General features: G+C 37.5%; 1 protein-coding gene and 3 long non-coding RNA genes across 4 annotated transcripts; all 4 read left to right on the top strand.

The window, feature by feature from the left end:
* Positions 1–19426: 19426 nt before the first annotated feature.
* On the top strand, positions 19427–22899 carry LOC131536480 (polymeric immunoglobulin receptor-like). The gene is made up of 8 exons (XM_058769434.1): positions 19427–19622; positions 19710–20006; positions 20091–20408; positions 20516–20600; positions 20709–20839; positions 20932–21246; positions 21327–21644; positions 22058–22899. The coding sequence occupies exons 1-8, from the start codon at positions 19580–19582 to the stop codon at positions 22348–22350; spliced, it is 1800 nt and encodes a 599-aa protein (XP_058625417.1). The 5' UTR covers positions 19427–19579; the 3' UTR covers positions 22351–22899.
* A 7039-nt stretch (positions 22900–29938) lies between these two features.
* LOC131549686 (uncharacterized) lies at positions 29939–30595 on the top strand. Its single transcript, XR_009273463.1, has 3 exons — positions 29939–30073; positions 30137–30202; positions 30351–30595. It is a non-coding gene; the product is annotated as an uncharacterized LOC131549686 (long non-coding RNA).
* Positions 30596–44938: 14343 nt separating this feature from the next.
* LOC131550521 (uncharacterized) lies at positions 44939–45532 on the top strand. The gene is made up of 3 exons (XR_009273553.1): positions 44939–45060; positions 45139–45207; positions 45349–45532. It is a non-coding gene; the product is annotated as an uncharacterized LOC131550521 (long non-coding RNA).
* Positions 45533–45817: 285 nt separating this feature from the next.
* On the top strand, positions 45818–46640 carry LOC131550527 (uncharacterized). Its single transcript, XR_009273554.1, has 3 exons — positions 45818–45898; positions 45986–46056; positions 46161–46640. It is a non-coding gene; the product is annotated as an uncharacterized LOC131550527 (long non-coding RNA).
* The last annotated feature ends 11933 nt before the right edge of the window (positions 46641–58573 follow it).

The following is a 58573-nucleotide window of genomic DNA, read 5'->3' as shown; positions in this document are numbered from 1 at the left end:
ATGTTGTAAATGTGTGTAATATATGAACATAAAAATAATCATACATACATGCATACATAGAGTCCAAACAACTGTAGTAATAAGTAAGTGTGCATTATAAAATATCGAACACCTCAGTGCCTTTTGCTCTCAGTCACACTGGAACTCTCATGTTGCTGTCCATTAATCTTTTACTTAGAAGACCTGAAATAATACATCAGTACTTGAAACGGGAACTCAAACAATTATTTTTGTACCGTTTTTGTGTCCAACTGTGATCCACTGTGGCACATAGAACCTTCAGTTCTCATTTAGATTGTAAATATTCAAATATGGACCGACACACACTCAAGAGCCAATGAGGTTTAAGCACAGTTTTGACTTTATATGGCGCTGAGCGCAGCGCGTCTGTTTGAATGAAAACAAAGTGAATCAAATGGAACAGATTGTTATCTGTGGTTTTAGAGTTTATATATTACTGTGGTTTAGACGTGTGGTTTTAATGGTTCGTAACATTATGGAAACGGTGTGTACAGTGCATTTTGTATGTGTTGGACCCTTTGCCAATTAGACGCGAGTCGGGAGATAAAGAAACATAGTTTGGGTCAATGGAATGGGTATTGATTGTTTGTTTGTGTATTAAATTGTATCTCTTGTGTTTGTAGGTTTCCCAGGCGGTGGCACTTGAAGGAATAGACTTGTGTAAAGTTGGTTTTATATTCGCACATTCACAACATTCACACATTTCTGCGTTCAATAACTTTCTAATTATATGTTCAATAAATTTGTTTTTTTGCAAATTCTAATCAGCGACATCATTGTCAACCTACTACATTTTTTTCACAATTGATCAAAATGGGCAAGTATTGTTTTAATGTCATACTTACTTGCGAATGTCCGCTGAATGTCCAATGTAGTGCGGTTAACAAAGTAATTGAATGCAATAGTCCGAATGTCCGAATATAAAACCAACTTTACCCATGTAAGGGATAGTGGGTGCATGTGTGGTGTTGTATTGAATTTGACTGCTGTGGTGTGAGGGTGTTCACTGAGTCGGTAACTGAGTTATTATTATTATTATTATTATTATTATTATTTTCTTACCTATCCTTCAGTGTACTGCCTGGGATAAAGGGACAGTTCACCCAAAAATGAAAATTTTGTCATCATTTACTCACCCTCAAGTAGTTCACTTGGGTAAAGTTGGTTTTATATTCACACATTCAAAACATTCACACATTTCCGCATTCAATAACTTTCTAATTAGATAAAGTTATTTTTTGCTAATTCTAATCAGCGACATTGGTTAACAAAGTAATTGAATGCTGAAGTCCGAATGTGCCAATATAAAACCAACTTTACCCAAGTGTTACAAACCTGTTGTTTTGCCGAACACAAAGGAAGATATTTTGAAGAAAGTTTGTAACCAGGCTGTTTTGGGGCACCACTGACTTCCATAGTAGGAAAAAAAATAAATAAATAAAAAATAGTATGGAAGTCAATGGTGCCCCAGAACTGCTCTGTTTCCCACATTCTTCAGAATATCTTCCTTTGTGTTCAGCAGAACAAAGACATTTATACAGGTTTGGAACTACTTGTGGGTGAGTAAATGACGACAGAATTTTCATTTTTGGGTGAACTATCACTTTAAGTGTTAATTGTGTCATTTGTTATGACCTATTTCCATTTTTTTTTAATACTTGTGGAACAAAGTTTGTTATTATTTTAATAAAACTGCTGTGTGAAAGCCTCTGCAACCAAATACCATTTTGACTGCTGGTGTGTTTATAGACTGTTTACTTTTGAACTCATTAAGTGGGTCAAGATTACATTAATTATGCAGTATACATTATTATATTAAAAACAATGCTCTAACGTGCTGAGATATCAAAACGACTCATTTTAAACAATATATCAGACTAGATCTGTACATATTCAGAATATATTAAACTGGATCAACACGATTATTTTGAGAATTATTTTAGGGATAGTGTAATTTAAGAATATAGAATAAAAACATTGCATTTCCTATTATAGTCTGTTAGGGGATAACGTAAGAGAGCACTAATTGGTCGAGACTGTAAACACAAAAGTACAGTGTCATTTATTCATATTTTTGTTCTTGTGAGCTGTGCAGACGACCTCTATTGAATCTCTAGTGTTAGTGTTTGTGTCCTATTCCCCATTGCATTTGTGAGCCTGGACCACAAAACCAGTCTTAAGTCGCTGGGGTATATTTGTAGCAATAGCCAAAAATACATTGTATGGGTCAAAATTATCATTTTTTCTTTTATGCCAAAAATCATTAGAATATTAAGTAAAGATCATGTTCCAAGAAGATATTTTGTAAATTTATTACCGTAAATATATCAAAACCTTTTTGATTAGTAATATGCATTGCTAAGAACTTCATTTGGACAACAATTTGGACAAAGGCAATTTTCTCAATATTTTTTTTTTTTTTTTTTTTTTGCACCCTCAGATTCCAGATTTTCAAATAGTTGTATCTCAGCCAAATATTGTCTGATCTCAAGAAACCATACATCAATGGAAAGCTTTCAGATGATGTATATATATATATCTCAATTTCTAAAATTGACACTGGCTTTGTGGTCCAGGGTCACATTTGTAAGGCTTAGTTCACACTGCAGGCTAAAGTGCACAAATCCGACTTTTTTGCCAAATGTGACCTATATCTGATTTTCTTATGACAGTCTGAGCTGCACAAATCCGATTTTTTTAAATTATTCCAGCCATGAACTCAGCAGCTGATTTCACCAGAGGAGGAACCAAGTCATTCCTTTCAAGTCACAAGCAAGTCTCGAGTCAAATCCCAAGTCCTCAAAGAGTTAAAGTTAATGAGATAATTAAGTGTCTAATTAAATGATGATTATGCATTAGTAATGAACACCTGCTGTTATTGAGAATTACAGATGATCAGATGTTGATGTTTTATTGGTTAAAATGATGCCACCATCATGGAGATTTAATTACTTAACTGCAATGTATATCTTATTTTAGTGAACTCAACTGAAATAAGTTCAGAGTACTCATCACTATTAGTTTTAAAAAACTTAAATGTTTTAAGGCAATCAGTTTCCTCAAACTTTTGAGTTACCCTAACTTGTTGGGTTTTACAGTGCAGAAACCCAATTCAGAATTGAGAACCATCATTTCATGCTTGTGTCATTTGTGGTGTCTGTATTTCACAAAGTAAGGCTGCACCACATAGCAAAATTAACTACCCTGGAGTTACAGAGTGCCAGCATACGCAAGAAGCTGTGCAAAACAGTTCTTTTTCAAGGGTTTTAGCTCCCCAGCCCCAGATGCAAGCCTGACAGGGTAGTGTAAGATGCTGGAATGACCTGGAATTATAACGCTTACTTTTCCAGGCCTTTAAAAAAAATGTACTGAGCTGGTACAGTATATATGAGAGCTTGTATGTATATGTGTTACAGAAGGGTCGTGAGTGTGAGTGTGTGTGTGTGTGTGTGAGTGAAAGAGAGAGAAATAAATTCAAATGAACAATCAAACTTGTTTCTTTATTAAAATATAAAATTAATTAATTTATACATTTATCAATATGCCATAGCCTACCATATGCCTTTGTTAAAGGGCATAATACAAAGTCTTTTAGCATGAAAGCATGTATTTTGCAATGTGTGACAGTGTCCTGTATCATAACTAAATCTCTGCCCTTTGTAACAAACCAAACCATGTGAAAATCCGGTAAAAAATCGGGGAGTTATGATTATTGTAGTTGGGGATACACCTTCCTCAGTAGAAATAAATGCAGGGGGGGCGCATTGGGGACCCATCCAAGATGGCGGCCGCGCTGATACGTCAGCTCCAATATGAGGAGTCTACGTATATTATGTCTATGTTGTCACCACGTTACTGCGCATGCGCGCTAAACACATACGTGATGCAGATACGTGACATACATGCGTGACGTCATCGCGCTACAGTCTGCAGCGAGGGGTGTCTCCCTCTGTCTGTAATATATCTGCTTGTTTTACACTCTTTGGCCACCAGGTGGTATTGTGAGCAAATGAAGCCTCCAGAAATTAACCCTTTTGTGAACCAAGCTTAATGCTTCATGAAGCTTCATTTCACCATCACTACTTTATGCTCCAATGCATGAAAAACTCCCATCATGCAATGCAGTATGAATAATTATTGTCACCATCGTTGAGGATCATATGATAAATGTTCATGTCTAAAAGCCTAATCTTAAACAGATTTTTTTTTTTTCTATATTGAAACATTATGGTGGCATTTGCTTAATAAGAAAATTAAAATTGATAGTTAGATGTAGTTAATAAACCAAAGCGAAAAATACTAAAATCAGAGCAATTTAAACCAAGACCATTAATTCATCAAAAGCATAAACTAATCTCCTACTTCCAGGCTGGAGTCAACATTGCACAAATGTTTGCTGTGAAACAATATTGCAATTGCTTAAGAATGCAATTTGTTTGAATGAATAAAAGGCTCAAGAGCCCAACTAAAGCAAACACTGACCACAATTATGGTGGCAATGTTTTTTTTGTTTTGTTTTGTTTTGTTTTTCTTACAGTTGATTTCATCCAAGGCTGTGGCTAAAGTCAGTTGTAGTTTTTGTGTTTCTCTTTTCTTCAGTGATGTTGATTGTTAACATCAGGTGTGCATTACTAATGCTCAATCATCATTTAACCTTTTCAGTGGTGAGTTTAAAATATTCCAGCGGTCCCCCCAGAGTGAGTTTTTTTTAGGCGACCATTATTTTAGAACGTTTCCCCTTAATGTTTCCATAGCGACGCGTCATGATTGTCACGTGACACGCCGCGGCCACAATAACACTGTATGACATATGGATCGCTTTTATTTTGTTTTTCCTTTTTTATTCAAAATATTCATAAACTTGCTTACCATATAATCAACTATCTGATATTCCGATTCACAAATATGTGCAAATGAGTGTGTTTTATCGTTTAAAAACAGTTCTAAATGATCTTGATCGTGATCTGTAATGTGATATGGGCGCCGCCATATTTATTCGCGCTGCAGTTCAGAGAGTCCTGTCAGTCGGATTTACATCACGTAAATTCATCAATTTCTCGCGAAATACATGCAAGTAAGTGGCGGGTGAGATGGGAAAAGGATAGAGTGAACTTTATAGTTACTTACACTATGTGTATTTGATATTGATAAAACACGTCTGAAAATTATATTTGAATGGTTTGTTATTGCTGCTTCCATAAACATCTGAGTGTATTTTACGAACTCTAAATGTATTGTTTTACTAGTACTTATGTGTATTTAAATATCTAAAGCATAAAATAATCATTATGTGGTTAAAAACACTGCATAGATGCGATTATATGACAAGTGCAGCTGCATCTCAGCGTCAGTCAACACGCGAAAACGCAGTTTGAATTTGGCAGTTATGCGACGTCACCGAACGTTCTAAATCCCATATGTGGGACCGTACCGCTCAAAAGGTTAATTAGTCACTTAACTATCTCATTAACTTTAACTCTTTGAGGACTTGGGATTTGACTTGAGACTTGTTTGTGACTTGAAAGGAATGACTTGGTTCCTCCTCTGGTGAAATCAGCTGCTGAGTTCATGGGTGGAATAAACACATAGCAGGACTTTTACTCTTTGGCCCCTGGACTTTCCACCTCTGCTTGTAGCTTCTACGGTAAACACACAACCATCTTATTGAAACCTCTGGCTCCATCTAGTGGCAAATATGAGGTAATGTTACATTTCTATGACAAAACATTACATTTCTTGGTTTCATTAAAATTATGGTAGTTGATACAGAACAGAGGCGGACAATCCAGGGGTCAGAAAGTAAAAGTCCTGCCATATTTTTGTTCCACCCATGAACTCAGCAGCTGATTTCACCAGAGGAGGAACCAAGTCATTCCTTTCAAGTCACAAGCAAGTCTCAAGTCAAATCCCAAGTCCTCAAAGAGTTAAAAGTTAATGAGATAATTAAGTGACTAAGTAAATGTTGATTGTGCATTAGTGATGAACACCTCCTGTTATTGAGAATCACAGAGGATCAGATGTTGATGTTTTATTGGTTAAAATGATGCCACCATCATGGAGATCAGTGTTTGTTTTAGTTGGGCTCTTGACCCTTGACTTCTTGTGTTAGATCTCTCTCTGTAGCAATGCATGTGGTGTTGTAAAGCAGAGAGATCAGTTTGTTTGTTTTTTTCATTTGTATGTTTAGGTTTTGAAAAATCAACTCTACGGCAAGTAAGGAAAGTGTTGTTCTAATAGCTATAATGAATTAATTTTAAGTCTACTGTACGTAAAGCATATAAACACTTGAACTCTTCTCGTTTTTAAAACGCACACAGACATCATGAACCAGCATACGAATCTCAACAATGGTGACAACCAACAAAATTCTTCATGCTGCAATGCATGCTGGGTAAGACCATAGTAAAAACTCCCATCATGCACTGCAGTATGAATAATTATTGTCACCACCGTTGAGGATCATATGATAAGTGTTCATGTCTAAAAGCCTGAACTAATGCACTTCTTCTCCCCTAATATGTTATCGCTACAGTGGCATTTGTTTAATAGGAATATTCTCCTCCACGCAATTCAATAATAGCTGAATATCACTTGTTGAATACCAATAAACCAAAGCAAGACACCTTCATGATGCTCATTCAAATGATTTAAAAACAGAAAACTTAAACTAATCTGCTACATCAAGCTTTCGATTAAGCAATGCACAAATGTTTGCTGTGAAATAATATTGCATTTGCTTAGAAGCAAATTACTTCAATTTACTAAAAGGGTCAAGAGCCCAACTAAAGCAAACACTGATCTCCATGATGGTGGCATAATTTTAAGTTTTAACATGACTGAAAGATAACGTCATGTTAAAACATTACTTTGTTTAATTCTTTTAAATCTTTGCGTCGGTCTCTCTTTAAGGTGTTAGGGGCGGTGATGTAGGTTTGGTCTGACCTCAGCGCTCGTAAGCACATTCTGAGTTTTGACAGCAGCGCGCGAGGATCAGCGCGAGATGCTCGGTTCTTTTTCTTTTGTTTAACTTTTCTAACTTGCGACAAAACGCTAGCTTTTAAATTGTAATGATAGACTACAACGTAGATTTTGATTACCGCTTTATGCTGTTGTTTTAACGGTCTGATATTTATTTTACACCACGGTAAGTCAGTCGGCTCTGTTTTATTTAAATGTTAGACTATACAAGGTTTCAGGGTTGTTTATAGCCATTTTCACGCCCGAGGCGAAATCCCTATCAGTGCCCTATATATATATATATATATATATATTTTTTTTTTTTTTTTTCAGACATCAGTTTCTTGTCACATTTAAATATGTGAGTTCCACAAATCTGAACGCATTAGGCCTATTTGTAAATTGGCTGTTAAGATAAAACATTTTGCACAGTTTATTATCTGTGATACCATTATAGCCAATGGATGCCTGTATAGCTCTATGTAACAATCCCTAGTTGCTAAGAAATTGTGATCACACACAAATTAATTGTATTACATTTGGATTTGGATACATGTTTAGATATTATCAATGGCTACTTTTTGACTTTATCTGTTTTTTTTGTTCAATTGTTTTGTTGTTGTTGTGTCAGTTATTGCAATATTATTTCAGTCAAACCTATAAAACCCTTTGTTACCCCAAACTACATAGGCCTATAAAAGCCAGATCAGAGACATACAAGTAATCAAAATGCAGCTAGTATTCTTTTATTACTCATTGACTCTTGAACATCCCCTTTAAATAACGTGATGCTCTGCCCACTATATGTATGACGCTACTCCCTTTAAAAGATGGTAAGATAAGTCAACTCTATTTTATTTAACTTGGAATGTTATGCTATTGTTTTAAATAACGTGTCAGATGCCTTATTTGTTTTAGATGAACGAACACATTCACCTCTGTTTCTTTTTATTTAACTTGTAACAAACTCTAGCTAGTTTTTAAATTGTTTTAACAATGCTAGCTCGTCTTGACTTGTTTTACAGGGAAAAACAGTCATTGCTCATTTTACATATATGTTTGATGTTTTTTCTTGATATGTGTGTGAAAAACTCTAATAAAAACTTCACTTTGTCCCGTTTAACACAGCTTCACAATTTAAAGTTTAAAGCACATAACAGTCTTCAATGGCCCACACACAAAATCACGGTTCCCAAAACATTCATAAATACCTTCCAATCACTGGAGTGATAAGCCAGATGACCCCATTTAGATGGGTGGGGGTGTACAAACAGCTGCACAAACAAGTGTCCAGTTATGGGTGGGTGGGAGGGATGGGTGGGGGTGGAATTTTATGAGACAATACAAATTTTTGACATAACGTATACTATGATCTCTCTTGCAAGTTAATCGATAACGAATTGTGATTGGATAGTAATTTTATTTTATGAGCTTGGTTACCTTTGATTAGGCTGTTCTGGTATGCCAACACTACTTGCTCTGATCACCCAGTCTTAAAGAAAATTTTAAATAAGGGACAAAACATGATCAAAATAAGTCGGGACACTAAAAATAGCGCTGAAATACGTACGGGACTCTCCCGGGAAAAACGGGACGTCTGGTCACCCTACCATAACAAGATCATCAACTTATCATCATTCAGGTATGGGCGAGCCAGGCACATATAACTGACTTTGAGAGACCTGTGAATATAGTGGCTTCTCCCTTTCGCGATGTGACCGTAGTTGAATAGGTGAATACAATAGTGACGGGTCGCTAGGACTGCTCATTTAACGTTAACGGATCACCAGGCAGGCGTACAGCAGTGACAGACAGACACATATAAAGGTGTCCTGTATGGAAAGATGTTACCCAGCTGACAGTAATCTATTTTCACCTGTACAAGTGAACGCTGAGCATCGGCAGCTAATATGGCTCCCCTCTTCGACTGATTGGCTAGAGAAGGAGCTGTCAGTCAAGAACTAGTGGACCAATGATGACGCTTAAACCCGCCCTGATTTACATGAAACTCTAACTGCAACATTTGGAAAAGCAAGCGCAGAATGTGAAAACAAGAGCCAAGGGGAAAACAGCATAAGCATACAAAAAAAAAAAAAAAATCTGAGCAGAAAATGTTTGAGAGCACAAAAAACTGAGAAATATAACCAAGGAAAACATGATTTTGTGTGCAAGTCTAATAATTTTGAAATATTATTTCAGTTTTGTGCAATATAATTTGAAATGTGTTTAAAGTTTTGATTTATGCTTATGATTTGTTTTAAATGCGTTATTACATTTTTGATTTACACATATTATTTATTTTATCCGTGGCCGTTGTTTGCTATTCTGAAAACTTTTCTTTCAATTTTACATTTTTTGCAATATAATTTTATTTGTGTTTTTAAATTCTGTTTTCACACTTGTTATGTTTTTATCCGTGACTGCAATACATTTGGCGGGATTCTGATCCCATATTGCACCACTTAAAATAGAAATCGTTATGTTACGTTTCTTCCTGTTTTTTCAAAGATTAAAGGCAAAATCACTTTCCCAAATAGTCTTCAGTAATGTGGTAAACGCTAAAATGTGGGGTTTTAATGATGTTAGCCTTCTGACACTTGGAATTTTAAGATGTAGAATAGTAAACACCTGTTTGTATTGAATAAACAAACGTTTTTGTGTGGTAGTCTTGTATTTTTTAATTTTCGTTTGCAATGTTCAAGAACAGCTTCACATTTAAATGATTTTATCTTTAATCAGATGAGAATATGGCTATTAAAGATACTATTTGTGTAATATTGATGATTAAGTTATTTATTTTTTTTATTTTTTTTAGACAGAATTTTGTGTAAAAAATGAAAAGGGGACAAGAGCAGCAATACATTCAAGGTTTCTTCAAGAAGAAACCATGTCAAAGACAGGTAGATACAGTGCAGGTCAGAGCCAGCCACCCTGCTGAAAAAAACAATAGAACCCTGCCCAAAACACAAGAGAACATGTAATGCTTTTAATGGTTATAATGGGAATTGTACTTGTTTTAATGGAAACTATAATGGTGTCTACTGGTATGTGATGGATTCTATTGGTGCATGTTAAATCCTTTTGGAAAAATGCCCAAAACACACTACAAAAAGAATTTTGTAATGGTTTTACTAGAAAAAGCTAATGGTTCATAATGGTATTTTAATGGAAACCACTAGAATTTCTGTGATGGTTTCTATTGGGCTTTTATTGTTTTTTTGCAGAGAGGGCCAGTGAGCACTACACCAGCAGCCATCTATCTGCAGCAACGGGTGAAAGTTAGAACATGAATTTTTTTCACAAAAAGTTCACTAGACACAAACACACACACACACCGTCTATTTGGACAATAAAAATTGAGATAAAGTATTGTCTGATCAGTGGTTTTTATTTATAAAAAGAGAGATGAGTTGTCCAGGCACTTCTATAGTGCCATTTTTATGTCATCCCATTTGCGTTGGGGCTAGAGGCTGACATTTTTTCGGGAATCCCGCAGGATGGGAAACAAAATAGCTACGAATCACGTGTTTGGGACGGGACAGGAAAAAATGTCATCGGGAGTGGGCGGGACCAGGAATAGTAATGATACCCAACTTTATACACAAATATACCTTTCATATAAATAAACTATAAACTGTATATTTTAATTCTGAACTCAATTCTAGTTGCCCTGTCTCGCTCTCCTGTTTGCTTTGGTGTGGCTGGTTAAGTGAATGACGCAGTCCGTGACGGACAGATCGTTAGCGGCTGGTCTATGTGGTAATACACACTATCATTCATTGACCTCAAATATGGCTTTTCATCTGAAAGATGTATGTAGTAGCAACTTTACATGGCCACTCAATATGATGTTAACCTAGAGAAATGTGCACTATTGAAGTGTTTGTGTGGAGAGTGGAGCTGAATAGCGCGCTCGCTGCAGGACAGGCACCGTTGCGCTCACTTGCTCTTAAAATCTCCGTAATTTTTGGTCATACAGATAAAAGTAGCCTAATACATCTTTCGAATCTGTAAAGACTGTTTTATTTGTGTACACTCAGAATAACAACGAAACGTTGCGCTTTAAAGCAAACAGGGTGCGCTTTACCCAGTCAACACGTGAGGTCACGCGATGATCACAGTGACATCACACCATTCTCATACGGTGATCCTCACAGTGTGAGTAATATATGAGCTCATTGTGAATTCAAAATGTTGAGCAGGTTGAGAGGAGGCAGTTCAAATATCACCGGGGGGACATTCTACTTCCTGTTTCTCAACACTATCACAGAGATATCACAGTGCTCTCACATGATGAGCTCATGAGTGCACGCCCAGCTAACAGATTTCTGTTATAAGATACACGTGAAACATACGTTATCATCGTGGCGAGTAGTGTTTGCTTTAATTGGGCTCTTGACCCTTGACTTTATACATTATATATTTTTCAACTCCAAGATGGCGGCGCGATCAGACGCGGCGGCTGCTCCAGGTCCCAAAGACGGTGCTTTTTTGTCTTTTAATGTCGTCTGTTCGTCTCCAAATAGTGTAAATTTACCGCTAGTTCATAAGGAAATCACTCCTAAACTCAAATATGTTCGCCAAAGACTTTTGGATATCGGCAACGCATACAAAGACCAACTCTCGCCGGCGGCTACTGAGAAGCTACGAGGCCTCTGTTTACTGCTGAAGCCGGACCTCGAGACCGCGGCCTCGCCTACTGTCGCTACCCGCACAAGGCGGCGTCAAGCGGTGTGAGAGAGGATGGAAGCGCCGTGGCGGAGGTATCTGAGCTAGGCTGAGGAAAACCCCACAAGACCGGCTCTTCCAACACTCATGCTCTCAAACGTTCGCTCTCTGGAAAACAAACTGGACTTAATTCAACTCAGTCGATCTACACAGCATGAGACAAGGGATTGTTGTGTGTTTGTTTTCACTGAAACATGGTTGAACGACAACATCCCGGACTCCGCCATTCAGCTGCACGGACTAACTTGCTACCGCGGACAGAGATTCATCACTGTCTGGTAAGACTCGCAGCGGTGGCTTGTGTGTGTACGTCAACAAAGAATGGTGTAACAATGCTAGGGTAGTGACAAAACACTGTTCATCGCTGGTGGAGTTTATGTTTGTGAAGTGTCGACCGTTCTATCTGCCGCGGGAGTTCACGGCCATTGTTATTGTCGCGGTATACATCCCCCGTGCGCAAAGCGCAAAGGGCGCGCCGCATAAGCTGTACAGCGCCATCAGCGAACAACAAACAAATAACCCCGACGGCTTTTTCATCATAGCCGGTGACTTCAACCACGCAAACCTAAAGACAGTTTTGCCAAAGTTCTACCAACATGTGAACTTTGCAACAAGGGGAAATAACACACTGGACTTTGTTTACACAACAGTTAAGAGCGCATACAAAGCTGAACCCCGCCCCCACCTCGGGTACTCAGACCACATCTCTGTTATGCTAATCCCAGCATACAGACCACTTCTGAAACTGGCCAAACCGGTTCACAAACAGATCAAGGTATGGCCAGACAATGCCACCTCAGCACTGCAGGACTGCTTCCAGGACACAGACTGGAACATGTTTAAAGAGGCGGCCACCTACAACAACCACACAGACCTGCAGGAGTACACTGAAACTGTGACTGCTTACATCCAAAAGTGCACTGATGATGTGACAGTCACCAAGACCATCACCACACGCGCCAACCAGAAGCCATGGATGACAGCAGAGGTTCGTGGGCTGCTAAAGACCAGAGATGAAGCATTCAGATCAGGAGATAAAGCAGCCCTCAAAACAGCAAGAGCCAATCTGTCCCGCAGCATCAAAAATGCAAAACGGTCATACGCTCAAAAAATCAACAATCACTTCACAGACAGCAGTGACACACGGAGCCTGTGGCAAGCTATTCAGACCATCACAGACTACAAGCCCCGCCACAGGCCTGTGATGACGACACATCCTCCCAGATACACTCAACCACTTTTACTCACGGTTTGAAATGCTGAATGACACACCTGCACAAAACTGCCCACACCTCCCAACGACCAGGCGCTCTGTCTGTCTCCAGCCGGCGTAAGGAAGTCCCTATCTAGGATCAACCCACGCAAGGCTGCGGGTCCCGACAACATACCTGGCCGTGTACTGAAAGACTGCGCTGCACAGCTGACAGATGTCCTAACAGATATCTTCAACACCTCGCTGAGCCAGGCAGTCGTCCCCACATGTCTCAAATCCACAACAATCATACCGGTACCAAAGAAATCACCTGTGTCCTGTCTAAATGACTACCGTCCCATAGCACTGACTCCAATCATAATGAAGTGCTTTGAGAGGTTAGTCATGCACAACATCAAAACCAGCCTCCCAACACACTCGATCCGCTCCAGTTTGCATACCGTCCGAACCGCTCTACAGGCGATGCAATTTCCTCCACTCTCCACCTGGCTCTTACCCACCTAGAAAATAAAGACTCCTACGTTAGAATGCTGTTCATTGACTTCAGCTCAGCATTCAACACAATAATCCCACAACAGCTCATAAATAAACTCAACCTGCTGGGCCTTAACAATTCCCTCTGCAATTGGATCATGGACTTTCTAACCGGAAGACCTCAGTCAGTCCGTGTCGGCCACAACACCTCGAGCACTACCACACTGAGCACAGGTGCCCCACAAGGCTGTGTGCTCAGCCCGCTGCTCTTCACGCTGCTGACCCACGACTGCACTGCCAAGTCCAGCTCAACCACATCATCAAGTTCGCTGATGACACAACAGTGGTAGGCCTCATCAGCAACAACGATGAAACGCACTACAGAGAGGAAGTGGCACAACTGGCTGAATGGTGTGGCACTAACAACCTGTCCCTCAATGTGAGTAAGACAAAGGAGGTTGTGATGGACTTCAGGAGAAACTCCGGTGATCACCCCCCACTGACCATCGACAGCTCGACTGTGGAGAGAGTCAGCAGCACTAAATTCCTGGGGGTGCACATCACAGAGGATCTCACCTGGTCCACCAACACCATGTCACTCTCAAGAAGGCACAACAGCGCCTACACTTCCTCCGCCCGGCTGAAAAGAGCAAGTCTCCCTCCACCCATCCTCACCACTTTCTACAGGGGCACCATTGAGAGTGTGCTGACCAGCTGCATCACTGTCTGGTACGGGAACTGTACTGCAGCAGACCGCAAGACCCTACAACGGACAGTGAACACCGCTGCAAGGATCACCGGTGCCCTCTCCCTCCATCCTGGATATTTTCCTCACACGATGCTCCAGCAAAGCCAATAGTATCGTGAAGGACCCCACACACCCCTCCCACAGTCTCTTCCAGCTCCTACCATCAGGAAGACGGTACCGGAGCATCAGAGCCCGCTCTGCCAGACTGCTCAACAGCTTTTTCCCCCAGGCTGTGAGAGCCCTGAACTCAAATCACCCCGCCCCTCTCTGAACCCCCATACAAACCCCCTACCTCCTGTAACATGTAACGTGCAATTCAAAGTGTGCTACACACAGGTGAGTGGGCCTGTACAAACCACCTGTAGTAGCACACTCTCCTCCTCTATGCGCACTAGTCACTTTTCACACACACTGCTGTGTGTACACAAATCCCACAAAAAGAACTCAGTAATATATGTATGTTTACATGCTCATGCACTACAAATCATCCTGCACTGTTCCCCAGCCAGCTGCTTGAACTCAATGTTTCTCCTTGCACATGTACAGTACTTATCTGAAGCATTCGTATAGTTTGTATAGTTTGTATTTTTTAGTTTGTATAGGTACTTTTTTAAAGATAGTATATTTATATGTATAGTCAAAATCTATCAGTAGGATAGTTGTGTATAGGTTTATATTGTCTTACTCCATTGTTGTATGCCTGTATTTATGTAGCACCGTGGTCCTGTGAGGCACGACATTTCATTCCACTGTATGCCCCGCATGTAGCGGAATGACAATAAAGCTCAACTTGACTTGACTTGACTTTTGGAGCTGCTTTAACTGTGTTTATAAAGCACATTTGTTATGGCAAGAAAAACCAAAAAGAGACTGAAGCCAGGTGAAATTGGTGTGTTATTGATGATTGCAATCATCACCTACAGTCAATATGCAGTCTTGGTGAGGTTTTATTAATCAACAGTTTCTAAACATAATAGCGCTGTGATTATACAGTATAGGATCCAGCAGTCTCATAATCAGTTATGAAGGATTGTAAAAGCATAAGACACAAACATTATTAATTACCCTCTCATTCAAACACAAAGAGAGACATCAAGAATCAGTGTATGAATCTCAACAATGGTGACAATCAAAAGCTTCATGCTGCAGTGCATGCTGGGTACCTAGTCTCTGTGCAGTGAGTGCACTTTGACCTCACATTAGTATGAGCACACAGTGAGGGTGCTGTGAGGTTACACTTTTAGCTCACTGTTACCTCACATTGTGACCTCATCACGAGTATCCTGTGAGATCATGGTGACATCACTGTGAGATCAAATTGTTGACTGGGTAGGTCTCTGAGCGAGAAACTTCGAAACTCCGTCTTTGAAAAATATATCTATAGAGAGTGAAATGTCTATTTTGAAATGAAAAAAACAAAATTCAAATAGAAAATGTGTGTTAGCATGGATGATTTACATACAATTTAATGTGTGCAATGTAGCCTACGCATAAACTGGCTTTCAGTTCAATATAATAACAAAAAACTACATTTTTGGTTTTTATTCAACTAAGGTGGGCACGCTGTGATCTGTACTATATTTTTACTGTAACTGACAGATTTTGGCAAAAAAAAAAAAAAAAAGGAATGGGAGTAATTCTTCCGGGAGTGGAACGGGACGGGATTTTTCCCCAGTTTTTTCGTGGGATTGGGACGGGACGAGATTTTTTTTTTTTTTTTTTTGTGAGAATGGGACGGGAGAGGTTTGAAAATGCACTCCCGTGTCACCCTCTAGTTGGGGCACATGACTTTTCCTATGGGCCCCCCTTGGCTGGCTCTTGGTCCCCGCTGTGCCACCCCATTAAAAAAATCCTAGAATTGCCCCTGGGTGACGTGGCTCCATTCAGTTCAGGTGTGCCTCATCACACGCCGCCAGACCTGGCTGTTTCTGCGCCCCTCCTCTCTCACATAATCACTCCTGTCGGGAGCCTGGTGAAAGGCGGCTATGAAAAGACGGGGTGATGATGATAATTAGGGGGAGGCAGCCGACTCGTCACAACAGCTACAGTTGTGTTGCTGGGTTTTAAAGCAGGTTTGATTTTTTTTTTCCTTATTAGTCTGTATTTACAGCAATTTCACTGTCCACTCGGTTCAAATGTGGACGAATGGTTACCTCAAGGTCATAAACGCATGAATTAGCATTTCTGCATTTGAGGTTGAAAGCATAAGTTGCAATTTAGATGTTTTTGAGATGGAAAAACGCAGTTTTACAGATGCTAGAAACATGGCTTTCAAATGAAAGATTGCTATCAAACAGCACACCTAGGTTCCTGACTGATGAAGAAGAATTGACAGAGCAGCTGTCAAGTGTTAGATAGTGTTCTAGGTTATTACAGGTGGGGTTTTTAGGTCCGATAATTAACACCTCTGTTTTTTTTTTTTCAGAACTTAGCAGTAAGAAATTACTCTTCATCCAGTTTTTTTATATCGACAATGCATTCCGTTAGTTTCTCAATTTGGTGTGTTTCACCGGGCCGCAATGAAATATGTAGCTGAGTATCATCAGCATAACAGTGAAAGATAACACCATGTCTCCAGTGTCTCACCAGTGGAGCTGGTGATGCTGTTTGTGGAGTTGTTTAATCATCCTCTGCTGAGATCATGAGAGATTTAATGTCTTCTTTTATTTCAGTTGATTTCATCGAAGGCTGTGTCTGGAAGTCAGTTGTATGTTTGGAGAAGGTTCTTATAACAGAAATCTGTTAGCTGGGCGTGCACTCATGAGCTCATCATGTGAGAGCACTGTGATATCTCTGTGATAGTGTTGAGAAACAGGAAGTAGAATGGCCCCCCCGTGACTGATGTTTGAACTGCCTCCTCTCAACCTGCTCAACATTTTGAATTCATAATGAGCTCATATATTACTCACACTGTGAGGATCACCGTATGAGATGTTGACTGGGTAAGGATATTGCAAGTATTACGTACAACAATAATAAAACATAAAAAAGGAAATTTACTTTTGGTACTTAATTATTAATATTCCACTTTGAGCTCATTTACTACAGTAATTTCAGAAAAAAATGCTATTTGACCCAGTTTGTTTATTATTTACTACGTAAAATGACTTGCTTGTAAAAGTCTCGTTGCTTTGTGTTTGCAGAGTTGTGTATTACTGTGGTCAGTGTGCTGAAGCTTGTGGTTTTCTTATTGTGTTTAAATTATTTGGGTCAAACCAAGGCCCTTCGGCCCCCTGCATGTGTGATAAAAACAGGAAATGGTCCACTCCACAATAAAGAAGCTGTAGTAACACTTTACAATAAGGTGTCATTTGTTAACATTAGTTAATTTATTTATGAACAAGAACAAACAATGAACAATACACTTATTACACTGTTTATTAATCTTTGTTAATGTTAGTTAATGAAAATATAGTTGTTCATTGTTTTCACATTTTACGAGATGGCTAATTCGTACAAAATCACTTGTACAATTTTGTAAGTTTTCTGTGAGGGGTAGGTTTAGGGGTGGAGTTAGGGGTGGTCATTCGTACGAATTCCTATGAATTTGCCACCTCGTAAAACAATTAAGTTATTTTTTTCAAAAATGTACAAATTCATGCAAGCCAGGTTATACGAATTTGTACTAGTTAGCTACCTCGTAAAATATGTATGAGTTGCCATGAGATCGGGTCAGTCGCACTGGTACATCTCATCTATTCATGTTGTTGTTCAATAAAGGGTTAGTTCACCCCAAAATGTTTATTCTGTCACTAATTACTCACCCTCATCCAAACCCGTAAGACCTTTGTTCATCTTCGGAACACAAATTAAGATATTTTTACTGTCATCCAAGAGCTTTCTGACCCTGCATGGACAGAAACACAACTGACACGTTCAAGGCACATAAAGGTAGTAAGGACATCGTTAAAATAGTCCATGTGACATGAGTGGTTCAACTGTAATTTTATAAAATTACAAGAATAATTTTCGTGCACAAAGAAAACAAAAATAACAACTCGATTCAATCATTTATTTTCTTCTTTTTTAGTCTTCGATGCGCGTACCACAACGCATACCTTTCAAGGCCTTGATGAATTGCTTGTCAATTGCATTGCTGTCTATGTAGAACCAGAAAGCTCTCGGATTTCATCAAAATATCTTTATTTGTTTTCCGAAGATGAACGGAGGTCTTACGGGTTTGGAACGACATGAGGGTGAGTAATTAATGACAGAATAATGACAGTCCTGTCTTTCCTCAGTTTCTTTGTCCTGTCTCTGTTATATGTTGAGGTTGTTTTCTCCTGTTCGCCATTTGTGGGTTTATTAAATACTCTGTTTGGACATTTTTTTTAATAGTCTGTGAAATAATAATGTGTGAGAATTTGGTCAGACTGTAAACACAAAATTACAGTATCATTTATTCACATTTTTATGTTTGTTCTTGTGAGCTGTGCAGAAGACCTCTGTTGAATCTCTCTAGTGTTTGTGATGTCCTGTTCTCCATTGCCTTTATTATTGTTTTGTAGCATCTACAGTAAACGCAAAACCAGCTATCTTATTGAAACCTGTGGCTCCATCTAGTGGCAAATATGAGGTAATTTTATATTTCTATGATTAAGCATATTTATTGTTCTCCTTAAAATTAGTTTTATGTAGTTGTATTGTATGGTAATTGATGCAGAACATACATTTATTTTCTCGTGTTCTGGTTTGATTCATTGTAAATGGGTCTAATCTACTAACCTACTATATGTTCAAGAATCTGAAGGAATGAAACATTGGCCTTATATTTGATAATTACTAAGCCATTGTTCATGCAGATATTAATATGATCAAAGTCAAAGGGAAGGAAGCAGATAAACTCTTGTTCAACTGTCATCAATGATGCTTAGGTTTGTCTCTGAAAGCTGCTGTCCGTGGTTCTGAATCTACATCAATCTGCCATATCATCTACATCAAAAGGCCAGTCAGAGATGTTCTGTTTCCTTCTAAAATTCTGTTAATTTTCTTTACAACCAATACAAATGTCAAAAACCCAAACCCAGGTGCTCTTTTTTAATTATTATTATTATTATTTTTTTTTTTAACATGAGTGCCTTGTTCATACTCCAGGGGATCTCAGTGAACATAACTGTACATTTTACAGTCGCCCTCTAGTGGAAGATTAAAATAATGTTGATGCTGATATGATTTGCTTCAGTGTCATTTGTCCTTATTTAGAGAACATAAAACCTGTATGAGCTTCAGTATCAGACACTGTATCCTCCAGTAGGTGGCGCTCTTTCAGTGTGATTAATGTGATATTCAGTCAGTGGTGATGGTGGGAGGAGCCAGTAAAGCTGCTCATTACTGATAAAGAACTGAATAAAGAGGAAGTAACTAAAGCAGACAGATGTAGAGACAGAGAGATTCACACAGAGATCATTCAGCATAAAGAAGACTGAACTCAAGTCACAATGAAGATCCTCCTCATCTTCTTCACTTTCTACCTGATCTCAGGTCAGAGCTTTTCTCTTTCATCACTGCAGTAATGATGCTGTTTTCTGTTCATCAGCTTTCTGATCACATTATCAATCTGATTGACAGATGCAGTGAGATGCTTTAGCGTCACTGGATATTCTGGAGGAAGCGTGCTTGTTGATTCTGGGAAACTTTGGTTCAGTGACTCTGTTAAACATATGGCCAAATTATCTGAGTGGAAAACAATAATAAATTATAAGAAACATTATAAATGGATAAATGAAGGAAGATTCACACTGTTTCTCAACAATGAGGGAAACCTCATGATATTCATCAAAGATTTGAACCAGCAAGATGTTGGAACTTACAGGATTGGTGTTCTTCATGGCTGGCGTATATCTTTAACTCTGAATGTGGAAGAAGGTCAGTCATTTGTGTAGTAAAATTACAGATAATTTCAAAACCTTTGTATGCATTTATTATATTTATTTATTTTGTTCATCGCAGATTCATGTTGTAAAGTGTCAAAGAGAGTGATGGTGAATGTTGGAGAAACTGCCACCTTCAGCTGTGAATATTCACAGAATCATATTAATGATCCCAAGATCATATTCAAAGAAGGAAAAGACTCAATTGAGACGACTTACAGCACAAGTAATAAGAAAGAAAGATTTAGTGCTTCTGATGACAAACATAAAAACATCTTCAGTTTGAACATTTCTGCTGTGACACCAGATGATGGAGGAGTTTATTTGTGTGGAGTTTGGATCAACAGAGACATATACAGTTACTCTGTTATTAATACAGTTTATCTGCACATAATGAGTGAGTGAATTCAACAATCAAAATCCATTTGTTATTATTTTCTTTGTTTCATATTTTATGTACAGTAGTTTTCCCATTTTTCAAATGAAGACTTTGAATGTTGACAGATTCATGTTGCGGAGTGGCAAAAACATTAAAGATAAATAGTACAGGAACTGCTGCTTTCAGTTGTGAATATTCATGGGACCAAAGGTATGATGGGAAGATCCTATTCAAAACTGAAAATGACATCATTGATGAGGTGATCTCCACTACTAACACTCGAGACCAGAAAGATAGATTGAGCATTTATGATAACAGAAGGGACATCTTCAGTGTGAGGATTACTGCTGTGACACCAGATGATGGAGGAGTTTATTTGTGTGGAGTTTGGATCAACAGACACCCGTACAGTTACTCCATTATTAATAATGTTCATCTGCATATTATTAGTAAGTAGAAAAGTCAGCCAATCTAGCATGAAAGTTTCTAAAGTCTTTGTTTATTGCACAACTGATTAGTTGTTGACGCTCTATTGTGACAGATAATATAGATGTGTATAAAGTGAGCGGCTACTCAGGAGGTGGTCTGATGATCAAGTGTGAACATCCTCAATACAAAACCAAGCCAAAATACATCTGTAAAGAATCAGATGGATGTTCAGAGAGGAAGAATCCAGGAGTTCAGGATGAATGGATGGAGAATGGAGATGTTTCTTTATATGACGACACCAGAGCAGGAGTCTTGATGGTGTTTTTTAGAGAGCTGAAAGCTGCAGATGCAGGAACATACAGGTGTGGAGTGAAAGTATCTGACTATACTGAGAGCTTCACTCAACTTCAGCTGAGCGTTAAACACGGTGAGGAACAGATAATACTGAATCTTTAATGTTTGAAATATCAGTTCTGATTTTTATATAATTTTTGTCCTGGTGTATAGATTCAAAATATCCAAAGATGGTAATTGAATCTGCTTATGTTGGTGAAGAAGTCAACATCAGCTGTCAGATCCCAGAGGAACATAAAGTTAATTTCTGTAAAGAGGATGATAATCACATCTGTCAGAACATCAGCTCATCTAAAGTGACACAAATGAGTGGTTCATCTGAGAGAAATGAAGAGAGAGTTTTTACAGTGAGCATCAGTAATGTGAGCGTGAGAGATGCTGGAGTTTACTGGTGTGGAGCAGAAACCAGAGACACATATTTGACTTTCATCTCCCTGACCACGAAAATTCAGCTCAACCTCATGAGCAACGGTACTGGATTGCAATTTTTACAGTATGTTAGTGTCTCAAAATTAACCACAGATCAGAAACTAATGAATTCTGTTGCTATAGGCTACTTCATATAATAATCAATACTCAAACAAAATTTAAATGAACATAAGGCATAGTTTACTCACTGATTGGGTGGTTAGATATGGTGTGTTTCAGTAAGCTGTTATGTTTCTTTCAACAGAAAGAAATTTGTTAGTACAGAAATCTGTCATTACACATTAAAAAGCATCAAAACAAAAGCAAAGCATAGAAACAATCTATATCGAAATCGTTAAAATTTAAGATTTTTATGTTTTTGGGATATCCCAAGTAGACCCACAGTGCTTATTTTAATTCCTTTTCAGCAAGAGACGGAGATTAGTATGATAATAAAATATTTGTTTTATTCTCAGATTTCTCCATGATCATCATTATTAGTGTGTGTGTGATTCTGCTGCTGATCGGTGGATTCACTCTGACTGTGTGGAAATTAAGACACAAGAGACGAGGTGATGTTCACACACACAGTCCAGTTCAGTCTACTGCACAGTTACCCACAATCCTCTCTGATGGGCTCCTGTACGCTGCTGTCAGTTTCCAGAAGCATGAAGAGTCTCTCAGTGACGCTAGAGTCAGATTCAGTAAGAATGAGATTCACTCTGATTACGCCGCAGTCAGTCATCGCATGAGAACTAACTCAAACTAACTTGCTTATAACAGAGATCACACATTACAGTATTTTAAAAATAGGCTTAGTTTTTGTTTGTTTGTTTGTTTAAGGTGATTGAAAAAAAAAAAAAAGCTACTTATAATCCATAATGTAATGTCGAACAGGTTTGATGAGGGTCGTTCAGTTCAGTGTGTGAATCATGAGACACTTTAAATTTTCCACTGCTGCTGTTGCTTCTTTCACATGTTTAAAACAGTTTGTCATCTCAGTTTATGTGAGGGAGTGCTGAAAACAGGAAATACAAACACCTGTTTGACACTTGTTGAATATACTGTAAAGTTTCCACTTCAAATGCATAGACACATATGTGACCCTGGACCACAAAACCAGTCTTAAGTCGCTGGGGTATATTTGTAGCAATAGCCAAAAATACATTGTATGGGTCAAAATTATTGATTTTTATTTTATGCCAAAAATCATTAGGATATTAAGTAAAGATCATGTTCCATGAAGATATTTTGTAAATTTCTTACCGTAAATATATCAAAACATTTTTTGATCAGTATTCAACTGGAAACTTTTTGATCAGTGATATGCATTGCTAAGAACTTCATTTTGACAACTTTAAAGGCGATTTTTGTACCCTCGGATTATGTTGTTATGACCTATTTCCATTTTTTTTTAATACTTGTGGAACAAAGTTTGTTATTATTTTAATAAAACTGCTGTGTAAAAGCCTCTTCAACCAAATACCATTTTGACTGCTGGTGTGTTTATAGACTGTTTACTTTTGAACTCATTAAGTGGGTCAAGATTACATTAATTATGCAGTATACATTGTTATATTAAAAACAATGCTCTAGCGTGCTGAGATATCAAAACGACTCATTTTAAACAATATATCAGACTAGATCTGTACATATTCAGAATATATTAAATTGGATCAACACGATTATTTTGAGAATTATTTTAGGGATAGTGTAATTTAAGAATATAGAATAAAAACATTGCATTTCCTATTATAGTCTGTTAAGGGATAACGTAAGAGAGCACTAATTGGTCGAGACTGTAAACACAAAAGTACAGTGTCATTTATTCATATTTTTGTTCTTGTGAGCTGTGCAGACGACCTCTATTGAATCTCTAGTGTTAGTGTTTGTGTCCTATTCCCCATTGCATTTGTGAGCCTGGACCACAAAACCAGTCTTAAGTTGCTGGGATATATTTGTAGCAATAGCCAAAAATACATTGTATGGGTCAAAATTATCAATTTTTCTTTTATGCCAAAAATCATTAGAATATTAAGTAAAGATCATGTTCCAAGAAGATATTTTGTAAATTTATTACCATAAATATATCAAAACTTTTTTTGATTAGTAATATGCATTGCTAAGAATTTAATTTGGACAACTTTAAAGGCAATTTTCTCAATATTTTTTTTTTTTTTGCACCCTCAGATTCCAGATATTCAAATAGTTGTATCTCAGCCAAATATTGTCAGATCTTAACAAACCACACATCAATGGAAAGCTTATTTATTCAACTTTCAGAATCCTAAAAATTTACACTTAAGACTTTGTGGTCCAGGGTCACTAGTTAATAAAGACTCTGTATAGCAGATCTTAAACAGTCACAAGCAACCTTTCTGTTGAGAAATCATTTATATGAATCTTCATTTGTACTCTTTCCAGAACTGTTAAAATTACTGTTTTATTTTTCTCATCTCTCTGAATACCCTGATACTCTTTGACCTGATTTAGATTTGTACATTCAAGATATATTAGTTCCAGAGGTATTATGAGAAAGATCATTTTAATAACCTGATTATTTTAGCAAATTGAAAGCTTCTCAGAAGAAAGCTTCTTATGCGTTAAATTGCTTATTAGTACTTTTGCAGATGTTGTTTTTCAGTTCGTTCTTATGGTTCTTAGTTATTTTTTTTTCTTATGTAACTGCTTATACTGTACTTGTAATGTAGAATCACATTTTTAATTCACTGATTTTTATTTTTATTTTTAATTTTTCTATAATTTCTATTTTATTGTCCAATGATGTTGTTAAAATATTATAATCAGTCAGATCATGCTTGAAATTAAAACATTATCATGGCATTAAACTGACTAAAAATTCATTAACACAGAGGATGACTAAAGTTTTCATAATGATGAAATCAATGCTACCAGATCCCAGAGAGACATCTAGAAATACAGTATAAGAACATATTGATCTAATTATTATCATGAAAAACAGGTTTGCATTTTCTGCAAAGGCGAAAGTCTAAATATTTGTTGTTATTGTGATATCCAATGGCTTAAAAATGACACTTTTTAATCTGAGTTTGTTCTTGTCTCAAAGTTTCTCAAGAATGCTGGAGGTGTTTTTGTGTTTGTGTGATGAACAGGTTGTTTTTTCCGTCCAGCTCAAAGCCACAGAAAACAAAAGAAGGTTCAGGGTCTCAGTTTGGTTTCACTGTGACGATTAAACAGACTTATTCAGGAAACCCACAGTGAGACACATGAGAATGAACAGTAAAACAGAAGATAAACATCAGTTGTGAGCAGAAGGCAAAGACTAAGAGATGCTCATTCAGTAATTTATCTTCATCAGTTGCTGAAAGTGATAAACTGAGGAAAAGAGGAACAGATGTGTGATTTGACAGTTGCTTTTTTAAAACAATAAGCCTATAAATCAGTGACAGAATGTCTGTAAAAATCCTCATCAATTTGTATTGTTTAGTGCATTTAGTACATTAACAAAATGCTAATCAATTTAAAACACAACTACTAAATTTGTCAATAGTACTGTACTTTCTAAATATCATAGAGGCTATTTATATGGCAGTAAGCGTAATATGCTAGTTTTCATTTCTGAATTCAGCCAAAGAAAAATGTAAACATTACATTTGTAAACATTTATAAATCAAGTAATATCAGAAGAATGCTTCTATAGTATTACGTGTTAAAGTGACTTGCTTGTAAAAGTCTCAGTTAAGAATATTAAATATTAAATATATTTGCAGGGTTGATTAATACGGTGGCCAGTGTGCTAAAGATCTACAGCATGAGATGCTCTCCTACTTGTGGTTTTCTTTTGTTCTATCTTAATTATTTGGGTCAAACGAAGAAGTTTTTTAGCCACATGCAGGTGTGATAACAGGAAATGTTTTTTTTAGTACCCATGGTAACAATTTTCCACTCCATAAAAAAACACTGTAGGTTTGTTTAACATATGAATGAATGAACAAACAAAAAAATAAATATGTTCATCGTATATATCAGCTATTTCTCAAACTTCAGTTCTTATTTTTGACTCTGGATATTCAAAAATGGCAAGACGACGATACACTCAAGAGGCAATGAGGAGGCGGAGTTTCTACTCCTCACTATTGTCCTTATATGGCGCCAAGCGCTGCGTGGCAGTTTGAAGTACGCGGGTAGGGCACAGTGTTTCTGTATTTTTTTAAAGTCATACAATAAGATATATATTTTAACATCGCGCTACAGAGCTCGTGATCTCTCACACTATCTAACAACATTGTCATTTAACAATTGCTAAATGACTATGGTAAATTATCAGCATGCATAATTCAATGGTATATTAATATATTAATTGCCACTCTCTAAATGTCAAAATGAAGAATTTCAAAACGTATATCTATAAGTAGATTTATATATGTTCTAAAATGAAAGCAATTAGTGCTTGAAACTCGCCCCGATACTGCAGTGCCAGGTCTGAATGGTAAAATGTTGAATGCTAATTATTTTCGTTTTGTAGCACCTACAGACTAAACACACAAACAAGTATTTTTGACTCATCTAGCTCCATCTAGTGGCTAATATGAGTTAATGTTATATTACTGTGATTAAACATTACATTTCTTGGATTCATTAAAATTAGATTTATGTAGTTGTATAGTAGTTGATATGGAACATAAATGTATTTGCTTGTGTTCTGGCCAATAACTGTCAGGAATTTACACAACTCCTGTATGTTTGAACTAAAAAGTCAATCTGGAGTAATGAATCTTTGGCTTAACGCTTGATAATTACATGGAACCATTCATTGTTCATGCTACTGTTAAGAAAACTAATAAACTCAAGTTACTTAGTATTTTTGTTTGTGTTGTTAAACTATCATCGGTGATGCTGAAGTTTGCTCGACGGCTGCTGTCCATGGTGCTGAATCCATATTAATGTGACTTTTTATGCATGCAGTATCCAAACAAATACAGTTAGATGCTAATAACATCTGTCTGTTTGATCCTAAAAAGTGTTTAATGTTTCTTATAACAGAAAAAAAAAAAAGTTTGTTTTATGGGCTCTGGATGATGTCAATGAACTTACATATTCAGTTTCACTGTTACCCTCAGTGAAGTATTTAATTAATGCTGATCAATTTGCTTCAGTGTAATTTGTCCTTATATAGAGAACATCCCAGCCAGCAAACTTATGTGGGGCCCAGATGGGTGGCACCTGGGCTATCTAACTGGGCCCCAGCCAGTTTTGTCCTCGGTTTCCATGAGGGCCCCACATGGCTCAGCCCAGATGAAACAATGAAATGAACTCTGCTCAGTATGCATACTACAGAGTGCTAAAAATAGGACTGAAGCAGCACTGCAGTTCATTAGATAATTAAGTGATTAATCTAGTACTGATTGAGCATTAGTGACGAACACCTGCTTAAGAAAAAAGAGACGAGCAGAAACACAACAGCTACTATTGACTTCCAGCCACAGCCTGCAAAACAACTGCAAATAAAATACATTAAATCTCTGAAGATCTCAGCAGAGGAGGATTAAACAACTCCACAAACAGCATTACTAGCATCATTATTACTAACCAGACTGACGTTATTTCTGTCAGACTTCTACAAAAGTGTTTGAGAATTACAGAGGTACAGATGTTGGTTTAATTGAAAAGTATATTTGTCACCATTATGGAGAATAGCGTTTGTTTGAGTTGGGTGGTTGGCCCTTAAAATTTTGATGTTAGCTTTTTTCTGGCTGCTTTAACTGCTGTTAATTCATACATTGATTCTTGATGTCTGTGTTTGAAAGAGTTCACAGTTAAAAATCTAAATTCAGATTATATGATCTATTTTTTCTCAGGGTTAGTAATGAAAAAATTTAATTTGCTGATAGTAACACGCCACTTCCAAACAGTAATGAACTCTATGAGAGAGAACACTTTATAATGTTAAAATATGTACTCCCATCAATAAACAACTAACATCAGCTGATCACCTTTGATTCTAGTCTTTGCAAACAATGTCTTTTCTAAATACATTGTGACAAAGAAAACAAACATTAAGAGTCAAGAGCTCTGTTAAAGCAAACATTATTTACCACAATGATGACTTCAAACCAATCTCTTACTTTCAATAAGACATCAACATCTGAACCTCTGTAATTCTCAAAAAACATTTGTAGAAGTCTGACAGAAATAACGTCAGTCTGGTTAGTAATAATGATGCTAGTAATGCTGTTTGTGGAGTTGTTTAATCCTCCTCTGCTGAGATCTTCAGAGATTTAATGTCATTTATTTGCAGTTGTTTTGCAGGCTGTGGCTGGAAGTCAATAGTAGTTGTTGTGTTTCTGCTTGTCTCTTTTTTCTTAAGCAGGTGTTCTTCACTAATGCTCAATCAGTACTAGATTAATCACTTAATTATCTAATGAACTGCAGTGCTGCTTCAGTCTTATTTTTAGCACCAGCATAATATTAACACCAAAATGTCAAGGGTCAAGAGCCCAACAAAAGGAAACACTGGTCTCTTTGATGGTGATTTCAAACAAAACAATAAAGCATCTAAACCTCTGTTAATTCTCAATAAGAGCTTCTCTAGAAGTCTGACAGAAATAAAGTCAATCTGGTCAGTCTGATGCTGTTTAATAAGATCTTGAGAGATTTAATGTCTTCTTTTTTCAGTTGATTTCATCTTCAGCTGTGGCTGAAGTCAGTTGTAGTTCTTGTGTTTCTCTTTCCTTAGGTGATTCTTCTTGATAACAGCAGGTGTTCATCATTAATGATCAATCATCACATAATTATCTCCTTAACTCCAGCACTGCTTCAATTCTACTTGAACACTCTGTAGTGTGGAAACACATGAACACTGGCGCAAATTAGACCAAATCATTTTTTTGAGTGTATAATCAATACAACACAATGAGTCTATCTTCACTCTCAATTAGATCAGCTCACTTACAGATGATCGTCATTATAAATATATAACAACCAACTACCAATAATTTTCTCTGGACTTTTGAGTTGCAACAAATATGTTTGAGAAACACATGATTACAACAACCAGAGGAGAGAGAGAAAAAAAAAAAAAAAACTACTAACACAGAGGTCAAGGGTCAAGCACCCAACAAAAGCAGACACTGGTCTCTAACATGGTTACTTCAAATGAAACAATAAATCAACATCTAAACCTTAGTTAATTCTCAATAAGATCTTCTGTAGATGTCTGACAGAAATAAAGTCAGTCTGGTTATTAATAAGTGGAGCTGGTGATGCTGTTTGTGGGGTTGTTTAATCAGGTTTTGAGAGATTTAATGTATTTTATTTCAGTTGATTTCATCTAAGCATGTGTCTAAAGTCAGTTGTTGTTCTTGTGTTTCTCTTTTCTTCAGTGATTCTGTTTGTTAACAGCAGGTGTTCATCACTAATGCTCAATCAGCACTTAATTAATCACTTAACTGAACTCAACTGAAATAAGTTCATTGCACTCATAATTGTTAGATTTAAAAACTTAAAAGTTTTAAGACAATAAGTTTCATCAAATGGTTTGAGTTATCCTAACTTGGGTTTTAAGGCAATCGGTTTACTCAAACGGTTTGAGTTACCGTGACTTGTTGGGCATATATCTTATTTAGTGAACTCAACTGAAATAAGTTCAGAGTACTCATAACTATTAGTTTTAAAAAACTTAAATATTTTAAGACAATAAGTTTCATCAAACGGCTTGAGTTACTCTAACTTTTCAGGTTTTTAATGCAATCGGTTTACTCAAATGGTTTGAGTTACCCTAACTGTTGGGTTTTACAGTGTATATATTATATATTGGTTTTTTTTTTGTTTTGTTTTTGCTATTTTGTACATTGCCTATTTGTAAATTTGTATATTATTCTTTTTTATCTGTGTCCTGTCCTGTTGCTGCCTTTCTGTTGCACTGTAGAGCTTCTGTCACTATAACAAATTCCTTGTATATGTAAACATACCTGGCCAATAAAGCTCATTCTCATTCTCATCTGGGCCCCACATAAGTTTGCTGGTTGGGTTTCTCAACTCGAGCTGTCTGTCTGTGTGCCTTCACATGGACGAAGGCTGCTCCCACGATAGTTTGATTAACAGTAGTGTTTTAGCACTTGGGTAAAGTTGGTTTTATATTCGCACATTCGGACTTCTGCATTCAATTATTTTGTTAACCGCACTACATTGAACATTCAGCGGACATTGATAAGTAAGTATGACATTAAAAGTCTGAATGTGCGAATATAAAACCAACTTTACCCAAGTAGCCCAAAGCTAGTGGCCAGTGGTGTTTGGACCGGAGTTTGAACTAGGGTTGGACGGATCGATCTTAATGTAGCAGGGTAGCGTTATCTGTTTTTGGCCCGGTTTGGATCTGATTGGTGGACCAATGAGATGTAAGCAGCCCTACTACTTAAGGACTCTTATTTTGAGGGGTAGCGTGGTGTCTGGTTGATTCTGAGTTCTCCTCTTCCTGGCATTCCCCTTTCCGTTCCTCACTGCGGCAGGTAGGGTAAGACCGAATTGATTATTGCTGTGAATGGAGCGAAGTTAATCCGCGCTATTTATAGTTTGAATTTAGAGTGGGGCTGGTGGCATCGATATTGCTGCAAGTGTGTGGCGGAGTTCGCTTACAGGTATGTTTCGTGTTTCTTGTTTCTTGTTTTGAGTACAGACCTGTTGTAAGTCATTGCTTACGGCTTCGCTGTTTGGCGGGTCGTTTGGGCCGATCTCTCAAAATTCTTTTGGTAATTTTTGGTTAATGTTTTTCACTTCTGTCTCCAGGAGCCAGTGAGGACTCTGTGTGGGGCAGGGGAGGCTAGCCGCTTTCCTTCCATGGTGTGTCTCACGGGGTGTTGTGTGTGTGTGTTGGTACAATTTGCTTTACTGTGTGTGTGTGAGGTGCTTGCTGTGGTGTGAATTTAGGTGGGTTTGGATGACCTCCCGAGTTGCAGCCGGCCTGCCCTGTTCCCACTAAGCCTGGCCCTGGAGTTATTCTAATAATCTGGTGGTGTGTTTCTGGAGAGAGAGAGAATTTTATTGATATGAGTGTCAATACAAAAATACACTTTATTATAATAATGTCTCACTAGATTTTATTTCCTTGCCTTCAACTGGTAAAACGTACCTATGTCCTTACTGGGAGTAAGGACATAGGGTGGCGTAGTCGGATTAAACTAATTGTGATTTTGGGGTCTATTAGACCTATATGCACTGCCACATTAATATCGATACCAACATTGGTATCGGTATCGGATCGATACTAGCCTGATTAGATCGATACTTTAGGTTAATTTCCTCTCCTCTACACTTAAGATATTGCTTAATACATTCAACAAAGAATAGACATGTCTGTGTGTTTATATACCGCTCTTTTCACGTCTCGTATGCAAACATTACTGACTTGGGTAAAGTTGGTTTCATATTCGCACATTCGGACTTCCGCGTTCAATAACTTTGTTAATCTGCATCAAAAAAGGCTAATTTCGGTCAGTTATCATTACCGACTACTATGAGCACAAAGCAGAACACATTTTTCTGTAGAACTCGACGTTTTAAAGACGCTGATAAACACTCTTACCTCTATGGAGTGTCGTGACGTCATCGCTCATCTGAGGGACCGTCTACAAATAACATGTTTGGATCACTACAGCCTGCAACGATTTACTGTCCATGGTACTAAAGTCATATAGAGGAGGTTTATTTGGACAAACTCTTACATTTTAAACAGCTGAAACAAATACTTTAAAAACATTTTAAACAATTATAAATATTAAAGTATTTTGTAATTTTCTAGTTATCATGTTCAGTTATTCATTCTAACTGTAGTGATGTGTCAGGAATGTTTATAATTTTGATCTTGTATGTTACAAAGGGATATTTATTAATTTGCTTTGTCAGACACATAACTGTTATAACAGCACAGTACTCAAGTCAAAATACCCCACAAGGTGGCAGGTGTTGTCCAGCAGAGGAAACTACTATTGCATTCATACAGCATTTTTTTTCTAGTAAAGTGTTTATTAAAAGTACATATTTATATCAAAACTATAGTTTTGTTCTCTATTGATTATAAAACCTATTCAGCTCGGGATGCACAAATACACTAATGAAAATAAATGTATTGCAAAGTTGTTCAACAGGGAGTTTTGTTTTATATATATTGTATAACAAAACGGAGTGTCTATTCACACTAAGTGCAAATATCCCGTCTTATTGGCAGAAGCTATTTACACTAAATCTGCCCACCAAAATGTGATTGGAATAGTCGATACTATAAAAGACGTACATAAGAGTGTGTCTCCAGTGGCGTATGTCATAAAATGCATGCTTTTTGACGTGATCGACCCGAGTTCGAGACCGTGTTTTGCCAAACTTTTTTTCTCCCTTTTCAAATCTCATATCGCATCGGAAAGGCATTTAGCTCATAGGAAAGCTAAGGAAATAATCAAAAAGTTGAAAATAAAGTATTGGTTAGGGTAGGTGTAGGGAGGGCTTTATTATCCCAACGAGGTTGCATCCATTTAATAATTTAAATTAGAATTATAATTTACACTCAATACGTTATTGCATAATGTTTTATAATGTACTAATACTGAAGTGCAGATAATTGTCACTATTTGCAATAAGTAGTATAAATAGCAGAAAATCCTGCTACTTTAACATAGTGTAAATAGCATATCATTAACATATACTGCTATTTTCACTTAGTGTAAATAGAATCCATTGCACTTGTACAGCCACATATATATATATATATATATATATATATGTATGTGTGTGTGTGTGTGTGTGTGTGTACAGTGCCTTGTGAAAGAATTCAATCCCCTTCATTTTTTTCACTTTTTGTTATGTTATAGCCTTATGTTAAACTGCTTTAAATTACTTTTTTCCGCACATCAATCTACACTATATACACCATTACGACAAAGTAAATAACCGGTTTTTAACATCTTTGCAAATTTACTAAAGATAAAAAACTGAAATGATTCCATTGCATGTGTATTCATACCCTTATCTGGGACAGTTGAAATTTAGCTTAGGAGTATTCATTTTGCTTGTAAATGTTACCACACTTTGAGTGAAGTTAACCTGTGGCAAATTCAATTGAATGGGAATTATTTGGAAAGGCATACATGTCTTAATAAAAGGTCTAACAGCTGAGAATGCATATTAGAGCAAAGACCTGAAGTAAAAAAAACTAAAACTAAAAATGCCTGTATAGCTCAGAGACAGGATTGCATCAAACCACACATCTGGGGAAGAGTTCAGAAAAAAAAAAATTCTGCTGCATTGAAGTTTCACAGAAGTGTGTAGCCTCCATTATCCATAATGGAAGACTTTTGGAACAACCAGGACTCTTCCTAGAACTGGCCTCCTGGCCAAACTGAGCAACTGATGGAGAAGGGCTTTGGTTAGAGTGGTGATCAACAACCTGATAGTAACTCTAGTCGAGCTCCATGATCATATATGTAGATGGGAGAAACCTACAGAAGGACAAACATCACTGCAACACCCCACCGATCTGGGCTTTATGGCAGTGTGGCCAGACTCAATCCTCTCCTCAGTGAAGACACATGAAAACACACACAGTAAAATCCCCAGTGTTAAATTAACACTGCTCAGAGTGTATTTGGTCCCACTCCAAATAGTGTTAAAGTAACACTGAAGCAGAGTTAAAGCTAATGAGATAATTATGTGATTAATTAAGTGCTGATTGAGCATTAGTGATGAACAGCTGTTGTTAACAAGCAGAATCACTGAAAGAAAATAGAAACACAAGAACTACAACTCACTTCAGCCACAGCCTTTGATAAAATCAACTGAAATAAAAGACATTCAATCTCTGAAGGTCTCAGCAGAGGAGGATTAAACAACTCCACAAACAGCATCACCAGCTCCACTTATTATTGACTTTATTTCTGTCAGATGACTACAGAAGCTCTTATTGAAAATTATCAGAGGTTTAAACATTGATGCTTCATTGGTCAAAAACAATGCCACCATCATGGAGATGAGTGTTTACTTTGGTTAGGCTCTTGCCACTTGACTTGCTGTGTTAGTTTTTTCTTTGCAACAATGCATATGTTGTTGTAAAGGAGAAAGATCAGTGCTTTACACTGCGCATAGATGCTTCTGTGTGATGAGACAATCATTGTTAACTGGCCAGACTTTATGCTTTGTTTTTTTGGGGGGATTTTTGCAACTAACTCGCTGATGTTACAGTATGAGAAAACGTTGCAGCCAACAGTTATCATGAACGCTTTTAAAACCATCTGCATAAAATTTTTGAACAACTGTATCGTATAGACAAACACAGACATCAAGAACCAGCATATGAATCTCAACAATGGTGACAATCAACAAAATTCTTCAAGCTGCAATGCATGCTGGGTAACACCATAGTAAAAACTCCCACCATGCACTGCAGTATAAATATTTATTGTCACCACTGTTGAGGATCATATGATAAGTGTTCATGTCTAAAAGCTTGAGCTGAAACTCCTCAATTTTTTGAAATGTTACTGTCGTATATGTTTAATATAGAGATCAAAATTACTGTAGAAATATGATAATTACATATCCAGCAACACATGATATTATTTATATATAAGCTTACATATTTTCTTGGTTGCTTTTTAGTTGATGAATTTAAGTCAACAAGCAAAGAGCAAGCAAGAGAAACCACTTTGTGTTGGTTAGCCATGTCTTTTGTAAGCAGAAAGTGTAATCTGCTACATCAAGCTTCTGTTTCAGCAATGTTCAAGTGTTTGCAATAAAACACTATTGCAATTAATTAGCAGGCCTGGATTAACACAGTGTAGTGCCCTAGGGTGACCACATTTGAAGGGCCCCCCCCCCCCCGTTTTTTTAATAATAAAAAAAACAATTCCATAAGAACAGGTAGAATAAGAAGAATAAGTTACTAATCAAAAGAAATCATTCAACAAAATTAGTTTCCACTACAAAGGTGGCACAGAAGAACACAAAAGTGGCATGTAGGTAAATTTACAGACATTTAGAGAGGCTCAGAGGTGGCATGGATGTTTTAAATTCATAGCAATGTTGTGAGATTAATGTTTTAAATATAACATTTTGAATATAGAACTATTGTTTGATTGAAATGATTTAAATAACTGAAAGGACACTTTAAACATAAAATAAAACTGCCAACAGGTGGCGGTAAGTCACTGATTCGTTTGAACAGCTGATTCATTCAGGAACGAAGCAAGTGACTCACTTTATGAGTGGGTAATTGAATCACTGACTCACTAGACTCATTTAAAACGCAGGTTCATTCATAAATGAAACACCGCTATATTTAAATGGAGATGCAGCTGCTCGGCTGTGACTGTTTGAAACTATATTCCTTGACTAAATAGAGCAAAATCAGGCAATATTGTTAAAAGTCATACAATGTACATCACTTTATATAACTTATTGTTTATTGAGCTGTTGTATTAATTTAATATCACATTTACAAACACCTTTAATAATCTTTAAAAGCTGTTACTCACTTCAGCAATCTCACAAAACTCCATTATAATCAATGAAGCTCTCTCGCTGCACAACGAATCTCTTATTTACACTATCTACACTTTGTTTGTTATAACGAGAGCATTTGTGAGCGTGCATAACTCAGCAATGAACAAAAGTATTTTGAGCAGTGAGTGGATTCTGATTAACATTGCATTCAAGGAATCAACATATGTCTGCGATACAGTAGGCCCACTCACCGCTGCACAAACACGCAAGTAGAAATCTTTGAAGCTCCTCTCAGCGCAAACACAAATAGCCTATGCTGATCGGGTTAGTCGCACAGGTGCTCCTAAATATGTTTTGATAGTCGCACACAGTAGCTACTTTTCAGTCGCCCTGTATAGCCCTGGCTATGTGTCATGATATTTTCTCTTCTTTTTTTTTTAAATTTACGTTTCGCACAACCGCCAAGTCGATGCTGCCTATCCATTTGTGAATAAATATGCTCGACTCTGACTGGGGGGAGGGGGCAAATACACTGGGACCTGACCCAATCGCAATTCTTTATATGCGTGCATATATTTGATATTCTCTCTGTATATTGTATCATTAACTGTTCATTTTCTATGCATCTGTATCTCTTCCAGCAAAATAATATATACAAAACATGAAAAAATATTTTAAAGGTCTTGTCATTATCGTAATCACTTGGTGCCACCCTATTGGCTGGTGCCCCAGGGCACTCGCCCAATCCCGTCTATGGATAATCCGGCCCTGTTAATTAGAAGCAAAATTATTTAAAAGTTCTACAAGGGTCAAGAGCCCAACTACAGCAAACACCAATCTCCATGATGGTGGCATCATTTTTTGACCAATAAAACATCATCTAAACCTTAGTTAATTCTCAATAAGATCTTCTGTAGATGTCTGACAGAAATAAAGTGAGTCTGGTTATTAATGAGTGAAGCTGGTGATGCTGTTTGTGGAGTTGTTTAATCATCCTCTGCTGAGATCTTCAGAGATTTAATGTCTTTTATTTCAGTTGATTTTATCAAAGGCTGTGGCTGAAGTCAGTTGTTGTTCTTGTGTTTCTATTTTCTTCAGTGATTCTGCTTGTTAACAACAGCCGTTCATCACTAATGCTCAATCATCATTTAATTAATCACTTAATTATCTCATTAGCTTTAACTCTGCTTCAGTGTTACTTTAACACTATTTGGAGTGGGACCAAATACACTCTGAGCAGTGTTGATTTAACACTGGGGATTTTACTGTGCACTTGGAATTTGCAAAAAAGCACCTAAAGGACCCTCAGACTGTGAGAAACAAGATTCTCTGGTCTGATTAACCTGAATTCTAAGCATCATGTTTGAAGGAAACCAGCTCTGACCATCACCTGCAGAGTACCATGCCAAAAGTAAAGTGTGCTGGTAGCAGTCTCATGCTGTGGGGCTGTTTTTCAGCGGCATGGACTGAGGGACTCGTCAGAGAAGAAGAAAAGCTCAATGCAGCAAAATATTGAGATAACCTTAATGAAAACCCAGTCCAGAGCATTCACAACCTCAGACTGGGCAGAAGGTTCACCTTCCAACAGGACAATGACCCTAAGCACAGCAAGAGTGGCTTATAGACAGCTCTGTGAATGTCCATTGAGTGGCCCAACCACAGCCTGGGCTTGAACCCAATCAAATATTTCTGGAGAAACCTGAAAATGTGCATCTGCCCCAATCCAGCCTGACAGAGCTTAAGAGGTGAACAGGTGAGAGAATGGCAGATAATTGCCAGATGATGATGATCAAAGCTTGTCGCATCAAACAAAAAAGACTTGAGGCTCTAAAGGTGCTTCAGCTAAGTACTGAGTTAAGGGTATGAATACTTATGCAATGTACTTATTTCAGTGTTTTATTTTTTATACATTTACAAAGTTGTGACAGTTCTGTTTTTGCTTTGCCATTATGGTGTATGGAGTGTAGACTGATGTGGAATTTTTTTTTTTTTTTTTTTTTTAAAGCTGTTTAACATAAGGTTGCAACATAAAATGTGACAAAACAAAAAAAATGAAGGGGTTTGAATACTTTCACAAGGCACTGTATGACATAACAGAAGGGTGAATCTAAATGTGTTTGAAATTTTAGTAATTGATTAAACTGATCTACAACAGCTGCAGAAGTGACAGATGTGGAAACCCAGTATGGCACTAAAGGTTCTGAGGATCCTCAAATGCAAACTGTTCATTTATTCATTTATAATCATTTATTCATATAATCATTAGTCATTACACATTTATACAATTTATCATTTGATTATTTTTATCATTTATCATTTAAATCATTAAGTCTTTTAACATTTATTCATTTATTTACTTATTAATTTTATTATGCTTCTATATTTCATATTTATTTTTGTTTTCTTGCTTATGCAATTCCATTATTGTTCAATTTTAGGATTGTGGGGTTTAATGAACTGTTTTGTCTGTATGAATAAGAGATAGCAGGGAATGTTTATGGAAACTCAAGGTTAATGGGATGTTGTTGTGAATCAGTTTGGTATAATACTACTTGTTGAATTTGTGCTCATCAGACAAAGTCTGAGCATTGAGACAAACGCAACTAAGATTGTTCAATAAACTCTGCTACTTTTACCATCATCACTTAGTCTCCTGCTTCCGCTCTTCTCTGGCATTCCTCGGTCAAATTCTTGACTGACAGAAGACTGTTAACAGTCGTTTTGGGTATTTTGGGTACCAGACAAGACTTGCTGTAAACAGGGTTTGGGTATCGACAGCTCTGCTGACTAGTTGTTCTGTTACCGGACAAACTGTTATTTTCTGATGGGATCTGGCATCTAGGGCTAGATCTTAATTGTCAAGGTGTGGGTACTCAATCTAGCAACACAGATATTTTGGAAAGAGACAGACTCTGACTCAAAACCTATATACCAGGAGCGGACATTGACTCAGAGTGTCTCAAGCATACACCTGAGGCCATGAAAGTACAGGAGGGAGAGCCTGGACTAAATGTTTGGAGATGATGTTTAGAGGTGAAATAAATAAATAACCCTATGTCGAAAAAATGTGAGATAAGATTAGGCCACAAGAAGGGTCCTCAAAATCAAGACAACCTTGGACAGACCATGTGTCTGACCACTTTAAAAAAAAAGAAAATCTATGTTGTACTCTCTCACTTAAATATCAACATGTCAAAAATCTTCCATATTTACAAATGAAAGCAGTGTGCACATTCCCTTTGCCCAGCCAAATACTATTGGGTCATTCCGTGTCAAATCAACCAAATTTCAAAATGGCAATTTTCAGCTGAGATTCAGAGCCAAATTACAGGGGTAAAATGGCTTCAGAAAAATGGCAGCATCATAATGTAATTTTACACAGAGATTGGTAGGTCTGTTAGTAAAATATGTTGACTTTAGCAATTTTGTTGAATTATGTGAATTAAGTTTTTTCTCCAAAGTCTGCAAGCCTGTAACTCAAAGTAGAAAGATGTCTTAATGCCCTTTTAGATATTGGGTCTTAACAAATGTTCCTTTTGGCATCTTCATTTTAAGGCCTTATATGGTTCGGTTCCAGAGATATTGGAATTTAAATATGGCTCCAAGAGTAAATTGTTAAAATGTACATATTTCCAGTGGTAAAAAAACAACAAATGTGGGTCAATTTGCAAAAATACGATGATACTTTTCTTTTAAAGAGGAATGTCTGAAGAACAAATAATGTTGAAACTAGAGTTGTATCTTGTTTACTTCTGTCAAAGCAACTGCATTGAACATACCTGTCCGAGTGCCATGAATATTCTTTTTCTAAAGTTTGCATGCCTATAACTCAAGAAGTATTGAAGATATCACAATATGATTTTAGATTCTAGTTCTTAATAAACTTTTCTTTTGGAATCTTCATATTCAAGGCCCTACATTGTTCAGTCCCAGAGATATGGGGACCTCAATGAGGCTCCATTTTCAGATTGTTAAATATTCCCTATTTTAGTGGATGAAAAGCAGATGTTGGTCACTTTGTATACAGCTGATACTTATTGTATTTAAAGCAGAATGTCTGAAGAATAAGTAATGTTACTAGGCATACTAGGAATGCATCTTGTTTTCCTCTATCAAAACAATATGCACAGAACATACCTGTTGGAGTGTTAAAAATGCACTGAAATTGGAGTTGAGGGACATTATCTTTCTCTCAGTAGTCTATTCATAAGATTTGAATCAGTTTCAGGGATATTTGGAAGAAGGGATTGTGTTCATTTTAACAGCTTCTGAAGCTAACAAAGAGTTCAACATGTTTGAATCAAATCCCACACCTCATAGGGAAAAGTGGTTGCTTTTACCACACATTGCATTCACATCAATAAACCAAGATTTGCCTAACCTGGATTAATTATTAGAATTTATTTTTCTTTTTTATTGTTATATAATTTGAGCATAGTTATAGTGCTAAAGGGGATCCTGTGTAATCTTATTGTACATTTCACACTGTTCATACTTTATCTAGAGTCAACAATTAATCCTGATCATGTCACACTGCACATTCCTAAACACTAGCTTACTGTTATTATTTGCATTGTCAGCAGTGATGACTAGATAAACACAAAACCACATTTGGTGTGGAAATGGGTAGGACACAACAATTTGGACATGGGGCTGCACCAATATTTATGACACTCAAACAGGTATGTCCTATACAATTATTTTGATAGAGGGAAACAAGACGCATTCCTAGTTTCAACATTACTTATTCTTCAGACATTCTGCTTTAAAATACATTAAGTATCAGCTGTATACAAAGTGACCATGACCAACATTTGGTTTTCAAGTGCTGAAATGTAATATTCAACAATCTGAAAATGGAGCCTGATTGAGGTCCCCATATCTCTGGGATTGAATAATGTAGTGCCTTGAAAATGAAGATTCCAAAAGAAAATCATATTTTTTCAAATTGACTCACATTTGGTTTTTGACCACTGAAAATATGTACATTTTAACAATTTACATCTGAAGCCATATTAAAATTCCAATATCTCTGGAACCGAACTATATAGGGCCTTAAAAATGGAGATGTCAAACGGAATGTTTGTTAAGACCCAATATGTAAAAGGGCATCAAGATATCTTTATACTTCTTGAGTTACAGGCATGCAAACTTTGGAGAAAAAAAACTTGAAAAGTGCTGTTTCCCCAGTTTTGAATGGTCACCATTGGCACATAATGCAAAAAAGATTGCTAAAGTGAACAGATTTTACTAACATGCCTACCAATCTCTGTGTAAAAATTACATTATCATGCTGCCATTTTTCTGAAGCCATTTTTACCCCCTGTAATTTGGCTCTGAATCTCAGGTGAAAATGGCCATTTTGATCCCCTCTACAAAATAGTGGATTACTTAGTAAATATTCATCCATGACATTTAATATTTTGGCTTTCATCACTATACATGTCTGTCTTTCTTCAGAAAAAAATATTAGCAAAATCAAAAATTTGAACTGGGGACCTCTGGTTGATTTGACACATAATGACTCTGTTTCACAATCCAAAATAATCCTGCTGCACTGGGCCAAGATGTAAACATGTTAGTCCAACAAAATGGAGATATACAACACAAACTTTCAGAGAAAAAGGCTAGGCCAGTAACCAACCTAAAAAGAGGAAAAATAACAAAGACCCTAACGCATGAACCCAGTCAACATTTTTACAGCACACTCAACACCAAACGAGCAACTCTTGGCTGGGAACATGACACAATGTCTCAATAAAAAAGAGTTAAAAGCAATAGGCTCAGAAATGAGGAAACGGGATTCCATTCACTCTGACATCATGATATAAATATAGTTAATGCAGACAGTAATCAAGGAATGTGCCACAAAATACTTCAAAATACCAGGCTACATACAACTTTTCAGTATGAATCTGTTCATTGATCATTTGTACACAGAGTATGTCATCAGCATTCTCTTGCATCATTTGCAAAGTAGGTCTCCTGTGTCTTTCTATCTTGATGCCACGGGAGGAGTTGTGTCAAAAATACCAGAACAGCTGAAGCATTAATGAAATTATGACACTTATTTCCATACAGTTGAACTGATTTATTTGAACTTAAATTTAGTTAATTGTACTGATGAGTAAAAATCATGCTAATTTAATGAGATTACATCAGTTTCATTTCACATATTCTGTGAATGTTCTCAACACAATTCACTCATATAGATCCACCCAGTGCTGTTGATGTTCAGACTGGTGCCCTTGCAGAGTTGTGAGTTTTCTGCATTTTTATGAAAATGGAGAAACCTGTTGGAATTTAATGTTTATTTATTTTAACCATTGTGGTGAAGAGTGGAGTTTGTGCTTAGATTACTACTAGCTTATTAGCTACTATAAGCACATAAGTGTTATATAATCGGGAAGAATAGAAATGCTGACCATATAAGTCATGTGATTGGTTTTAAATTGATGTATTTTTGTTTTACTCATAAGAACAAACAGCCAACATAACACTTGCTCTCACATCAATCTTTTTCAGCCTGCAAATGAGCTAAAACAAACCAAAAAAGATTGTCAAGTCATTGAGAACAACAGTTTTAGCTCATGTAGCCATAGCCTAACCACAAGGCCTACACTTCACAATAATGGTAACCTCAAAAATCGGCATAAACAAAAACTCTTTTAAATGTCAAAAATAGCTGAACAACAAACTTTAAAAAGTCTTTCCCTTTACTAAAAAACACATTAAGCAGTACTTAATTTACATATTTACACTCCTGATCTAGCCCTATGCAAAGCATGCTGGGAACTAGAAATCCACTTCCCAGTTTCAGGATTTACAGAAGTTTCTGTTATGTTGGTTTTGTAGTGTTACCATTGTCGTGAAGAGTAGAACCTGTGGTTAGGTTCAGGATGGACAGCACAACTTTAAGATTGTGTGTTTCATGTTGTTTGATTGTTTACATGTAAATGTATAGTGACAACATTTTTGATTATCACATTAGTATATGCTGTTGATAATTAACAACAAAAGATCATTGTGAACACAATGTTTATATAAACGAACCACATTTTTATGTTCAATCATTTAGCAAACACTTTTATCCAAAGCAACTTACAAGTGATGACAATAGAAGTAATCAAAACCAACAAAAGAACAATAAAATGCAAGTGCTATGACAAGTCGTGGTTAGCCTAACGCAGTACACGTGAAGTCAAATCACCTTTATTTATATAGTGCTTTTAACAATACAAATTGTGTCAAAGCACTTAACAGTATCAAATTGGAGGACAGAGTGTCAGTAATGTATAATGATAAGATTAAATACTCAATTTTCAGTTAAAGGCATTTCATTACTGAATTCAGAGATGTCATTGTCTAGCTCAGTTTAGTTTAAATAGTGTCTATGCAATCAAATGGACGATAATCGCTGTAAATTAATACACATAACAAGGTGTGTGTTTTTTATATACACATATATATATATATATATATAGAGAGAGAGAGAGAGAGAGATAGATAGATAGATAGATAGATAGATAGATAGATTTGGAATAGAGAGTGTTAGAGTTAGAGGGTCAAATATAGATGGACGAGATGTGTTTTTAGGCGATTCTTGAAGATGGCTAAGGACTCAGCTGCTCAAATTGAGTTGGGCAGGTCATTCCACCAGGAGGGAACAGTTAATGTAAAAGTCCGTGAAAGTGATTTAGTGCCTCTTTGGGATGGCACAATAATGTGTCGTTCACTTGCAGAACGCAAGCTTCTAGAGGGTACGTAAGTCTGAAGTAGTGAATTTAGGTAAAGGGGAGCCGAGCCAGTGGTGGTTTTGTAGGCAAACATCAATGTCTTGAATTGTATGTGAGCAGCTATTGGTAGCCAGTGCAAATTGATGAACAGAGACGTGACATGCGTTCTTTTCGGCTCATTAAAAATTTATCTTGCTGCCATGTTCTGGATTAATTGTACAGGTTTAATAGAACTGTCTGGAAGACCTGCCAAGAGAGCATTGCAATTGTCCAGCCTGGACAGAACAAGAGCCTGAACAAGGAGTTGTGTTGCATGTTCCAAAAGAAAGAGCCTGATCTTCCTAATGTTGAATAAAGCAAATCTGCAGGACTGGGTAGTTTTAGCAATGTGGTCTGAGAAAGTGAGCTGATCATCAATCACAACTCCAAGGTTTCTGGCTGTTTTTGAAGGAGTGATGGTTGATGTGTCTAACTGGATGGTGAAATTGTGATGAAGTGGTTGGTTTGATGGAACCACAAGCTGTTCTGTCTTGGCAAGGTTGAGTTGAAGGTGATGGTCCTTCATCCAGCAAGAAATGTCTGTTAGACAAGCTGAGATGCAAGCAGCTATCATCAGATCATCAGGATGGAATGAGAGGTAGAGTTGAGTGTCATCAGCACAGCAGTGATATGAAAAGCCATGTTTCTGAATGACAAAATGTAGACAGTGATTCCATGTAGACAGAGAATATAAGTGGTCCAAGAACTGAGCCCTGAGGCACCCCAGCAGCTAGATGTTACGACTTGGACACCTCACCCCCCCAAGATACCTTGAAGGACCTGTCTGAGAGATAATTGTCAAACCACTGTTCCTGAGATGCCCTTTGCCAATAGGGTTGACAGGAGGATCTGGTGGTTGACCATATCAAAAGAAGTGGACAGATCCAGCTAGTTAAGTAATGGAGATTTGGAAACCGCTCTTGCCAGTCTTAGGGCTTCAACAACTGAGAGCAAGGCAGTCTCGGTTTAATGTCCACTTCTGAAACCAGCCTGGTTGCTGTCGAGGAGGTTGTTCTGTGTGAGAAAGGCAGAGACTTGGTTGAACACAACTCGTTCAAGAGTTTTGCTATGAAAGGAAGAAGGAAAAGAGTTCTTTAAAAGAGTTGGGTTAAGAGTGGGTTTCTTAAGTAGTGGGGTTATACGAGCCTGTCTAAATGCTGAGGAAAAACACCAGTGTGAATGAGATGAAATATGATGAGATGAAATAGAATCAAGTGGACAAGTAGTAGGATGATTTAGGAAGGATGAGTTTAGAGACTTCTGACTCAGAGAGTGGAGAGAAGGATGTGAAAGAGTGTATGTTTGTTGGTAAGATGTGTTTGACAGTTTGAGTAAGAGATGCTAACTGTTTAGAGCAAGGAAGCGAAGATGAAAGTAAAACAGAGAGCCTGGAGGGTGAATGTGAGCCTAGTTTACATTGAAAGATGACATGCGGAGGGTATGTGTTGTGTCAGGAACCATGTTGAGGTTAAGAGTGAGCAGGAAGTGATCTGAGGTGTGCAGTGGGGTAACCAGCACATGATCAGTGGAGCAGTGTCCTGAGAATTAATGAGAAATTATTGAATTAAATTAAAGATTATTAAATATATAATTATCATTGTAATGCATGGGGTGGGACTGAGAACCATGAACGTGAGGCTTGGTGGCTCCCACGGCTCTCAGCCCCTCCCCTCCCAAAAATTTTAAGTGAAAGTGACGTGACGTGACGTGGCCAAGTATGGTTACCCATACTCGGAATTTGTGTTCTGCAATTAACCCATCCAAATTGCACACACACAGCAGTGAACGAATGAACACACAGTGCAAATGACAACTGAGCCACCTATGAACCTTGATCAGTCTCAAGAAACTTGGATGAAGAAGAACAAACATTTCCCATCCACCAATTCCAAATGATTTTCTGTTCCACAAAAAAAAAAAAACATGTTCCCCCCAAAAAAGGATCCACAAGTATGTGACACAGAGCAAGAAATGTTCAAGTTTTGGTGCATGTCAGCTTCCTGCAAAGGTACTCAATGTAGAGGAAGAGGTAATGAAATCATTATACAAAAATGAAAACTATTTATTTATTGCATATATTAAAGTACACTATTATTTACTGTATGAACTGCATGTAATTATAGGTCGACATGCTATGGAAGAAGCCACCTACAGAGTTGATAAGTCTCCTAGCCAGAATCTGGAGTACCTGTTACATCCCAAGGAATTCCAAACACTGAGGCCACATGAGAGCAGTGAGAGCAGCTCCTTATGATTCTTATTTTTTACATGTAAAGTACACAGACATGATTATGCATATTTCTGATAAACAGGTCAACTTTGAGCAATATGATGGGCTCATCACTTTCGTAAATATCAACAACATACACTAGAGGTTTGCGGTAAGTAAAAAGACTGCAAATGCAAATGTTAAGCTAGTACATGTAAACATGGACATGCCCATATATAAATGTTTGATCTTTTCAGCGACATTTGATTGACTTAGTAGTTATAATTTATTTGTTTCCTTTTCTCCATTTTAGTGACTACATGCTTACACTGACACCATTTTTAATACTTGACCCTCAAAGTGGTACAAATTAAATGAAAGAAGCCAAAAAAGCCTGCAAATACCTTTGGTAGGACAGTTTGTTTTAAAAAGTAATTTGGCTTGTTTAGCTCCACAACATTAATGATGGTAAATTAGCATAGTTGGTGTTGCTTAAAACCACAATAAACACACACACTGCATTTTTCCAAAAACAGCGCATTTTTCCAAATGAGAAAAAACAAGTATGGAAGAGAGGACTTGGTGAGTACCAAGTGGAAACCTGGCACAATCCAACATTCATTTCAGGAGGATGGTTCCAGCTGTGGTGTCTTTGTGATGCTGGTAAATGGAGGAAAGTGGTTTACATAAACACTGTCTTCACCTTTTCCCATATGACACTGTGTCTATTAATTTTCATTGCTGTCCTTCTAGATGGCGAAACCGGTGGTGGAAGAGTTCCCAAAATTCCTGACAGCATTAATATAAGGAGATGATGTGCCACTACAGGAAAAATGTGGCCAATGAAATTTTGCTGGCATCAGGTATAAAGTACTTTGAAAGAACAGTATATTTCCATGTCAGACACAGAGAGATGAATTATAATCCTATCTACATTCAAATGATTGCAGTGTGAAGAGAGGAGTACTGCTCTGTGTGTGGAGAAAAAGAAAGAGCCCAAACAGAGGAGCAATGCATCTGGGTATTCACTATGCCATTTCTGCCTGTTGACTGTTTTCACAACTACATTTAATAATTCCAACACTTTCTTAATACATCTAACAACATGTCCTATTTCCCTTCCAGATTCAATGTGAATTATGCCAGAGGTAGTTTCATGTTCAGTGCCTCAACATTAATCTGCTACCAGAAGAACAAGCATGGATTTGTGATGTGTGTTTGTAAGCTATTTAGTTAGAGGAGCTGATGCTGAAAGTGTGTTTCAATTGTAAGAAAATTGTTTTGCACTGATAAGGGACAACGCAAACTATGAAAACATATTTTATTACATAAACAGTTTATACATAGAAAATAATTAAATTTTCGATTCATCAAAATATCCACCATTAGCAGCTGAAAACCTGGGCCAAGTTTAAACCAGTAACCAGGCATCACAGCTGGCAAAGGGGCATGTCTGACTTTGACATGTATATATTGCCATTATTATGTAATCAAAATGAAAATTATTATTGCTGGTCTTCAATGATAATGTCAAGTTACTTTAATGTACAGTATTTGCACCAAAAAAAATGATAAGGATTTATGCTGATGTCATCCAAAACCACACTTTGCCAGGGGTGTTTCCAAACTTTTGGAGGACAGTGTATGTGTGTATTTTATTCTCATCCTATTTTTATTGTCTGTGTGTTGTCTCTGCTGGAAGCCTGTGACACTAAAACAAATTCATTGTATGCGCAAGCATACTTGGCAATAAAGCTCTTTCTGATTCTGAGAAATGTGTATTGCCTATTTGATATGTTATGGAAATACAATTTTTTTTTTTAGTATTCTGTTTATGTTTCATATTGTTGTGGTGCTTGTTGTCTTCTGCTGGCCCTTTATGTGAATGTAGTTGTTAAAAGCACACTTGCATTTGTGAGGGAGGAATAAATGTGACATTTGATATTTTGATAGTTCACTTTTTATTTATTATCTACAAAATGCTTACAAGGCCTAAAATGTTTATTTCCTAATTAGGATGCAAGAATGCTAAAAATATATATATTTTTTTCTGGCCAGGAAATCTTTACCAGACTGCAGCAACAGTGTACTTTGAACAAGCTTTGGAGCTGTTTGTTCCACCATATAAGATTTGAGCTGTATATATAGCTGCATTTCACAGTCAACTAAATGCAATAAATATGCCAATCCCCATGGTGTAGTGTATTATTTGGAGTGTGCATAACATCAAAGTGGTTTGGTGTTAACATGGGTAGCGAAACGTTATTGATACTTTAATTTGCAGGTAGGATTGTGGATGGACCTTCAGCACCACATATGTGGACAGAGCCATGTCATACAAACATAGCCAAGTTCATTTGAGGTTTAATGCTTAGCAGTAGTATATTCAGTAAGTTTAGAGAAAGACATTGCAGACCTTTTTTAATTTCTATAATCACTGTTTTCTATGGGGTTCTCCTTTGACACAACTTCCAGATCAATAGCTTTCGAAAGGAGGCACACACCGTTACAAAACAAGTTTCTAAATATTTATCTGACCTTGTAGAACATAGCAGAAATCTTTAAAGTACAGTTATTTGCTCTAAATGTTACAACTGCAACATTTCTGTATTCTATGCACTGTAAAAAATGATTGTGATTTTAACAGTAAAAAACTGTAAAATACCACAGTAATAACCTGTTAAATGATTAAGAGTAAGTTTCCTTACTATATACAGTGAATACCTGTAATAGATCTAACCTTTGTTTTCGAGAAAGTAGCCTCAGAGTTGACACTCATAGACTGTGTCTGAAACCACTCCCTACACCCTCATTCACTAGTCCTACATTACTTCACTATATAGTCCACTAGACAGAGTGATTGAGAACATATGAGTGAATTCAGACACTGATGAACACCTGCTGTTAACAAACACAATCACTGAAGGAAAGAACAAGAAACAAAACTACAACTGACATACAGCCACAGCCTTAAATGAAATCAACTGAAATAAAACAGCAGAGGATGATTAAACAACTCCACAAACAGCAGCTCCACTTATTACTAACCAGTTTGACTTCATTTCTGTCATATATCTACGAATTAACAGAGGTTTATATTTTATTTCAAATGTTTTGTTTTATCTCACCATTTTGGCGATCAGTGGTTGCTTTTGTTATGCTCTTGACCCTTAACTCTTTGAGGTTAGTTTTTCTTTGGCTGTTATGACTGCGTTTGTAAACACATTAGTTATGACAAGAAAAGCCAAGAGTGTTTGTAGTTTTGGTTAAAACTTAAAAGTGGTGATCATCTTCTAATGACCTGGATCGCTGATCTCAGTTAGTGTCAAACCATGTGGGTGATTTGTAATTAATTTCATATTGGCTATGGTAATAATATTACTCCACAAGTTAAGCTGACAAACCATTATGAAAGAATTTAAAACCTTTTATGCACAAAACCTTCAGAGTTACAGCATCATTTAGAAACACACAGACATCAGGAATCAGCACATGAACCTCAACAATGGTGACTATTAATAATAAAAAAAACAATTCATGCTGCAAAGCATGCTGGGTGCCAGTACAAAACTCCCAGAATGCACTGCAGCATGAATAAATTATGCAACTGAATGTTCTTAATATTTTCTTTATTTGCTTTTATTTTGGTGTTGTTTTTGTTGTTACTTTTCAGTAGACTGTTTTGTGATGTTCAGAGTTGAACCGTTTTTAAATTTTTAATATCGTTTTGATTGTCACCAATTTTGAGATTCATACGCTGATTGTTGATGTCTGTGTGTGTTTAATTTCTGCCGTAGTTCAATACATTTATTTGTGCATATTCTGGTTAGAGCTGTTTCACAACATTTGATTACTGTAGCAATTAATGGTGCAATTAACATATCACATGTTTAATAAGAGACTTAACATGGGATAACCAGTGAATTAAACTAGATCATGACGGTTTTGACATCACAAACATCAGTCTCCGATGATGATAGATTAATTTGGCGCTTTTGCTTTAAAAACTGTGCTTAATAAACACAGCGAATTAAAAGCAACCAAACAAAAACCAATGTTAAAGAGTCACGAGTCAAGAGCCCAACTAAAGCACCCACTGATCGCCAATATGGTGACTTCAAATGAAAGTACTATACTGCTCTCCTTGTGTGTTTCCATATGTATGAACACAATTTAGCAGCAAGCCAAACTCCCTTCAAATAAAGACTGGAGTCAGGGTGTAGTTTTCGAAAAACTCCTGATGTTTACTCCAATATGCTTCAAAGGAGAGTGAAACTATCAAAAACAATACACAAATAAAGTACTTTTAGTAAACAGAATGTAAAATATATACACAATATACAGGCTAACAGAGCAGAGTTACCAGTTAAGCAATTGGTGTATAAAACACTTAATTATTACCAATATAGCATAGAAAATAAAGAAAATATCCTCAATTTACACATTTTACAAAAATTACTTACTGACAATGCTTTCGAAGGCATGAACATTAAAGAAAACTGAAGCAGCAGTCACATGGAGCTTACAGTCTGAGAGAGTTGAGCAAACTGAACCAAAAATGGCTGCTCCCTTGCTTAGTCAGGTAATTTTCAAAATTAGAGTCCCCAGTAAGAAACCGAAAACACTTAATCCAAAGAACATAACACTCCCCGCCTGACATCTATAAAGATGTCATCTATAACCAACTGTTTAAACTGTTTTCTTATTTTCCAAGCAGGAGAATGACTTCAGATATAGGCCTCAGGAAAGTTTTGCTGGACCCTTCTTTAGTCACCTTAAGTTCAACCTTCCGAACCTTTCCATCTTGACCAGGAAAACACTTGTGACAAGTGCCATGGGCCATTCATTTCGGCTACTTGATTGTCCTTTAGTAGTACTATGTCACCTTCCTGGATGTTTGGGTATGGCTCCTGCCATTTGTGACGAACTTGCAGGGTTTGCAGATATTCCTGTTTCCAGCGACACCAGAATTGGTTGGCTAGGCTCTGTACTTGCCGCCATTGGCGTTTGTAGATGTCCTTTTCGGAGAAGTTTCCTGTCGGAGGTGGAGAACCTGCTTTTTGTGTTAAGAGCATCGCTGGGGTAAGTACCAGGGGTGATTCTGCATCCATAGAAACAGGTACTAGAGGTCTACTGTTGATAATTGCTGTCACTTCCGCCATAAGTGTACTAAGCACTTCATCAGAGAGGTTAGAGTGTCCTTCCGCATCAGCATTGAGTCAAGAATTCTCTGAGCCAGACCAATCATTCTCTCCCATGCACCTCCCATATGGGAGGAGTGTGGTGGGTTGAAAGCCCATGTGCATCCTTCGTTATTGATGTATCTTTGCACCTTTGTTTCTTGAACTACTTTGTGGAATTCAAGCTCGTTGGAAGCACCAATGAAGTTGGTTCCACAGTCAGATTGCAGTTGTTTTGCAGGGCCACGGATCGCGAAAAACCTGCGAAGTGCATTGATACAACTTGAAGAGTCCATAGACATAATGACTTCAATGTGAACCGCACGGGTGCTCATGCAGGTAAAAAGCACTGCCCAGCGTTTACTGAGAGCTTGACCTCCTCTTGTGCGGCGAGCTACCACAGTCCAAGGGCCAAAGACATCTAAGCCAGTGTAAGTAAAGGGTGGTGACACACTAAGTCGTTCTGGTGGCAAGTCTGACATTTTCTGCATTTCTAGTTTACCACGAAGTTTACGGCAGGTTACACATGCATGAAGAATACTGCTTATGCATCTCTTGCCTCCAATAAGCCATAATCCAGCAGCACGAATGGCCCCCTCTGTGAATATGCGGCCTTGGTGCTCCACACGTTCATGGTAGTGCCTTATGAGTAACGCAGAAACGTGATGCTTGCCAGGTAAGATGACTGGGTTTTTTTCAGGGTAGCTTACATCTGCAAGTTTTAATCTGCCTCCGACTCGGAGTAGGCCATCTTCATCTAAGAAAGGATTCAGTTTTGAGAGTGGAACTTTGCTGCTTATGTTTCCTCCCTTAGAGAGTGTTTCTATGTCCTTGCTGAACGACTCCTTTTGCACAGAGCGGATTATCACATTCTTAGCTTTTAACAGCTCACTTACAGTGTGTGCTTGTGAACAAAGGTGCCAACCGCTGCATGTGTTGGATTCATTGGAGGATCTAAAGAGCAAGCTACATGGATGAGCGATGCAATGGCTCTTTGTAATGATTTCCAAGAGGAGAATCTCTGAAATCTGTCCGAGGTGAGTTGTTTATCCTTCATTCCTGTGATACAAGCTGTCACAATTGGCCTGATTTCTGTATCTGAATATGGGTCCACAAGCGCAAAGTTGTCTGTCATAATGACGTCATCTTCATGTGGCTTATGCAGGAATGCCGGACCTGTAAACCAGTTAGATTTCACGAGTTGAGATGCATGGATGGACCTGGAAGCAATGTCAGCAGGGTTGTGCTCTGTGGGTATGTATCGCCACTGCTTTGGTTCTGAAAATTGTCTGATTCTCTGTACTCTGTTATGGACATAGACGTAGAAACGTTTAGTTTCGTTATAGATGTAGCCGAGTACAATTTTGCTATCACAGTAGAAGGTAATAGCATCCGGTTTGAAGTCAATCTCTTGAACAATGAGTTCTGCTACCTCCACTGCTAAGACTGCTGCACAAAGTTCTAATCGGGGTATGGTAGGCTGGTTTTTTGGCGTCAATTTTGCTTTTCCTAAGATGAAGCCAATGCTGATCTGTCCATCTCCACCTACTGCCCTGAGATAGGCTACAGCTCCGATGGCTTTTGTCGATGCATCAGAGAAAACACAGATTTCTTTGTGACTTGCTTCTGAATGAGAGTTGGGTGTGTAAGGACGAGGAATGTGAAGGTTTTGCAAGTCTTTCAACGAATGTCTCCATGTTTCCCACTCACCGCGTTTCTCTTGTGACAGTGGTTCATCCCAGTCTATTCCTTCAATGGTTAGCTCTCGGAGTAAAAACCTCCCCTGTATAGTGACAGGAGCCACAAAACCAAGAGGATCGAAGAGACTGTTGATTATGGACAGGACACCACGGCGTGTGAATGGTTTGTCGTTGACTGATACTTTAAACGTAAATGTGTCAGTCGCAGTTTCCCAATTCAGACCAAGGCTGCGTTGTGTAGGCATAGTTGTTCCACTGAGATTGAGGTCTTTGATTTCTTTTGCATGATCTTCAGTTGGGAATGCTTTGAGTACATGAAGACTGTTGGATACAATTTTGTGCAGCCGCAGGTTTGATTCAGAGAGGATGCTTGTGTCCTCTTCAGTAGGTCTATCGCTTCCTCTTCAGTTGGCAAGGAAATTAATGCATCATCCACATAGAATCCACGTTCCACAAAGTGTCTGGTGTCTGGACCGTGTTGCGGAGCACCCTTCTCTGCTGCTCGTCTTAGGCAGTAAATTGCTACTGCCGGGGAAGGGCTGTTGCCAAACACGTGGACTTTCATCCTGTATTCAACAATGTCCTTGTTAAGGTCATTATCACGATACCATAGGAAGCGTAGGTAGTCTCTATGATCTTCTCTCACAACAAAACAGTGAAACATTTGTTGTATGTCTGCCATCACTGCTACACACTCTTTCCTGAAGCGCATCAAGACACCAATGAGGCTGTTATTAAGGTCTGGTCCGGTGAGGAGTACATTATTGAGAGAGATACCTTCATGCTGCGCGCTGGAGTCAAATACTACCCTGATCTGATCAGGTTTTTTGGGATGATAGACTCCGAATAGTGGTAAGTACCAGCATTCTTTTCCCTTTGGTAGTGGAGCTGCAAGTTCTGCATGGTCACTGTCGAATAGTTTTTGCATGAAGGTTGCAAACTGTTCTTTCATATCTGGCTTCCTCTCTAGTGTACGTCGCAAGGAAGAGAGGCGGCTTAAAGCTTGTTCTCTGTTGTTTGAAAGAACTGGTCGTGAAGACCTAAAGGGGAGAGGTGCCACCCAACTGTTGGAATTATCCTGGAAAGCTTCTTTCTCCATAATCTTTAGAAAGACTTCATCCTCGTTGGAGAGTGCAGACTTATTGTCATTCTCTGATCTTATAAATAGAGTCTGGCCAAGATTATCTTTGTTCGTGTTCCAGTGGGTTTCAAAGTCATGAGCTGTATGCAGAGCTGTTAAGTTGCTGGTGATCTTTTCTTTAATGTGTACGTGACTTGTACAAGGAATAAACAGTGAGGGTCTTCCATTTTCTAAGATGTTTGTCTTGAAACTGGAAACACTGGGCTTGTGCACGTCTCCTAAGCATACTTCCCCAACCAAAACCCATCCTAGGTCCAGTTTTTGACCAAAAGGTGTGTTGTTTGGGCCATTAATTTGTTTCCTCACTTTGTGAACTCTGAGCATGTCTCGTCCAAGCAGCAGGAGGATGTGGGCTTCAGGATCCAGAGCTGGGATTTCAGATGCAATATGCTTGAGGTGAGGTTGATGGAGAGCGGCTTGGTGTCGGAATTTCATCGCGGTTGTTGGGTATTTCATCACATTCAATAAGTGTTGGAAGAGCAAGACTAATTCCACCGTTTGCTGCTTCAATCCGATAGCCATTTGCTTTTCTTCCTGAACACTCAATCAACCCTGCACATGTCTTTAGGCTGTAAAGAGATGCTATGCTATTGATGTTGAATATGTCAAAAAATCTTGATCTGGCCAGAGATCTGTTGCTCTGATCGTCGAGCATAGCATACATCTTTACCGCATTCTCAGGATGACCTTCAGGAAACACATTGACAAGACAGATTTTGGAGCAAGATTTTGTGGAAAGGCCGTGACAAACTTCAGTGCAAAGGAGCTCACTTCTTGTGTTGTCGAATTTCTCCTGCACCCTCCCGCCATGCTGTAATGAATGACTTTGGGTTTTTGGTGTCCATGAGGGTGGACCAGGATGCAGAGCTGAGTTGTGACTGTCGCTGTTGCATTCATCACACTTTAGAATGACTTTGCAATCACGAGCGAAGTGTGATGATGATGAGCAACACCTGAAGCAGATCCCTTGTTCTTTTAGATATGCTTTTCGGTCGTCGATTGTTTTCAATCTGAAGCCTCGACATTTCCTTAAAGGGTGGGGTTTGTTGTGGATTGGACAGAATTTAGCTGGATCGTCTCTAGAAGGCATTTTATCTTGAGATGTACTATGAGAGATGTCAGTCTTGTGTACCGACACTGGTGTCTTGAAGTTAGTATGTTTCACAGTGAGTCCTTCATACTGTGGGCGGTAACTACTGGAAAAGGCAAAGCTTGGATCGTTACGTGTTTTAGCATGATTGCAAATGAACTGAGTAAAGAACGAGAAAGGAGGGTAAGTGACACCAAATTCTTCCTTAAACTTTGAGCCTTGAGAAATCCACTTCTCTTGTAAGGAATATGGCAGTTTTTCAACAATGGGTCTGATGCCTCGGCGGTGTCCAAGTAAGCTAATCCTGGTAGATAGCCGTCTTCTTTGGCTGAGAGCAGCTCCATTAAAAGATCTCCGAGCTCTCTTAGTTTGAGGTTGTCTTTACCTGAAATCCTGGGAAAACTGTCTAACAGTGCACTTTCGATTACTTCAGGTGAGCTGTAACATTCATCAAGTCTGTTCCAGACCATTTTCAAGGCTGTGTCTGGGTTTCCTATATGAACTGCTCTGAGACGTCTCACGTATTCTGAAGATTCTTTACCAAGCCACTTTGACAACAAGTCTAGCTCCTCACTGGCTGTAAGACCCAAGTCTTTGATAGTGTTGATAAAAGAGGACCTCCAGGCTCTGTAACTTTCAGGGCGATCATCAAAACGTGTTAAACCACTACTCACCAGCTCACGACGTGCAAGAAATTTCACTAGGTCCATCATGTCTGAAGTTTCTGAGTGTTGTGGCAAATATCTTAATGCACCACTGCACTTTTGCTGCCATTTATTGCTGACTGGTTTTTCTATTGACTCCTCTTCGTGTTCCTTGGGAGTTTTACCTTTTGCAGTTTTGGCACTCTTAGAGATGAAGATGAAGAACATGCATCAAGTACGACATACTGGCTATCATTCACATGCACTATATTTGGTTCAGTTTGAGGGGTAAACTGGTTCTGATCCGTTACTTGATCTGGTTCAGATTTGCAATCATGAGGCGGATCTGTGGCTAAGTTGGCCTGCTCATTGAGATATGTAGCTTGGTCCCTGACATAATCGCAAACACGTTTTTCTGTGCTTTGGGCTGATGAAGAGTGACTTTTCCTTTCATATGGCTCCTCATCCTCACACTCTGCTGCTGCTTCTAATATTTCTGCTTCTGCACTTGCAGCTGCAGCCTCTTTTCAGATGCAGGGCTTCCAAGTTAGCTTGTAGCCTGGCTGTGTCCACCTTAATTGCAATTTCTCTCTCTGCAAAAGTGACACGTGCTCGTGCAGCCTCTGCTTTAGCTCTAGCACGTGCTGCAGCAACACCAACTGAAGATCTTGAAGACCTTGAAGTCCTTATGGAACTTTTAGAGGATCGTCAGATGTTTTGTTACCTTTATTTTGTATCTTCTCTGGTGTGATCTCTTTTGGATACTTTTCAGCCATGATGCTCGCTACTTGCTGCTGTATGCTTCTGCTAAGATATTCAGCCAGCTGAGTTTATGTCATTTCACTATACTGCTCTCCTTGTGTGTTTCCATATGTATGAACACAATTTAGCAGCAAGCCAAACTCCCTTCAAATAAAGACTGGAGTCAGGGTGTAGTTTTCGAAAAACTCCTGATGTTTACTCCAATATGCTTCAAAGGAGAGTGAAACTATCAAAACAATACACAAATAAAGTACTTTTAGTAAACAGAAGGTAAAATATATACACAATATACAGGCTAACAGAGCAGAGTTACCAGTTAAGCAATTGGTGTATAAAACACTTAATTATTACCAATATAGCATAGAAAATAAAGAAAATATCCTCAATTTACACATTTTACAAAAATTACTTACTGACAATGCTTTCGAAGGCATGAACATTAAAGAAAACTGAAGCAGCAGTCACATGGAGCTTACAGTCTGAGAGAGTTGAGCAAACTGAACCAAAAATGGCTGCTCCCTTGCTTAGTCAGGTAATTTTCAAAATTAGAGTCCCCAGTAAGAAACCGAAAACACTTAATCCAAAGAACATAACAAGTACAATAACTAAAATCTCAATAAGAGCTTTTGTACACATGACAGAAATAAAGTAAAAGTGGTTAGTAATAAGATGCTGTTTGTGGAGTTGTTTAATCACCCTCTTCTGAAATATTGAGAGATTTCATGTGTTTTATTTCAGTTGATTTCATCTTGGCTTTAGCTGTAAGGTTTGTTTCTCTGCTCTTGTTTCTCGTTCCTTCAATGATTCTACTTGTTAACAGCAGGTGTTCATCAATAAACTCAATCCTAATTTAATTAGTCACTTAATTCTCTCATTAATTCATCACTGCTTCAGTGTTACTTCAACACTCTGTAGTGTGGACACATAGAAGTGCTCTTTATAACTGAGGATTTTGCTGTGGGATTAAAGGGGTTAAATTTGTGAGATGACAAAACATTCTGTGGAACGTCATTTTAACAGAAATATACCGTAAATTTAATTTACAGAACAAACTGTAAAAAACAGTAGATTACTGGCAACCACAGCTGCCGGTATTTCACCGTAAAATCAAGAAAATAAACAGCAAAATACTGTAAAACCTAACAGTCAACTTCCTGTTGTGTTTTGTGGGTCACCATTGTGCTGGAGAGTAGAGCCTGTGTTTAAGTCAAGGACGGACAGAGAGACACTGATGTTATGCTGCATGTTGCTTTATTTAAAGGCAATAACTGTGTAGCTACTTATATAAAGAGAATCTCTTTGTTAGTTTTAATCATGCATGTATGTGTGTTGCTGTTATTTGCAAGAGTTTTGAGCTGAATTGGTGACTTTGCATAAATCAGTAAGATTTTCTTCATGGATTTAAACAAAGTAGTTCTCAATACTCTTATGCTCACATTACATAAACATTATAAATATTAGTTTATAAACAAATGGCAGTTGGATAATTTAAGCGTAGTCGGTTTCTGCAAATAAAATGTCTTAACTGAAAGGTTTGTGTATTAACATTGCATCAGTTAATGAGATACGGTTTTTCACTGTAAATTTAAACAGTTCTGTAAATCCTAAAATGTTGCTACCGTCTTTTTCACGGTAAAATTCTGGCAACCACAGCTGCCGGTATTTTTCCGTAAATTTAACAGATTTTTTTTTACAGTGTGGGTTTCTTCATAGAGACAACTTCCAGTTCAATAACTTTTGAAAAGAGGCTCACACCATTACAGAACAAGTTTCTAAATATTTAGCTGACCCTTTTCAACATATCAGAAGTTTTTAAAGTACAAGTATTTGCTCTAAATGATACAATTGCAACATTTCTGTATTATACTTTGCTGATAATGGTTTCAGAGTTCTTTTAAAGCAAATAATTCCTCTATAAATAAATCCTTTTATGAAAAAAGTTACTATTTTCAGGCATTCCAGTAATAAATAAATTTAGATAATGTAATATTTTTGGATGGAAGGTATGTGAATGAAGAAATCCATAGAATACAGTGATGTTAAAAATTTTACATCTACAGTAAATATTACTACATTAAAGACTTGTAGTATGTTCTTTAGGGTCAAATTAATATTTTGCAACTTGTTTTGTAACGGTGTGAGCCTCTTTTCGAAAGTTATTGAACTGGCAGTCGTCTCTAAGAAGAAACCCATAGAATATAGAGAGATGTGGGAAATGTATCATTTAGAGCAAATACTTGTAGTTTAAAGACTTCTGATATGTTGAAAAGGGTCAGCTAAATATTTAGAAATGTGTTTTGTAAAGGTGTGAGCCTCTTTTCAAAAGTTATTGAACTGGAAGGTGTCTCTATGAAGAAACCCATCTTACAGAGAGATGTGGGAAAAGTATCATTTAGAGTGATTTCTTGTAGTTTAAAGACTTCTGATATGTTGTACAATTTCAGCTAAATATTTAACAACTAGTTTTGTAAGGGTGTGAGCCTCTTTTCAAAAGTTATTGAACTGAAAGGTGTCTCAATGAAGAACACCATAGAATAGAGAGATGTTGAAAATGTATCATTTAGAGCAAATACTTGTAGTTTAAATACTTCTGTTATGTTGTACAATTTCAGCTAAATATTTAGAAATGTGTTTTGTAAAGGTGTGAGCCTCTTTTCAAAAGTTATTAAACTGGAAGATGTCTCTATGAAGAAACCCATAGAATAGAAATATGTTGAAAATGTATAATTTAGAGCAAATACCTGTAGTTTAAAAACTTATGATATGTTGTACAATTTCAGCAAAATATTTAGAAATGTGTTTTGTAAAGGTGTGAGCCTCTTTTCAAAAGTTATTGAACTGGAAGGTGTCTCTATGAAGAAACCCATAGAATAGAGAGATGTTGAAAATGTATCACTTAGAGCAAATACTTGTATTTTAAAGACTTCTGATATGTTGAAAAGGGTCAGCTAAATATTTAGAAATGTGTTTTGTAATGGTGTGAGCCTCTTTTCAAAAGTTATTGAACTGGAAGGTGTCTCT

Source organism: Onychostoma macrolepis, chromosome 01 (assembly GCF_012432095.1).
Source record: "Onychostoma macrolepis isolate SWU-2019 chromosome 01, ASM1243209v1, whole genome shotgun sequence".
In the NCBI taxonomy this organism is placed as follows: Eukaryota; Metazoa; Chordata; class Actinopteri; order Cypriniformes; family Cyprinidae; genus Onychostoma; species Onychostoma macrolepis.
The sequence above is the reverse complement of the archived record's forward strand: the minus strand, read 5'-3'. Positions and strand labels throughout refer to the sequence as shown.

Excerpts from the sequence above, each read along its gene's own strand:
- LOC131536480 (XM_058769434.1), top strand. The coding sequence starts at position 19,580 with ATGAAGATCCTCCTCATCTTCTTCACTTTCTACCTGATCTCAG. Across the intron at positions 20,007-20,090 it reads AACTCTGAATGTGGAAGAAG|ATTCATGTTGTAAAGTGTCA; the intron begins GTCAGTCATTTG and ends TGTTCATCGCAG. Across the intron at positions 21,247-21,326 it reads TCAGCTGAGCGTTAAACACG|ATTCAAAATATCCAAAGATG; the intron begins GTGAGGAACAGA and ends CCTGGTGTATAG.